General features: G+C 35.1%; 2 long non-coding RNA genes across 2 annotated transcripts; one reads left to right on the top strand and one right to left on the bottom strand.

Moving 5' to 3' along the window:
* The first annotated feature begins 21,530 nt into the window (after window positions 1–21,530).
* LOC309624981 lies at window positions 21,531–47,010 on the top strand. Its single transcript, XR_014242275.1, has 2 exons — window positions 21,531–27,924; window positions 40,039–47,010. It is a non-coding gene; the product is annotated as an uncharacterized lncRNA (long non-coding RNA).
* Window positions 22,423–34,586, bottom strand: LOC309624991. Its single transcript, XR_014242286.1, has 2 exons — window positions 33,060–34,586; window positions 22,423–30,757 (listed from the first exon to the last, which is right to left on the bottom strand). It is a non-coding gene; the product is annotated as an uncharacterized lncRNA (long non-coding RNA).
* Window positions 47,011–72,089: the final 25,079 nt, after the last annotated feature.

The following is a 72,089-nucleotide window of genomic DNA, read 5'->3' as shown; positions in this document are numbered from 1 at the left end:
GAAGATCTCATAGATAAAATAACATCTCTATCCATATATCCTCCACCATATTTGAACCCATGGGAAATCGATGTCGAACGGTCACTTTCAAATGTCCTGGAATGATAGCCAACTGCTCCAGGTTTTGTGAGGCCTGAAGTTTAGAGGCTCCCTCTAAGAAAAACAATTTAAATTATGGATATAAAATTGAGTACAAAAGTATATATTTGTTTACAATAAAAAAGAAATCATAGCAAATTACAGATTTGTAAAAACTAATATTGATATATATCGCAAATTTTTTTTTACAGTTTCTTTGACTTTGGCTTCCACAAGGATATTATTTTTCTTATGTTAAAGAAAAAAATTGAAGATTCTTGGACCAAAGTGGAGAGTTAAGCAGGGAATCTAATCTAACACAGTGACTAATAAGTGTTCAGCTGTCTGTTTTTGGATTTTCTAGGAAGTGATTTGTTGTTGTTGTGTACAAGAAGTACTCATTCCCAGACTATGGTGCTTTGTTGTGTTTGCTGCATAAGTGAGGTGCCCATTTCAAGATCTTGGCACCTCCAGTAGTCATTTTAATAACAGTTAGGTCTGCACTACTGTCAGCAGTCTGGATGGTCATGTAAGGATTTATCATCCCTTCTTTTCATTAATCTGCTTATCCGGAGAAGGACTAACCATGAGATATTCTACCTCTTTCTGGTACAGAATCATCACTTGAATGTCCTTTCTAGATAGCAACTGCATGATAGCATGAAAACACCTGTTAATGCCTAAGTCAAAGGAAAAATAATTATTACGGAAAAAGTAAAATTCCATTATTATTAGTTTGGAAAATTTCAAGTAAACCAGTTTCCTATTTGATCTAGGCAAATCTAAATGAATAAATCCTAAGACAATTTGTCTATTCTTTGAGACCCAGTTAGCTTTTTTAAAGGGATTTTTTTTCCTGTTTGCCTTTATGCTTTAACCAAAAACAGCAGAAAGTATTAGCCAGAGAACAGATATCCTTTTGTGAAGCCAGTAACTGCTTTAAAGTTTAGTGATCTCCATTACCATGGTAGCAAATGACTCTTTGGCTAGGCCCTTAGGGCATTTATAGTCTCCTCTGTAATTTCAGCCATGGTACTGTGTACTTTGTTACTTCTAGGCAGCTTTCAGCATTTCTCTGTCTTCATTCTACCAGTTACAAAGTCTTCCTACTTTTTGCTTCTCATATCACAATTCAACATTGTGAAAATCTTATCCTTTCAGATAAAGGGAAATTACATATAACTGTTTAGGTGTAACTCAGAAAGCATGTCCAGGACAGCTCGTACAGATACTTCTTTAACGAATCCTGATTCAATATTATATTATCTATTATATTATAGATGGCTTTTTCTTTAAAATGAGAAAGATATTTCCTGTGCAGGACATGTAATCGCCATGGAATATATAGCCATCAAATCAATTCCACTACCTAATGCTACTTTCCCAAGTGGCTAACCTAATAACTTTGATTTGAGTCTGCATTTTGGCGAAAGGAAAGTGGTAAACATTTAACATAAAATAGACACATGATTCATGGTTTTGGGGTGCTACAGAAGCAAAGGGGATTTGAGACATATTCAGGTAACCTGATAGAAAAATGATAAAATGATCAATGATATATTAAAAGTTACTAATACCCAAGAAATATCAGTTATTAAAGTATATGCCTGTATTCTGAGATCATTACAGAAGCCAAAGACAGTGCTTTTGCTGATTTATCTGCTAAACAAGTAGCTCTTGTTATCCTATCCATATGGGCACCACTAATTTGATGTCTATCCTCATCAAGCTTTCAGAAGGACAATCAGCTAAATTTAGACAGACTGTAATTGCCAAATGGTAATTTTATAACTTCACTATTTTCTCCCTCATTTACCAGTTGTAATATAAGAAAACTTTTTTTTCCCCTTTAATTTACTTATTCTTTTTTTTTAATGGAAGTATAGATTCAGAGATTTCTTTTTATTCCATGAGTATTTTGTTACTATCATTATTTTATTTTACCACTCAGTTTGTTTCATATTTACAGTGGAAACCCTTCAAACTGATTCCTATTCCTTTTGGCATACCTCCATCATTTTTCTGAGCACCGTCTTACTTTATGGAACTACAAGATGTTCCAGGCTCACTTTTTATTTTCCCTGCCTCAACACTAAGAGTCAATTGTATTTCCAAGGAAGCCAGTTCCTTTTAATGGGGGTTGGTATTTAGAAACCAAGATCAGGATTTAGACTGTCTCATTGCTGCTGGGTGTCTTTGTTTCTAGGCCTTTTCAACAGGCAGAACGAAGAGATATAAATATATCTACATCCATTTATTTTTTCTTTCTCTACTATCTATCATCTGTCTATCTATCTGTCTATCTCTTAAAACCCATGAGTTTATGCTGATAACTTTCATCCAATTCAGCACGCGAGGATTCATTCTAGCCTTCCCCTTTTCATATTTGTAACTGCCTTCTCCAACAGTGAGAAACCTGGCTTCTTTAATTCTCTAGATATTTAATCATTTCCTCAGTCCTACAATGCATAGAAAGTAGTTTCAGAATTGCTAACTCACACTGCCATCAAAAACCCTCTAACTAGAGTTCCGTATTTGTTTACAGTTCTTTTTGGCTTTAGACTTGGGGTATATAGTCAGACTACAATGTTTTAAGTTTACTCAGGTTAGTCCTAATTTTCCCCTTTGGTATGGTTATTTATTTATTTATGTGTTTACTTATTTAATTTGGGATATAGTTATATTGTTCCTGTTATTTGAGGTTTTGTTCTCCTAGTGTTTTTAATTTTACTTTTGAATACATAAAACAACATGATTCAAAAAGTCAATGTCAAAACTATATTAAATGTATATTCATGAAAGAGTCACTGCCCTCTCCACAATCCCTTCCATTTTGTTCCCCCTTAACACCTGTATGTAACTAATCTCATTAGTTTCTGATTCATCCTTCTTGCACTTCTTTTTTTAAATATAAGAAAAATATAAAACAGTTTAAGAATTGGCATGTCACCCTTGCATAGGGATTATAGTAATCTTTTCTATATCATTTCAGTTTTAGTAATATGTGCCGACAAAGCAAGTACTATTGGCTTTGTTCCTATTGCCTTGTGATAGTAGTGGATACAATAAAATGATAATTATATTTTTGGAGGTTTGTCATTGTTGGATCCCTAAATTGGCCCAATGGGACTTATTCTTAACTTTTTCAGTGTCTTACCTTTTCACACTATCAGCATTCATTATGGTTTATATTTGAGTATGGCTTAAACTGATAGGCTTCCCCTGAACAGTTCTTTCCCTTCTTATCTTTTGGAAGTTTGCTATTGTGAATAGTCTATTCAATTTGAACTGACATAAGATTTTTTACCTTTTCCTCATATTCCTTTTATTCTTTTCTGATGATATTCTACTACTTATTTTAATTCCTTTAAGTTGACTTCTTACCATTTACTTGGGTTCTCTTTTCTAATTGGCTGTTTCTGTTTTTAACAAATAGGGCTTTAAGGAGCTAGCTTTGATCAGCTGCTATGTCTATACTGGAATATTGTTGAAAGGTTTTGATGAGTTTGTTTTGAAAATCTCCTACTGATTCTTAATACTTTTTTTTTTTTTTTTGAATTTGGGAATTCAGTTCATATTAGTTTAATAGGAAAGACTTCTAAAATACCTAAATTAAGTGTTCCTCTATTTGTTTAAACTTTCTTTTTTTCCATATATCATGTATATTGGCATCCCAGCTGGCCCTTTTTGAACCATCTTTGACCTATTAATGAAGAAACTAGAAACCTAAGTTGATGAAGCTGTGGCAGGCCTGGACTATTGATGTTTATGATTGAAGGCTCCCAGAGGATAGGTCTAGAGTTAGGCTTTCCAGGCAGAGGATTTCCTAGTTTATACCTATGAGTGAGCAGAACAAGGTTAGTCTGTGTCAAGTTTCAGCATCTACTGGCTGTAGACAAAGATCTTAGCCTGTTTATTCCTTTAATTTACTCTGTGTGTGTGTATTGTGTGTTTTGGAGAGAATGTTATGGAAGGGCAGTGTGGTATAGTGTAGTTTTTGACTGTGACTTCCATCAACAATATATTTTTACTTACGTGCACTCAATAAGTATATATTTATGTGTAAATTTTATACTTGTTATACTATACTAATATAATTTGTAAGTCATAAAAATAATTAAAATTAAATATATAGTATGTAACAGAATTTATACTATAAATGTATATTTATAATATATATAAATAGAAGTTTTAATAATTTTTTTGATCTTGTATACTCCTTGGGTACTTAGACCCCACTTTGGAAGCTACTGGTATAATGGAAACTACACAGGATTTAGAAGACTTGGGCTCCGATTTTGGATTTACAATTACTGAATAGTAATCCAAGGACATATACTTATTACCTGTATACTTTACTTTCCTCTTCTGTAATGAAGATTAAATGAAATGGGACTTCCCTGGCAGTCCAGTGGTTAAGACTTTGTGCTTCCACTGCAAGGGGCTCAGGTTCTATACCTGGTTGGGGAACTAGATCCCACATGCCACGCAGTGTGGCCAAAAATTTTTTTAAAAAAGATTAAATTAAATGATATATGTAAACCTTTTAGTGTATTACTTGATATAAAATATTTTCAACAAATTTTAATAGACTCTGAGTAGTATTTCATATTTTTCTTCTCAAGAGCTTGATCAGGGAAGACATTTAGACATAAATGCTAATGAAGAGTGAAGAACTTTTTATTATTTGATGAAGGAAGCAAAAGTTTACCCAGTGGAAAAAAGTAGTCTAAAAATTCCAATATGGTTTCTTTTTACCTGATCACATTTATGATTTCTCAGCAATAAGTCAAATCCATTTCCTGTATTAATAAATTAAAAAATATTTGTTGAATGCTTGCCATGAGCGAGGCTCTATGCAAAGAAATAGAATGCTTGAAAAGATGGGCATACAGTTTATTTACTTGAGTTTATGTGTGCTTCATTTTTATTTGATTGATTTTTCTCAATTGGGTTTAATATTTAAGTTGTACAAAGCATGTATTTGCTGTAGTTTAAAGGAGAAAGTACAGACTTTGAAGTTAAATATACAGATTCATATTCAATCTCTTTGTTTTGTAAGCCATGTGATCTCAGGCCATATTCCTGAACTTTACTTCTCATATTTGTAAAATGAGGATAATTATCTTCATTGTTGGGTTGTTGTGAGGATTAAATGATAACGTTTGTGAAACACTTGCACAGCTCTAGGCAAGTAAAGTTATATTCAACAAATATTAGTCATATTTAGAAGACATTTTGAAAGGACCTTCTTAACCATAAGAAAAAGTATTTACATCCCAGTTCTAGAAGAGTTGTCATTTAATTTATGTCCTTGCCCTCAAATCAGAGCTAAATTCATATTAACGTGGCCATATCTAATCCCTACTATAATTGCTTCTGAATTTTAATCCTATATTGAGTTTTAATCTTATATTACCATTTCTCATATAGGTGAACCTTTACATTTTAGAAAATAATTTGTTGCATTTTTTTATTAGGACATATAAAATGACCACCGAGAATAATATAATTTAGATATTTCCAAAGTAAGGAGTGCTGTGCTTGTGCAGGTAGCTTTTTGCCTGTGAGCATTTCAGGAGGAAATCAACATACTTGTTGAATTTCATATTTCTTAGGAAATAATATATTTTGTAAAAATTCCAACTTAGAGCTGCTTCACAGGACTTCTAAATGCCCTTTTGAGATTATATTGTCTGTTTCAAAGCAATTATAACTATAAAGAAAACCACTGTGTATTAAGTAGGACTCTTTAATATCAGGAACCAACATGAGGAAACCAAAAGAAAATGGAATTTTATTATTGGAATGCCAAGGTGTTGATTACTGCAAATGCAAGAAGACTGTAAAGGGCCCTGGACCGTGTGATGCTAAGTCATCAGCATGCTCTCTAATTCTGGCCTCTACTTCACTTGATCCTTTGCATTATTGTTTTCTCTTTGCAGAGTGGCTTTCTCTACTGTATAATCTACATGGTGTTCTGAAAATAGCTGCCACACAGTTTCATGTTTATATATTACCCATCCAGCCAGACAAAGGACTAACTTATTATCTTTCCATCTTAATTATAAATTCTTCAGAGAGAAAGTTAAATTAAGTCTCCTTGGGTTCCTTCTCTATTACTCAACTAGTCAACTATGGACACCTGGAAAGATTCATACAGCAGAAATGGCAAGGTCTTGACCTCTCTGAAACCATTGTGGTGAGGTTGGATATGGGGAAGAGAGCAATTCTCAGAGCAACAGTTCTCCACGTGTGGTCTCAAGACCCCTGGTGTCCCCTGGGACCATTTCAGGTGGTCTGTCAGGTCAAAACAATGTTCGTGATACTACTAATAAGCTATTTTCATTTTTCACTTTTTCTCTTGTGGGTATACAGAAGAGTTTTCCTGAGGTTATATGACATGTAACATGTGACATGTACGGACTGAATGCAGAAGCAGGTATGAGATTCCAGCTATCTTATATTAAGCCAGACAGTAAAGAAATTTTGCAAAGATGTAAAACAATGCCACTATTCTCAGTAAATTGCTATTAATTTAAATAATTTATTAATGTTAACATATAATGATTTTATTTTTTATTGAGATATAATTGACATATAACACAGGTGTACAACACAATTTGATATTTGTATATATTACAAATTGATTACCATGATAAATCTAGTTAATATAATCACCTTACATAGTTACGGTATTTTTTCTTGTGATGAGAACTTTTAATATTTATTCTCTTAGCAACTTTCAAATATACAATACAGTATTATAACCCTACATACTAGAACTTATCTATTTTATAACTGGAAGTTTGTACGTTTTGACCACCTTCAGCCATTTTGCCCACCCCCACCCCCTACCTCTGGCAACCACCAATCTGTTCTGTGTTTCTGTGAGTTGTTTTTTATTTTTAAGATTCTACTTATAAGTGGGATAATACAGTATTGTCTTTCTCTTTCTGACTTATTTTACTTAGCATAATGCCTTCAGGGTACATTCATGTTGTTGCAAATGGCAGGGTTTCCTTCTTTTTTATGGCTGAATAATATTCTAATATATATATATATATATATATACACACACACACGTGTATATATATATATTAGAATATTATTCGCATTTTATAAAAATCTCTTCATCTGTAGGTGGACACTTAGGTTGCTTCCAGGTCTTGACTATTGTAAATAATGTTGCAGTGAACATGGGGATGCAGATATTTCTTTGGGATTGTGATTCTTTTTCCTTTGGATAAACACTCAGCAGTGGAATTACTTCATCATATGGTAGTTCTATTTTTAACTTTTTAAAAAAAATTTTTTTAATGTTTTTTATTTATGGCTGTGTTGGGTCTTCGTTTCTGTGGGAGGGCTTTCTCCAGTTGTGGCAAGCGGGGGCCACTCTTCATCGCGGTGCGCGGGCCTCTCACTATCGCGGCCTGTCTTGTTGCGGAGCACAGGCTCCAGATGCGCAGGCTCAGTAGTTGTGGCTCACGGACTTAGTTGCTCCGCGGCATGTGGGATCCTCCCAGACCAGGGCTCGAACCCTTGTCCCCTGCATTGGCAGGCAGATTCTCAACCACTGTGCCACCAGGGAAGCCCTGTTTTTAACTTTTTGAGGAACCTCCATACTGTTTTTCATAGTGGCTGCACCAATTTACATTCCCACCAACAGTACACAAGGGTTCCCTTTTCTCCACATCCTCACCAACACTTGTTACTTATCTTTTTGATAATAGCCAAGAGGTGATACCTGAGTGTGGTTTTGATTTGCATTTCCCTGATGATTACTGATGTTGAGCACCTTTTAATATAGCTGTTGGCCATCTGTATGTCTTTGTTTGGAAAAATATCTATTCAAATCCTCTGCCCATTTCTAAATCAGATTGTTTGCCTTTTGTTATTGAGCCCTATAAGTTTTTTAATATGTTTTGGATATTAACCCCTTATCAGATATATAATTTTCAAATATTTTCTCTCATTTGGTAGCTTACCTTTTCATTTTGTTGATGGTTTCCTTTGCTATGCAAAAGCTTTTTAGTTTGATGCAGGCCCATTTGTTTATTTTTGACTATGTTGCCTTTGCTTTTGATGACAAATCCAAAAAATCATTACCAAGACCAATGTCAGGGAGCTTACCACCTATGTTTTCTTCTAGTTTTATGGTTTCAGGTCTTATGTTAAGTCTTTAATTCATTTGGAATTAATTTTTGTGTGTAGTGTAAGATAGTGGCCTAGTTTCATTCTTTTGCATGTGGCTGTCCTGTTTTCACAACACCATCTGTTGAAGAGATTGTCCTTTCCCCATTGTATAGTCTTGGCTCCTTTGTTGTAAATTAATTGACCATATATGTATGGGTTTATTTCTGAGCTCTCTATTCTATTCTATTGACCTATGTGTCTGTTTTTATGACAATACCACACTGTTTTGATTATAATAGCTTTGTAATATAGTTTAAAATCAGGGCCGGTGGTGCCTCCAGCTTTGTTCTTTCTCAAGATTGCTTTGGCTATTCAGAGTTTTTTGTGATTCCATACAAATTTTTGAATTATTTGTTCTAGTTCTATAAAAAGTACCATTAGAATTTTGATAGGGATCACATTTAATCTGTAGATGGTTTTGGGTTGTGGTTGGTCATTTTAACCATATTAATTCTTCCAAGTCATGAGCACAAAATAGATTTCTACTTATTTATATCTTCATTAGTTTCTTTCTTTAATGTTTTACAGTTTTCAGTGTACAGGTCTTTCACCTCTGTAGTTATATTTATTCATAGGTATTTTATTATATTTATACAGTTGCAAATGGGACTGTTTTCTTAATATCTTTTTCTGATAGTTTATTAGTAGTGTATAGAAATGCAACTGATTTTTGGATATTGATTTTGTATTCTGCAACTTTACTGAATTTTATTTTTTTCTCCTAACAGTAGTTCTAGTGGAGTCTTCAGGATTTTCTATACATAATATTGTGTCATCTCCAAGTAGTGACAGTTTTACTTCTCTTCTGACTTGTACGCCTTTTACTCTTTTTCTTGCCTAATTGTTCTATAGGACTTCCAGTACTACATTGAATATAAGTGGTAAGAGTGGGTATACTTGTCTTTTTCCTGATTTTGAGGAAAAGCTTTCAGCTTTTCACTGCTGAGTATGATATTAGCTGTGGGCTTGTCGTATATAGCCCTTATTATGTTGAGGTATGTTCTCTCAACTTTGTTGAGAGTTTTTTTTTTTTTTTTGTCATAAATATTGAATTTTGTTAAATGTTTTTTTCTGCATCTATTGAGATTATCATATCATTTTTATCCTCCATTTTTTAATGTGGTATATCACATAGATTGATTTGTGGATATTGAACTATCCTTGCATCCCTGGAGTAAATTCCACTTGATCATGGTGTATGATACTTTTAATGTATTGTTGAATTTGGATTGCTAATATTTTATTGAGGATTTTTTAATCTATGTTCATTAGGGATATTGGCCTGTAGTTTTTGTTTCTTTGTTTTTGTTTTTGTTTTTTGTGGTATCCTTGTCTGGTTTTGGTATCAGGGTAATGCTGGCCTCACAAAATGTAAGCTCTGTTTTCAGAATACAGAGATTGATATCTATAATTTAAATCTACCTCATGCATTATTATTTTGATCTATTGAAGACTGTCCATTTGATCTGTCATGGACTGAGAAAGATGAATTAAAGCTTGCTATTATTAGTATGTTGCTCTCTATTTTTTCCTAGTGTATTTGTAGCTTTTTCTTTATGTATGTTGATGCTATTTTATATGATATAAAGATGATCATAACTTTTATATTCATTGCAAATTGTGTTCTTTAGAAATAAAACTGTCTTTTAAATTTTCATTTAATAGTTTTTTGCTCTGAATTAAACCTTATTTAATATTAATTTTTTTTTTTTTTTTACCTCTGCCCAGGCTTTTATTTTCAGCCATTTTTAGAGTCATTGTTTTTGAAGTATGTCTTGTGTCTAGTGCATAATTTTGTTCCTGATTCTTTCTGAAAGTATTTTTCTTTCAATAGATAAACCTAGCCTTTTACCTTTATAATTATGGATAATATGTTTGGTATTATGTCTGTCTTTTACTTTGTTATAATTTATATATTTTAGCCTTAATTTTTGAGATCTTTCACTATATGATGTACATTTTTAAAATTTTGAGGAAGTGTTTATTTTGTTAATTTGAAAGTTTTATATTTTTGTTTTAGTGGTCATCTTTAAAACTATAATTTCATATAGTTTTTTCAATCCTCTGCTTTTTAGATAGTTTCTATCGGTTTCTCTTGATCAATGAGAAGATTAATGTTGTGTTTTTTATTACCATCCCCTTTCTTTCTTTCTCTCTCTTTTATCATATTTGTCCATGTTTATAACTTTTATACCCTTTATTTGCTCTCTGGAAACATTTGTCTGATGAGTAATTTTTTTGCTTACCCGTCCCCATTTTTTTGTCATGTACTGTTTTTGTAAGTATCCTATCCTGTGTCTTTTTTTATTACACATCTTTGAGTGAAGAGAGTTCTTCCTGGACTAGTTATTTGTAGGATTTTTCTATAGGGAAGATGCCAGGGCTGGGTTGCAAGCTAGAAGGGGATTTTTTTCTCTGTTGCTTAGAGATTTGTTATGTGTGTTCTTTCAGCTTTGACTTCTTCCCAACCACAGGAAAGATGAAGCTGTGGGCTTTTAATGCTGTTTCTTTTTTCCCTTGCTGCTCACCAATAGATAAATTTGTGCAAATATGCCTTATCTGTGTGATTCCTCTCCGAGAACTGTCTCTTCTTATTCTCAAAACCAAATTGCTTTCTTGAAAGCTCTTTCTGCCAGTCTGTTCAGCCCTTTCCATTGTTGGAAATAAGGGATTTTAGTTTCTAACTGAAAAGAGGACTTTAATCTTGGATTCCTCACTTTTCTGAGATCAACAGCACTGTGTATTTTCCCTCCACACTTTTATGAACTCCTATTTGATCTTTAGTGCTCTTAATAGTGATTTCATCTATTTTTTGACTTGTGATTTTAGTTGTCTCTGATTTTTGTTGAATACAGTTATGCATTTCTATTTCTTATTCTTCTTGTTGCTCCTAAGGGACTTCTGAGAGGTGAAGGGAGATGTTCTAAGTTTATTTTGCCTTTTGAAATTGGAAGGGTCTCATACCCCCTTATGAATGAACTGGCTCTATTTTCAACCTGTGATGAAGGGGAAATCTGGGTGGTCTTATTTCTACCACATGTTTTCCCTGCTTTTAATTGGTTGGATTTAGGACAAACAACTTACCCAAGGCAAACAAATCAATTAGAATGAGTTGAGTAAGTCAGATTTTCCAAGAATTTGAACTAAGACTGCAATTAGTTTGTCACAGGAACTTGAGATGAAGGGTCATAGAGATGCAGCTGAGGTAGCCATACTGAGCTAAAACTCAGATAAGTAAGTTGAGAGAAGGATGGAACATGGATGTAGAGCAAAGTGGAGAAACAATGGAAAAGAGAAGTAATATCAAAGAAACCCTGTGATTTCTAAGAGATAGTAAAAGCATCCTATTTCTAGTCCCTTTTCTGTTTTCATGTGGCCTGGCTCCAGTATGTACTACTCTTCAATTCTATGAGATCTCTGTTTTTCTACTATACCACCCTTGATTTGTGTGGTAAGTTCAGTATGTTTTCGCTATTTGCAACCAAGGAAAAAATACAAGTTGTCCATTTTTTTGGCACATAGCTGCTTATAGTAGTCTCATATGATCCTTTGTATTTCTGTGCTGTCCACTGTAACTTCTCCTTTTTCATTTCGAATTTTATTGATTTGAGCCTTCTTCCTTTTCTTCTTGATGAGTCTGGCTAAAGGTTTATCAATTTTGTTTATCTTTTCAAAGAACCAGCTTTTAGTTTCATTGATCTTTTCTACATGTAAAAAAGTGAAATTAGAACATTCTTTAACACCATACACAAAAATAAACTCAAAATGGATTAAAGAACTAAGTGTAAGATTGAATACTATAAAACTCTTAGAGGAAAACATAGGCAGAACACTCTTTGACATAAATTGCAGCAATATCTTTTCAGAGCCACCTCCTAGAATAATGGAAATAAAACCAAAAGTAAACAAATGGGACCTAATTAAACTCAAAAGCTTTTTCACAACAAAGGAAACCATAAACAAAATGAAAAGACGACCCACAGAATGGGAGAAAATATTTGCAAACAATGCGACTGACAAAGGATTAGTCTCCAAAATTTACAAACATGCGGCTCAATATCAAAAAGACAAACAACCCAATCAAAAAATGGGCAGAAGACCTAAAGAGGCATTTCTCCAAAGAAGACATACAGATGACCAAGAGGCACATGAAAAGATGCTCAACATCGCTAATTTTTAGAGAAATGCAAATCAAAACTACAATGAGATATCACCTCACACCAGTCAGAATGGCCATCATCAAAAAATCTGTAAACAGTAAATGCTGGAGAGGGTGTGGAGAAAAGGGAACCCTCCTTCCCTGTTGGTGGGAATGTAAATTGGTACAGCCACTATGGAAAACAGTATGGAGGTTCCTTAAGAAACTAAAAATAGAGTTACCATATGATCCAACAATCCCACTCCTGGGCATATATTTGGAGAAAAACACGGTTCCAAAGGATACACGCACCCCAGTGTTCATTGCAGCACTGTTTACAATAGCCAATACATGGAAGCAACCGAGATGTCCATCAACAGATGAATGGATAAAGAAGATGTGGTACATATATACAGTGGACTATTACTCAGCCATTAAAAAGAATGAAATAATTCCATTTGCATCAACATGAATGGACCTGGAGATTATCATCCTAAGTGAAGTAAGTCAGACAGAGAAAGACAAATATCATATGATATCGCTTATATGCAGAATCTAAAAAATGAATGATACAAATGAACTTATTTACAAAACAGAAACAGACTCACAGACAGTGAATGAACTGATGGTTACCAGGGGGAAAGGGTGGGAGGGAGGGGTAGACTGGGAGTTTGGGATTGACATGTACACACTGCTATATTTAAAATAGATAACCAACAAGAACCAACAGTATAACACAGGGAACACTGCTCAATAAACTGTAATAACCTAAATGGGAAAAGAATTTGAAAAAGAAAAAAAGAAATTGCCTAATAAGATGAAGAAAACATCCGGGTAAAGAAGAGTGGTTCCAAACATAGGACTGACAGCACTTAAGTTAGACATACAAAAATTAAAATCATATACACATTGGAATAATGGTTCATATAATGGAAAATTTTTGGCCCCATAGACAAATTCTTGGAAATATCTGTTGTATATTGAAGAATATTTTTAAAGAGTAAAGGCGGGTCATATATAGTCCATGTTAATATGAATTCATCCCAGAGAGGGCATGTTGATTTGATGTGAGACAGTAAGATAATTAGTGCAGTAAATTAGTAGAGCACACAGGTGTTAATACCATATCCAAAGCAATTTATTGGTGTTAATTTCTTCATTTGCAGAAGTACAAAGTTCACCCATTGAAATGGATGTTTTAATCTATACTATAAATTGTTTCTGAACTTGCACATTTAAAAAAATTAGCTCTAGTTTAGTTAAATTTGTGAGAGTGCTGGAGAGAGCCTTTCCCTGTTAACCTTGTGTAACTGAGTATTTATGTTTTATATATAGGAAAGTAGACACTGCCAGGGCCATAGGCAGAATTGTGAAGGATTACTTGTCTTCCGGTGTCTTCAGACTTCCCTTTCCTTACATTTTATTTACTACAGAGCTTGCTTTCCTTTTTGCTGCTTTAAATGTTCAGGGCCCAGACTCTTTCTTCTTTTAAAAGCTACTCTTAGTATAGTATATAAAACCTGTTCATACTAAGATTTAAAGAACTGTTAAAAATGTTTTATTCTTTTTGTAAAATTTTTTTATGGGGGTAGAGTTGTTTTACAAAAAATGTTTTATTCTTAATAATAGGTCTGCTATTTATTTAGCATTTTATACCCTGCAAAAACACTTTCATATACTCTGTAGCATTTAATCACCACTACAACTCTATAAAATAGACAGCATCTTAACTTTATGAATGATGAAACCAAAACTCAGATACTAAAACTGGGCTTTGAGTTCAGGTCTCTAAACTCTGACTTTCCATAGTTTTAGCTGTCTTATGAAGACATGACATGTTTGCAGAGATAAAAAAACTCTGTTTGCAGAGATAAAAAACTCTGCAGAAGCTAGTAAAATGAGTTTCTGATTGTAGAATTTCTGGTGTCACTTGTCACCGGAGGGTGAACTGACTTTCTCTGCTTAACCATTTCATTCTCTCCATGATCACAGCTCGTGGAGACAGTAACAGGAGCTGACAGATGACTGGGCTGAAGGCATGAAAATCCAATGTAAAGAGGACAAAGGAGATGTCATTTAATTTAGGGAACAATAACCCTCTGTACTTCAGTAGGCTCTAAAGACTATTACAAGGAATGTATAATAATTAAGGCAACGTAGTGTGGTGGAAAGAAGATGGGCTTTGAAATCCTGAAGACATGGGATTTGAGTCTAATTCCAGATCTGTCACCTACTAGCTATGTGACTTTCAGTAAATTCTTGTTTTATAGAACTATTGTGAGAATTCATTGAAAAACATGTGAAATTAAAATAATAGCAACCATTTATTGAGCACTAATTAATGTTCCCTTAATCTGTACCTACAACCATGGGATAGGTATTATTGTTATCAGAATTTAATAGATGAAAAAACTAAGCCTAAATAAGTTTACCAACATACCCAAAGTTACACAGTCAGTAATCTGTGGAACCAGGGTGCATACCCAAGTCCACCTGATTCTGATGTCTGTGCTACAGTACATTGTACTTAATACTTGGTACCTTTCCTATAATTATCAACATTTGTAATAATGGCTGGAGTGGACATCTGTTGTTTTGATTTGTCCAGGACACTTTCCCCCTTCTTCTGTTAACAGCACTTCCCTTTTGTTGGAAAACTAGTTCTTAGTCATTTCAAATGATGGAACTGTGAACTAGCCACAGGAATTAGTGCAAAGGGTGGGCATGTGACTTAAGTAAGGCTAATCAGAACATGTCCTTGTGTTATGTACAAGGTAGTGAGAAGTCTTCTAGTTCCTTTAGGATTGCTATAGTAGGATAATTTAATATCCTGGAGGCTGAATAGTAACTGATAATGTAAGCCAGGTCATGCTCCCTCTACAGACTTGGAGAAAGTCGTCTGAAGTAAGAAAAATGAGGTCAATACAGAGAGAAAAACTAAATGAGGAATGAAGAAAAATTCTTGATAGAAAAAGTTCCTGAATCAAATTTCATATAGTTCAGTGAGCCAGTACAACTCCCTCATTTGTGTGAACTAATTTGAGTTGTATTTCTGTTACTTACAGCTGAAAGTAAAAAAGAAAGTATAAAATGTCATCAGTTATTTCTTTTAGAAATACAGGAAAAAAGTGTTCTCTATTGTAATGAGCTTCTACTATAAGGGTTTAAAATAAAATAATTTTGTACTTGAAGAGGAAAACATTAATTATATGAAAAATTTCAGTTATAATCTCTCAGAGAGGCTGAAAAATGAAGTATCCTTTTATTTTAAGGATTTCTTGAAAATATGACTTAGTAGGTAGTGATAGTCATGATTCACTATGAGAATTATCTAAAACATAAGGGAAAACAATTTTTGGCTGAGTAATTTGACACCTTTATAAAAATATATTATTTTTGTCCCTTCTGCTTGGAAAGCTCTTCCTCCAAATACTCAAAACAGCTCCCTCTGCTTCATTTCATAGTCAGCCTCTCCTTGATTCTTCTATCTAAAAAGATACTTACTTTTTACCCTCTTCCTGACTTTCTGTTTGCTCCATGGAATGTATAACTACCTCACACTGTACTCTTTATATATTGGTTTATTTGTTTATCAATATTTCCCACACCAAAATATAAGCTCAATGAGAACAAGGAATTTGTATCAATATTATTAATTAGTGAATCTTTTCAGGTAGAATTTACTATGGAACTTCAGTGTGGCAAATAAAGAATAGCAAAGACAGGCTGCCTGACCAGCTTTGATCAAGTCTACGTCCTCTTCCTGAGACATGCCGAGTCCATATTTCTCAGTCTTTACCTTGCATTTGGAAGTGGTCATGTGGGAAATTGGGATGTGAGCAGGAGTGAAGTATATCACTCCCAGGCCTGGTGCATAAAATTTCCCATGCATAGGGTTACCATCATCTTAGGGTGTCTAGGATAGTTATGGGTTACACTTATTGTTGTCAAGTCTAATTAGTGGCTCTTCTACTCCCTAAAGTATCCCAGTTTCAACAAATTTTATAGATGCTATAGCTATGCATGGCACGGTAGGCTTTTTCCTCTTCTGTAGCACATGGCAGACAAGTCCTGTGACTCTGGAAGTCACACATTACAGATTGTGTAGCTGCAAGAAGGAAGGGTCCTGGATACTTGAGTCACCACTTGGGAGAGAGCTGCCAATCTGCCCACTTTAGACTTAGAGCAAGAAAAGAATTTATTTTGTGCTTGAGCTATTATACATTTTTAGATTTGTGCAATTAGAGTACCCTAACTAATGCAGAAATCTAAAAGTCAAATTGGTAGTATTCAGAATATATAAATTAGGAAGTGTAGATGCTTATTTTTAACTGATACAAGCACAATTTAACTTTCTAATTATACATTATTTTCAAAGGCTTACTGAATCAAATCAGGTATGATATTCCAATATTTCATGATTTGTTTTATAATGTCAGTGTTGTTAGTAAAAATCAACTCAGAGTCATAATAAATTGAGTCTGGACTGCCTGTTCCCACAGGGATGGTTAATTTGGTTATTCTACTGTGGAACATTCTACGTGCATGTAGGAAAAGATTATATGATTGGTTGGAATAATTTGATTACTGTATGTTCACCAACTGGAAAGTCTAGTAATAATATCCTTTTTGTCTTCATTTTGTCCCTTGATAACCAATTCATGAAGCTAATCAAGCTGAATCAAATCTTTCTGAAAGGCAAAAGTCTTGCAAACTGTCTCTGACACCATCTGCTGCACAAAAAAAGAAAATATGGTGTACTAATTGGTATGTTATGAAATAGCCAAGGGACTGAATGGTGGTGGTTTTGGAGTCAGTGGATTTCTGTGAGATCTCAAATTCTGACAGATGTTAGAGAGTTCACAGTGTCTGTCCCTAGATATATGGAGAGTACTTCTTTCCTGAAGCTCGACTTGCCTCTCTCTAGCATTGTGGTCGCCCATACAAGAGAGCAAAAGGAGATTTCTTTTAAGCAATTATATACCCCTTAAATTTTAAACTAAACGAATATATGCTTACTGAAATAATATCCAAAGAATACAGAATTGCATATTGAAAGATAAAGTAAGTATACTTCATTCCTCCCTCTATGCAGGTAGCCACTACTAAAAATTACTTGTTTTCGTTTCTGCTTTTTATTTTTGGATATTTTCACAAAGGTCTGGTGACCCTCATCTTTGTTCATCTTTAAAAGCAAGTCACAAAAATGTTGGTTAGTAGTTCTTTGTGGGGAAGCAGTTTCTTTTGACAAGTGAGTTTAATTGTAGGATGATTACATCTGACATTTTCACTTTGGCAACCTCCAGTATCAATGTCTGGGAGAATATTTCCCTCCTGAAGTCATTTGGGCCCCTGCCTAAAGAGTGTAACTCTGTACCTCAGCTTTCTTGAAGTTGAACAAGGTGAAGGAGGCTGGGTCCCCAGCATTCAGTATGCAGATTTCTCTTTAATGCCCCTATTTCCAATCTTGAGTCTCAACTCCCTCCCAAGCCAAACGTTCTTGGGGTCCCAAGTTTAGATCCTCTCAGCTCATTTTATCCTGAACAAACCTCCCATTTCTGAGGTGGAGCTGGGCATTCTGACTGTAGGGTAGTTGCTGGTCTGTGGGGAGGGAGGCAGTTCAGTTCTAGAACTTTGACCTTTGTCCTTTGTCCTTTGACCTTTGTCATCCTGTGCCTCATCCTCGCTTTCTGTGGTACCTTGTGGCTCCATGACACTTCAAGTGGAGAGGGATAAGGAGTTTCCCTCCAAATGTCTCTGAATAATCATGTTTTGCGAACTTAGGAACTTGCAAATTGTTTTACATGATGTAACAAATATGGGCAAACATAACAAAAATGAAAAAAATTTGGTTAAAGTGTAACCTTTGTCATACATTAGTGACAGGCTTATTAAAATCAACCTCTGAATTCATTGAGTAGATATTTTAAAGAAATACTTTTGCTTAATGATGATAGCCAGTATTCAGGTATTTTGGTGTTGGCCATGTGACTCCTTCTTCAGCAGAAAATTTCTTTAGCTTGATTTGAGTAGAAAATGGTATAACACATGATACTTTCCTATTGAACTTGGAATATATGGCTCAGGTTTTTCTTATGGTGACAGTTATTAGAAGAAGGTAATTACTAGGCAAAACTCCTGTGGTATCTTATTCTCATGAAACAAAATATTAGAATATATTTTGGGAACTTGATATTACTAGAACAGTGGAATGATAACATTTATAGGCTATCATAAAGTTGACATAATAGTACAGAGTTTTTGTAAGAGTAGGATGAGATTGCACACCACATTAAAACTCTATCTAAATCAGCACACATCCAGCAGGAGTTGTTAGGAGAAATTGGGAAATTCTGATTTGAACCAGGGTGATCGAGAAGATATATTTCTTTATGCATTTTTGTAATATGTATTATCCACACTAAAAACAAAAGAAATATCATGTCATTTATAGAAGAAGGAAGATAGATCAATGTACTTTGTAGTCTACTAAATCTCAAAACAACTTTAAACAATTTATTTTTTCAATCTAAATTAATCTCCCTCTAAAGTAAGTAGGATCAGCAGGTATAGGTAGAGATATCTTATTCTGAGGAAAAATCTTCAGTCATTATTTGAATTTGTTGCTTAATATACCAAGATATTTACCAAAATAAAGAATCAGTACCTATATCAGTGTGCCTATTTTGGTTGTCTTATTTAAAAAAAAAACTTTTGAAGTCATTTTATTATAAGCAACACCAGAAGTATCTAGAGATGCAGCCTCTGAGAAGGCAGCCTCAGGCTCTGTATTAGTTTCCTATTGCTGCCGTAACAAATTATTTCAAATTTAGAGGCTTAAAACAACAAAAATTTATTATCTTACAGTTCTGTAAAAGTCCTATATCGGTCTCACTGGGTCAAAATGTAGGTGTCTGCAGGGCTGTGTTCCTTTCTTGAGGCTCTACATGAGTCCATTTTCCTGTCTTTTCCAGCTTCTCGAGGCTGTCCAAACTCCTTCTTTTGGATCGTCTTCCTCCATCTTTAAAGCCACCAGTGTAGCATCTTTTGGATCCAGCTTCCATTGTTTTATCTCTTTGTGACAGGACAGATTCTCTCCTTTTAATGATCTTGTAGTTAGATTGGGCCAACCTGGATAATCCAGACTAATATCCTATTCTCAAGGTCCTTAAACTTAATAATGTCTAAAAAGCCCCCTTTGCCATGTAAAGTGACATATTAAAAACTCCTGGGGATTAGGGTGTGAATATCTCCGTATCACAGGTTCTAACCTTGAGTTTTCTGGCAAAGCAGGGATGTAGACCGAGTTCCAGGTATAATCTCATTTCTGCAGCATAGTTCCTATACTGTTTTGCTGGAAGCATTGTCACCATACCACAAGAGCTATTGCTTTGTTTTGTATTTCCATGGGTTTGGCAAATATAGAATTTTTATTGTGTTCCAGATACTGTGCTAGGTACTGAGGAATAAAAGTTAAAGACAGAGGCTCTGTTCTCAAAGATGTTACAGTAGAGTAAAGGACAATTACACAATGCCATAGGAGTGAGACAGGATGCTGTGGGATCTCATAGGGGTACCCTCCACAACACTGAAATTTCAAGCAAAATGTCCCAGAGAGAATAACATCTAAGCTGTTCTAAGTCCTTTAGAAAAAAGGACTGTGTGTGGAATTGTAGAGGTTAATGACCATTACGTTTTCATTTATTTTACTGCTACATTCTGGAGATAATGGCATTACAAGAAATAGACAAGACTTCTGCTTTCATGGAGCTCAAAAGAAAGGGATAGTCCAAACCTAAGGAATTTAGTGTCCTAATCTAACAGACTTAGCAGGAGTGAAAACCTTTACAAATCAAAGGTAGAACAAGTAAGGACAGAGAAAGAGTGGAAAAGAACTGAGATGGTTAAGAGGGTTGACAGTCAAGAATGTAAGAAGATGTTTGGAAGTGCCCACTTAAAAGCCTTATTTTAGATTATAAGGACATCCAAAAGAGCAAAGGTGTTCTAAACTTGAGGAAGTTTACCTTTTAGGAGGATTTTTTTTTTTAAACTCAGGGAAAATGTTCAGTTGTTGATCATTTTGAGTGTTTTTACCATTTAGTTGACCTTTTAAGGTGGACTTAGTTTTCAGTAAAGAAGTTACTTTGTGCAGACAGAGTAGAAAGGGCTCTAAGCAGGATAAAATAATTTTTACTAAATTTAGTTGTCACTTACTTGGAAAAAAAGGACTAATTTACATAGATGATTCATTAGCCTGGTCTTATTTTATGGATTATGGTACTAAGCAGTTTATGACCTGATTGCAGTGATCACTTGTCACTGCAATTCTCAGCAAACTTTTGCAGAATGTTTTTAGTTGTTTCCTAGATCGCCTTCCTGCCTTCTCTCCTCCTTAAGAAAAACTGGCAAATTTGGATGGTAACACTATCCTGCAAACTCAAAGGGACTGTGTGAACTCTGGACAAGTTAGGAGAATGTTACTGAAATTCACGTGGGATGGAGAGCATAATAGCATTTATCTGGAAAGAGAACCCCTTTTTTTAGTCCCACTATTACCTGTCCTATTACACTGCATTTTGCACTTTGTACTTCTTTCAAGTCTGGACTTCTGACTTGACTTATTTGTACTAAAACATCTTCTGGAAAAAGTGGATTGGGTCAAAGAACAGCAGAGTGTTATTCATCTTATCACAAGATGTCTGTCGCTTTCAGATGAAAAACCTGAGTCCTTTTGTATGTTGTGTTAATTACCTAAATTAATCCAAATATCATATTGACAAAAATAAATAGATGAGTAAGTAGTTTCTTGGTATCTGAGGGGGATTGGTTCCAGCACCTCCATAGATACCAAAATCCGAGGATGTTCAAGTCCCTTATATAAAACGGTGTAGTATTTGCATACAATGTACATACATCCTCCTGTATACTTTAAATAATCTCTAGATTACTTATAATACTTAATGCAATGTAAATGTTATATAAATGGTTGCTAGCAGGTGCCAAATTCAAGTTTTGCTTTGGGGGACTTTCTGGAATTTTTAAAAAAATATTTTTGATCTGAGATTGGTTGTATCTGTGATGCGAAACCTGCAGATGTGGAATGCCATCTGTACATTTTAACTTAGAGTGGTGGGAGGTGAAAACACAGACAGATGTGCTTATAAGTAGTTTTGCATTAAGAACTTGGAATTCTTAAATAATATTCTCCTATTGCAATTTAAGAGGAGAGGAACTCCAGAATTTTCTATTGGAATAGGGTGTTCTTGTAATAAATTATGAAGAACATGCATGCTATTATATTATAAAGATTTGCAATTATGCCTTGATAGAAGCTAAGGGATTACATGCTTTTAATGAAGTGCACATTGTCAATGTGCAAAGTAATAAAATGAAAAAAGTTACAGAACTGAAAATTTAATATATATGATAATACACATAAATCTATTAGAGAAAGAAAAGCAGAATTAATTATAATTCAGTACCCAGAGGGTGACTACAAATGGTAAAGAATTATGAAATAAAAAATTTATTTTGTAATTAGTTTAGCAGAGTAAAATTAGAAAAGAAGTAAGTTTTTCAAGGTCCTGATAACATAAAATATTTCATGAAAGGGAAGCAGGAAAAATGTTAATTATAAGTAGTTAACTGAAAGGGGAAAAAAATCTTTTCTATCTTGAAATAACAATGATTAAATTTTTAATTAATTCATGGTTTCATTTTGAAAACTGATCACAACAAAGTTTTGAATATTCTAAATACTCAAGTGAAATACAAAGATATGCTTAAAACATTTGTGAAGCTCAAGTGGTTTGAGCACCAATGATTCTCTCCAAGGCTTTTTGGAAAAGCAACATGAAGTTAAACTTTTTGTTTTTCTCTTTGGGGCTAACAAAATTATCAGTATTTGTGAGAATTCTGATGGGCTGTTTGTCTATATATGAATTTGATTGTTCTTAATTTATGAGGAAGTACATTTTTTGTTATGTAGTGTTGCTGTTTTCACAGTAGGGTTATTGTGATTTTAAAAATATCTTAAAGAAATAAAGTAAAAATACAACAATCAGAATCTATTCTTTCAGTCTTTATATGTAGTGAATACCTACAACAGTCTTAAAGTCACTTAGCTGATAACTCAGGCTGATACATGCACATGGTTTCTGAACCATCACAGAAGGGTGGAGCGCACAATTTTGGGTGGGCTACAACCTTAGCCAGTGCAGGGTTCAGAAAGATCAAAAGTTGCTTTCTGTGAATGAGCATCATTGATAGATTTGACCAAAAGTAATTCTTAGATTGTTTAGTAACTGTTCTGTTCCTGAGGGAATAGTTATATCTCAAAAGGACTCTTAGGAACAATCATTTTAATATATTGTATTATATTTCAAGGCAATTGATACTGACATTTACTTGACCAGCTCAACTCAGACTGTCAACTAAAAATTCTAATTCAATTCACTGGTTCACTACATAGATGGCCATTGGGCTTGGTTAGTATTCTTAGATGCCTCTCAAAGGCTCCCTGGCTTCTTGTTCGCCAGATATGACATTTAGTATATTATTATTTTTTTAATAGATCTTTATTAGAGTATAATTGCTTCACAATACTGTGTTAGTTTCTGTTGTACACCAAAGTGAACCATCCATATGCATACATATGTCCCCATATCTGCTCCCTCTTGAGCCTCCCCCCCATCCTCCATATCCCACCCCTCTAGGTAATCGCAAAGCACTGAGATGATCTCCTTGTGCTATGCTGCTGCTTCCCATTAGCTAACTTTTACATTTGGTAGTGTATATATGGCGATGCTACTCTCAGCTCGCCCCAGCTTCCCCCTCCCACCCGTGTCCTAAAGTCCATTCTGTATGTCTACGTCTTTATTCCTGCCCTGCAACTACGTTCATCAGTACCATTCTTTTTTTTTAGATTACATATGTACGCGTTAGAATACGGTATTTGTTTTTCACTTTCTGACTTACTTCACTCTGTATGACAGACTCTAGGTCCATCCACCTCACTACAAATAACTCAATTTCATTTCCTTTTATGGCTGAGTAATATTCCATTGTATATATGTGCCACATCTTCTTTATCCATTGATCTGTTGATGAACATTTAGATTGGTTCCATGTCCTGGCTATTGTAAATAGTGCTGCAATGAACATTGTGGTACATGTCTCTTTTTGAATTCTGGTTAAAACAAAAAATAACATACAAAGGAATCCCCATAAGGTTATCAGCTGGTTTTTCAGCAGAAACTCTGCAGGCCAGAAGGGAGTGACAGCATGTACTTAAAGTGATGAAAGAGAAAAACTTACAACCAAGATTACTCTACCCAGCAAGGGTCTCATTCAGATTTGACGGAGAAATCAAAAGCTTTTAAGACAAGCAAAAGCTAAGAGAATTCAGGACCACCAAACCAGCTTTACAACAAATGCTAAAGAAACTTCTCTAGGCGGGAAACACAAGAGAAGAAAAACACCCACAAAAACAAACCCAAAATGATTAAGAAAATGGTAATAGGAACATACATATTGATAATAACCTTGGATGGAAATGGATTAAATGCCCCAACCAAAAGACACAGACTGGCTGAATGGATACAAAAACAAGACCCATATATATGCTGTCTACAAGAGACCCACTTCAGACCTAGGGACACATACAGACTGAAGGTGAAGGGATGGAAAAACATATGCTATGCAAATGGAAATCAAACGAAAGCTGGAGCAGCAATACTCATATCCAATAAAATAGACTTTAAAATAAAGACTATTACAAGAGACAAAGAAGGACGCTACATAATGATCAAAGGATCAATCCAAGAAGAAGATATAACAATTATAAATGTTTACACACTCAACATAGGAGCACCTCAATACATAAGGCAAATGCTAACAACCATGAAAGGAGAAATTGACAGTAACACAATAATAGTAGGGGACTTTAACATGCCACTTTCACCAATGGACAGATCATCCAAACAGAAAATAAATAAGGAGCACAAGCTTTAAATGACACAATAGACATGAGAGATTTAATTGATATTTATAGAACATTCCACCCGAAAATGGCAGAACACACTTTCTTCTCAAGTGCACATGGAACATTCTCCAGGATAGATCATATCTTGGGTCACAAATCAAGCCTCAGAAAATTTAAGAAAATTGAAATCGTATCAAGCACCTTTTCTGACCACATCGCTATGAGATTGGAGATCAATTACAAGAAAAAAAACTAAAAAACACAAATACATGGAGGCTAAGCAGTGCACTACTAAATAACCAAGAGATCACTGAAGAAATCAAAGAAGAAATAAAAAAATACATAGAAACAAATGACAACAAAAACACGAAAACTCAAAACCTATGGGATGCAGCAAAAGCAGTTCTAAGAGGGAAGTTTATAGCAATTCAATCTCACCTCAAGAAACAAGAAAAATCTTAAATAAACAATCTAACCCTACACTTGAAACAACTAGAGAAAGAAGAACAAAGAAAACCCAAAGTCAGTAGAAGGAAAGAAATCATAAAATCAGAGCAAAAATAAATGAAATAGAAACGAAGAAAACAAAGGCAAAGATCAATAAAACTAAAGGCTGGTTCTTTGAGAAAATAAACAAAATTGACAAACCCTTAGCCAGACTCATCAAGAAAAAAAGGGAGAGGATGCAAATCAATAAAATTAGAAATGAAAAAGGAGAAATCACAGCTGACACCACAGAAATACCAAGGAATATAAGAGACTACTACAAACAACTCTATGCCAATAAAATGGACAGCCATGAAGAAATGGACAAATTCTTGGAAAGGTACAATTTTCCAAGACTGAACCAGGAAGAATTAGAAAATATAAAGAGACCTATCAAAAGTAATGAAATTGAAACTGTAGTTAAAAATCTTCCAACAAACAAAAGTCCAGGACCAGATGGCTTCACAGGCGAATTCTATCAAACATTTAGAGAAGAGCTAACACCGATCCTTCTCAAACTCTTCCAATAAATTGCAGAGGGAGAAACACTTCCAAATTCATTCTACGAAGCCACCATTACCCTAATACCAAAACCAGAAAAAGTTATCACAAAAAAAGGAAATTATAGACCAATATCACTGATGAATATAGATGCAAAAGTCCTAACAAAATACTAGCAAACAGAATCCAACAACACATTAAAAGGATCATACACCATGATCAAGTGGGATTTATCCCAGGGATGCAAGGATTCTTCAATATATGCAAATCAATCAATGTGATACACTACATTAGCAAATGAAGTAATAAAAACCATATGATCATCTCAATAGAAGCAGAAAAAGCTTTTGACAAAATTCAACACCCATTTATGAAAAAAACTCTCCAGAAAATGGGCATAGAGGGAACCTACCTCAACATAATAAAGGCCATATATGACAAACGCACAGCAAGTATCATTCTCAATGGTGAAAAACTGAAAGCATTTCCACTAAAATCGGGAACAAGACAAGGATGTCCACTCTCACCACTCTTATTCTACAAAGTTTTGCAAGTCATAGCCACAACAATCAGAGAAGTAAAAGAAATTAAAGGCATCCAAACTGGAAAAGAAGTAAAACTTTCACTGTTTGCGGGTGACAGAATACCATACATAGAAAATCCTAAAGATGCCACCAGAAAACTACTAGAACTAATCAGTGAATTTGGAGGGGTTTCATGGTACAAAATGAATGCACAGAAATCTCTGGCATTCCTATACACCAACAACGAAAAATCAGAAAGAGAAATTAAGGAAACAATCCCATTTACCATTGCAACATAAAGAATAAAATACCTAGAAATAAACCTACCTAAGGAGGTGAAAGACTTGTACTCAGAAAACTATAAAACACTGATGAAAGAAATCAAAGATGACATAAACAGATGGAGAAATATACCATGTTCTTGGATTGGAAGGATCAATATTGTGAAAATGACTATACTACCCAAAGCAATCTACAGATTCAATGCAATCCCTATCAAACTACCAATGGCATTCTTCACAGAATTAGAACAAAAAAGTTTACAATTCGTATGGAAACACAAAAGACCCCAAATAGCCAAAGCAATCTTGAGAAAGAAAAATGGAGCTGGAGGAATCAGGTTCCCCGACTTCTAGTAAGCTTTGTGGTATAGCTACTATATCACAAAGCTACAGTAATCAAGACAGTATGGTACTGGTACAAAAACAGAAATATAGATCAATGGTACAGGATAAAACGCCCAGAGATAAACCCACACACCTATGGTCAACTAATCTATGACAAAGGAGGCAAGGATATACAATGGAGAAAAGACAGCCTCTTCAATAAGTGGTGCTGGGAAAACTGGACAGCTACATGTAAAAGAATGAAATTAGAACACTACCTAACACCAAACACAAAGATAAACTCCAAATGGATTAAAGACCTAAATGTAAGGCCAGACACCATAAAACTCTTAGAGGAAAACATAGGAAAAACACTCTTTGGCATAAACCACAGCAAGATCTTTTTTGACCCACCTCCTAGAGAAATGGAAATAAAAACAAAAATAAACAAATGGGACTTAATTAAACTTAAAAGCTTTTGCACAGCAAAGGAAACCATAAACAAGACAAAAAGACAACCCTCAGAGTGGGAGGAAATATTTGCAAATGAAACGACAGACAAAGGATTAATCTCCAAAATATACAGACAGCTCATGAAGCTCAATATCAAAAAAACAAACAATCCCATTAAAAAATGGGCAGAAGACCTAAATAGACATTTCACCAAGGAAGACATACAGATGGCCAAGAGGCACATGAAAAGATGCTCAACATCACTAATTATTAGAGAAATGCAAATCAAAACTACAATCAGGTATCACCTCACACTGGTCAGAATGGTCATTATTAAAAAATCTAGAAACAATAAATGCTGGAGAGGGTGTGGTGAAAACAGAACTCTCCTGCACTGTTGGTGGGAAAGTAAATTGATACAACCACTATGGAAAACAGTATGTAGGTTTCTTAAAAAACTAAGACTAGAACTACCATACGACCCAGCAATCCCACTACTAGTCATATACCCTGTAAAACCATAATTCAAAAAGAGACATTTTTATGCAACCAACATTCTTTGCTCATGTGGAATTGGGTATGTGTCGTGGACTGAACTGTGTCCCTCTAAAATTTATATGTTGAAGCCCTAACCCCCAATGTGACTGTATTTGGAGATAGTGCCTTTAGGCAGGTAATTAAGGTTAAATGAGGTCATAAGGGTAGGACCCTAATCCTATAGGACTAGTGTCTTTATAAGAAAAAAGAGACACCAGAAATCAATCAATCTCTCTCTCTCTCTCTTCCCCCCTCTCCCTCTATTTCTCTCTCTCCCCCCTCCTCCCTCTCTCCCTGTGCAAACAGAGAGGAGACCAGGTGAGGATACAATGAGAAGGCAACCATCTACAAGCCAGGAAGAGAGGTCTCACAAGAAACCCAACCTGAAGACACCCTGATCTTGGACTTCTAGTCTCCAAAACTGTGAGAAAATAAATTTCTGTTGTTTAAGTCGCCCAGTCTGTAGTATTGTGTCATGGCAGCCTGAGCAGACTAATACAGTACCTAAGTGGGAGAGTCGACTGGATTAAATTAAATATTTTGTGATCATATGTTTTGATGTCCTTGTGTTGGGAGCTTGGAGATTAGATTGTAAATGCATTGAAGACCTAGGCCAAGAGACTAGGTCTAGACTGGTTCCCTGTATGTAGTTGCTTTATTATGAAGCTTGCTTTATTAAGGATACCATGTAAATACTCGGAAAATAATGCAGTGATCAACTGAGCAGCCTCTTGTTTTTCGAAACTTTAATTTTATATGAAATATTGTTTTTAATATATATTGATTCATAAATTTTATGATTACTTCAGAGGAAAGTTCACCATTTTATATCACATTTTTGTAGGCTAGTGTTTCTAAATGGTTTCAGAGCTGTGTGATATGATCCTAATCTTAGTACTGGCCTGCCAGTACTGTTCAGACTTTTGTGCCTTTTTTATCTTTGAAGAGGGTTCACATATTTTAATGTGCATAATTCTATGGGGAGGGTATGGGAAGGATATTATCTCCCTCCTCACATTAAATCTATTTATTTCACCATTTATTTTTATTAAGAGAAAGCAAAACTTCATATATTCTATTTTCCAGTACTTTTTTGGTTAAGAGCTAAACAGTTGTTAGTAATCATGTGTTTGTAAATTAAAAACACTACTCTCACCTTTTTTCCAGTTCATTGGAATGTTTATTTTTTATTTTTGACAGATAAGTCAGCTGAGATGGAATAGTTTGTAATGTGAGTGACATGCTCTCAAAAAGAAAGAAAATGTTTTGAGTACACATACCATCTCAAAAAATACTGCTATTTTCCCACTTTGCAAGAAATGAAAACATTTATTTTTACAACTTGTGACTTTGAAAAAAAATACTACTATTCTACAGCATTACACCTTTTATTTGTAGCAGTGTGAACTATGGAAAAATATGGACAGACTGAGGCTTAAATCCTGGCTCTGCCACTTGCCCTTATTAAATTCACTTTACTTTTTCGATTTGGTTTCCTTATCTGTAAAATGTGGATAATAATTCATATATTAAAGGGGTTATTGAAAAGACTGAGTGTAATTTGTATATGACAGGCACATAGGCAATGAAAGTTATTTCTCTAAATAATGAAATTTTGAAGAGCTTCTGTTAATTCACTACAGAGTTGCTAGAAGCTAGGCATGAAGTCAGTGTGGATGTTTTTCCAGAGTGTCCTATGTTTCCAGGTGGTGCTGAGATCAGTATTCAGGAAGGGACCAATCTCCTATATTGTGCTTGCTTTTCAGAATTTGTGAAAGGGTGAACTGAGGTAATGCATATGTGCCGAGCACTTTTCATAGCCCCTGAGATGCAGTAGGTGGTCACTGCATAGTGCATGGTAGCCAGTGACATCATCATCATCATTAATGACCATTCAGGGATAGGTGCTGTCCATTTCCCATTCTGACACTTCATTGGTGGCTCTGGGCAATGACACAGTGATTTGGGAATTGGATGCCTCTGTAATTCCAGGGTTTTATTTGTAAGAGAGTCTACACTGAATCATGCGGTAGTGAGAGAGAGAGAGAGAGAGAGAGAGAGAGAGAGAGAGAGAGAGAGAGAGCCTCCTAAGTATACTCTGTCTGTCATTATTTGATCTAATTTTTGACATGATTTAAAAGGTGAACACAGACAAATTATTTGAAGGGAGATAAATGAAAAGTACAGATCTCTCATGGTACATGAATGTCTTAATTTTTTTTTTTAGCACACTTGTTTGCAAACAGGGAAAGATTTCAGTAATATATAAAAGTGACAGGATATCCTCTACTGGATAATGATTGATAAAATACATGGATGGTAACATTTGAAAAATAAGAAGTATGCTAGAACTAGTCCAAGCAATTAGAAATATAACTCATTCATACAGCATTAAAAATAGAATAGTTTACCTTGTTGAATTTTTCATGATTCTGTGCATGTTATTCAGATGCTTGAATATGTAGATGTCTGCTGTATTTCTAGATGTATGTATACATATTCTAAAGGCCAATCAATGTTTTCCATAAATGTCTGTTGCTTTTAGTAAGGTTTTAATGGATATGAGTAAATTACATACATAGAAAGAGCCCCAGTGTCAGGAAATATCACATATGGCTGATTAATGTAATAAAAGCACTGAATCATCATAGTGATCACATTTGATACTAGAAGGAAACAAAAATTAACAAAGGACATAGACTAAATACATATTTATTAAATGAATAATTCCCTGGTAGATCAAAGCTTATATATTTTAAGTATAACTTCTTAGGGGGTGACAAGCTTCTATTCTGTGGGTGTATTACTATGTGCATGTATTTTTTATGTTAACTGGTCTGTGATGTGACATAAATAATAGGAAGGAGATTGAAGAAAAAACTTAAAAATATCCAGAAACAATAAGGAACTGTTAAATGGACTTCTCTTTGATGCCATATCACCAAACTTCACAGTTTTCTCCTGTCTTTGATATGCCTTCATCCAGGCTTGTGTCCACTCATCCTTAGTAGCAGACCACTCTTCCTCAGGCAGTGTCTCCACTCTTCTCTTGCTCTGCCTATCAGCATCTTGGATATCTTGATTGTCAAGGCCATGTACTTAGTCCTCTTTTGAAAGGCCGGAAGAGTCCGAGAACTCCCTAGCATGTAATTACACCAGTACTGACTTACTGTATTACTCTTTGGCGTGGCAATGCTCTTGACATTCATTGAGTGACAATAAATAGTTGCTGAATTAATTTATGGTCAGAGGTTACCTAGGTGAAGAAAGAGAAGCAGGGAAAGGGGAAGGGTGTTTCTGCATCTGAAATAGCAGGGAAGGGATGTAGAACAGGTCACACAGAGAATATTTTCATGGTGTTCTGAATGACAGTGGCTGAGTAGCAGAGGGGAGGGGACAATATATGGGAAGAACTGAGCCTGGAGATCAGGCCTAGGTTACCAAGAGTTGGGCAAGACATTTCATCTTCCATCCTCCCATTGGTTCATTTCCAGAGTCGGTGATTTGGACCTAGCTGCCTTTAAAGGGCTATTTCACACCTTGTTTTTTTATAATTTGACAAATGATAGACTTGATATTGTTTCCATTAAGTTATAGGTGGCACTATTTTAATTAGGTTTCTAATACTTTGGAAAAGAGAGAGAGAATTCCATGTGTCACATGATAAATTAGTGTTTCACCAAATTGAGATTAATATTAATATTTAAGGGAGTATGATGTAATGTATCAAAGATATTTTTAATTTATGTTTATATAAAATATCCAAAACACCTTGACTAGAAAAAGTTAGTCACTTAACCAGAATCATAAGTTCAAGATGAGTAATTAACAGTATTGATTTTTTAAAGGTATCAGAAATAGTTGATATTAGAGAGCTAGAAGTCACTATTCTAAGATATTTATTATTATTCAAGCTTTTATTAGGGAATTGCTCTAATTTTGATCTTTGGGTTTTAGTAAATTTTTAGAGAGGTGAGAGAGAGTATATGTGAAATATAGTAATGCACATTTTGAAAAAATATTCCAAAAGAGGCAATATATTGAGAGTTTTTTTTAGTAGGATGGAGAAGATTCATAACTGTCTTCAGGCATTTGAAAGAAAATTATGAAAAGGATTGTATTCAATTATCCTTCATCTGTACTGGGGATTGAAAGAAAAGCAGGGGGATTAATTTGCAGCAAGAGGAGGAATTCATTTAGAAATCTTTTTTTGGCCCAAATTGTGATTAAACATTATAACAGTCAGCTGAGAACTGTTAGGAGTCCCTACTTACTTCTTTTTTTAAAAGCATGAATAGAGACAAACTTAAATCCTAATTCATGTGAATATACATTCTCACTTCATGATTCTTTGATAATCCTATACGGACTCTAGCATTTCCACAGAGTTAAAAGCATTAAGGGGAGAGATATTTGCTGGAAGATTTTTTTCCCTCCAAACGTATGATTTTTGTTTTAAGATAAAACCCAGCACACATTGCTTTGATAGCTAAACAAGTCTATGAACGTTCATGCTAAAAAGAAATATGAGAGGCCAGGTAAAGGCCAATTAATTATTTTTCGCCTTTCCTCCTTCCCTCTGGTCACAGGGTAGATGTAAAATCCATTTGAGAAGTTGCTGTGAAGTTGTGTGGGCTGCTACTTTCTCTGTCGGCACAGTCCATGGCCTGCCAGCACCTCTGAAGGGAGACAGCTGGACTTGTGGCCCTTTTCAGGTTTGTTTCTTGAACTCACTTCATGGATAAACAGCTTCAGTGAGCTTTTCAAGTGATTCCCAGGAGGCAGAGCACCTCCCTACTGTTCTACATTAGAGTAAAATTTAGCAGACACTTAAAAGCATTTTAGTCTCAGAATGGAAACATAAAATAAATTCAAGTATTTAGATTTTTGCCCAGTCCTTCAGAGAAAACTCAAAAAGACTCTCTTTTTCCGGTGGGCATATATTGAAATTTCCCTTTAGATTATGTTTAAATAGATCTGTGGCTCACATCTTTCCAAGTTCAGACATAGGAAATTATCGCCCTCCTAGAATGTTTGCCTGGTATCAACTGAACCCAGGGTTGGGAACCAGTTAATAGTTGCCTTGTGTGTGTGTGTATGTGTGTGTGTGTGTGTGTGTGTGTGTGTGTGTGTGTGCGCGCGTGTGTTTGTTCTACCCTTGTACCAGTCAGAGAGCAGGGAGTAGCTTAAAGAGAAGGACAAAAGATAATAATTAAATATTTGGAAATTTAAAAAAGGTCACAGAAAAAGCTAGGAGCCACCATGATTTTGAAGGCAGATCCTAGAGATGTGAGATTCTAATTCCGGTTCTGCTGCTTACTTTCCACCTTGCAAGTCCTTGGGCAAATTACTTAATCTCTCCAGTCTCAGTTACTCCATCCATAAAGAAGGAATAACAAAAATAACTATCTCATAGAATTGTCGTGAGAATTAAATCAGACAATGAATGCAAAATAACTATTATATAATAAGCATTCAATATGTTAGCTGTGTTTGCTAACATTGAGGAAAAAAGGTCAAAGAATACCATGAATGACAAAAGTCTGTGGCAGAATTACCTGGTTTCACAAGAAGTTTCTGATCTTTTAGCCTTCTGCAGAACAGTGCTGGACAAATTCAACTCCCTGGTAGGCTGGATGTTTGCTTCAATGCACTTTGTCTGCTCCCAGAGGGCTCTTGTTCTAGGCTCGCTGCTTTGCAGTGCACCTGGGGCTCCTGTTGGCAGTCTCTTGAGGATACAGGGTTTGGGTCTAAGGCTTTAACTCAGCCTTGCCAGATCAAGTGAGACAGTCTTCTGTCCCCATGAATATGCAACACTCAAGGGTTTCCAGCTGCTTCCTTGCCATTTACTCCTGGCTTTATCCCTGTGAGGTAGATGGGTAATTAACATGGATTTTATAGCCACCTTAGGAGAGAAAAGGAACTAACCAAGCAAATAAGAATGTGGTGGAGAATTTAATCATCTGCTGCTTCCTTCTTAGCAACCTACATGCATTGTGCAAATATTTTTCAGTTCCTAAAGTTCACCTGTGATGGAATTCAAGTTCTTTCTCTTTTAAATAAACATTTATCCCAAAAGAAGTTTTTCTCATTCACAACAACAAAAATACACAGACTTGTCAGTTGTCTATGTTGATATTTATTCTCTTTCATTTATTTAAATAGTTGTAGTTGGAAAAGAAAATGAGAACTATCAAGTCTTGGGTTTCTGTGTATCAAGCTGCATAAAGGATTCTCTTTGACCTTTTGGGAAAGTTAACATAAAGTGCCAGTATTCAAATAATTATGCTGTTAAATGCTCACCACTCCTTTCTCTCTCTGCCCTCCCCCTCAGTTCCTGCACATTAGCAGAATCTGAATTTTTGATTCATGTGCACTCTGAAGAAATAATAATAATAAACAACACTTATTGGGTGCTTACTATATGCCAGGCTGTTTCCTAAACTCTTGTACATCTAGGCTTGTAGAAGGCATCAGGAGAAACAAGAAAAAATAAAGCTGCATGCTTTTTGATATTTCTTAAGAGTGAAAGCTCAGTGACCCACTTTATCTTTTTTGGTGGAGGGATCCAGATTTGCAAATTTACTTCTGGTAAAGTGAGAGCACTCCTGGTCTGGATGTGTGTTGACGTTGCTTTGAAAACAAGGTACCACTTTATCACATCAGTCAGTTATTTTTATAAGTGACTGGGTCCTCAGTGGCTAATTTTAAATCTTGCTCAAGTTTCTTTTCTCTGCCACATTGGGGCTCCTATTTTAGGTTTGGATCACATAGGTTAATATGATTATTAGTTTAATTAATGTACATTTTGAAAATTTATCTCATTAAATAACTAAAATGTATTTCAAAGGCAAATGTAAAGTTACTTTAAGATTGTCTGAAGTTTCCTTTAAAAGGACAATTGTCTATAGTCCTAAAATGAGGGAAAAAGATACTACTTAGCAAACATATGTATTTTTTTAGTGTTTTAAGCTTTATTTTATTTTTGGCAGCTAATATGAACAGAACACCATTCTAGAATCCAAGAGAGGGTAGAGGTAGTTCTCCTCATTACTAATCCCATTTAAAAATTCTGTTGTTCAGTCTCTTTTAAAGATATCTCTTTAAGGACCTGTATTTTATCCCTCATTACCTTCATGCCCTCATTGGACAGTTTATGCTCATTTTGAGCTGCTGCCCCTACAAACTGGATTCGATTTGAAGATGATTTTATCCAAGACCTAGTTTCATGAAAACACTGTACTGAAAACTACCTGTATAGGAGACTACAGAGAGCCATAATTTAATTTGAGTAAACACAAAAATCCTTCTTTTCATGTACTATTTGGAGCCTCTTCCTATACTAGAAAGTAAACTCTGCATTTGTAGGGTTCATATTCCATGCTTCATTTCCCTGCAGTGACATGAACAGGCAACCAGTAGACTATGCTTAGTCTGATCTTCAGCACAGCCTCTGGAAAAACATCCTGTGTGACTTTGTGTTGTATACAAAAAGTAGCTATTTAATTTTCACAGTTTTCTATTTCCCAAAATATGATGTGAATCTCAAATAATATGTAGCTAGGAAAAATAGATTTATATAAAGTAAAATACATAGGTAAGTAGATAAGAATAATAGGACGATTATTTAAATTCATTTTAGTGTAAGGGAGAGAGGAACAGAGTGAAAAAGACTAAAATGTTCAAATAATTGATATAAAAATGTATCACTTTTGAGTTTTATACTATATGAAAACTAAAAAATCTGATTAGTAATTGTAAACAATAAATTTTAAAATAAGCCTTCATTATTCTACATTTGAGAAAAATAGAAAGAAAATGTTACAATTTATTCAAGTTTCTATCAGGTCTAAATTATTTCAAATTATGGATTTGATTGGTCCAGATCAAGAGGTTAAGGGTTACTGGAATTTATTTTTATATGAAATATGGAGTAAAAGGAAAATAAAAAATTTTTTGGCACTTTAGATGCTGTTATAGACACTGTATTCATGCTTACAATTGCAAGAGCATTTTAAATTATGTAAAGCATGAAACTTTGAACCTAATCATTTGTTATATTTCCAAATTCCCACAAGATGGCAGAATTTCAGAGCATTTTAGAATATGTGCCTGGTTAGGTAGCTAGAATTATTTTAAATCGTGTAGCTAGGTTAAGCACAAATCCTGTTTTCTGATCACTGATGCAAATAAGACTCACACAGAGCAGGGTCCAGTTCTTGCTATTTACAGCTTCTACTAAACCGAAGTAATGAAACAATGGATTGCATGGGGTTTACAATACTCCTCAGGTAGAGACCCACTTTCTTGTTTTATAACTCTAATTTGAGGTCATTCATAACCACTCAGAAAGGTACTGCCTCCTTTATTTTATTCATGAGGGTCAGAGATGAGCTGGGATGTAGGCTTTAACAGATGGAACTCCACATCTTGATATTTCAGAGGTTCTGACCACATGGCTCTATGGCAAGCAGTGAGGAGCAGTTAAGTCCTGTCCATCACCAGGCTTGCCCCTATGAATACCTAAATGATTAGGTTTTACTTGTTAAGGGTTTGATATGCTCTGGATGATACACTCTTGTTGTTGGAAACCTTAAGGAAGCAAAGTCTTGTTCTTCCTTTATTGCTTCCTTTCCTCCTCCCTCCTCCCTCCCCCTCCTCCCCCTTTCTTTCTCTCTCTTTCTCTTTCTCTCTTTCTTTCTCCCTTCCCTCCCTCCTTCCTCCCTCCCTTCCTTCCTCCCTCCCTCCCTTCCTTCCTTCCTTCCTTCCTTCCTACTTTCCTTCCTTCCTTCCTTCCTACTTTCCTTCCTTCCTTCCTTCCTTCCTTCCTCCGTGCCCCCCATGCTAGTAGTACTGCAACTGTTAGTGACTCACCAAAGAGAAACCTCTAAGAAACCATTATACTTCCACAGCCTAACAAAGGAGATGAGGTTACTGGAACCAAATTCGAATGAGCTACTCTGAGTTATAGCCTAAGAGACAGAGGTTTGAAGTTAGCACCTCTTTCAAATCTTGCCTGAGTTTATATTTGTCTTCTTTTTGTTATCATAGATCAGGCTTTTATATTTTTTAGTGTTTTGCATTTCTTTATCTATGGATAGGGTCATCTAGGGATAAATGGCATTTCTTTTTTGAAGTCACCTTTCAAAATTAGAAAACTTAGAAGCTAAATTAGACAGCTAGACAGTTCCTTCATTTGACAAGTAGGATATACATAATTTTGAAAATCATTATATCTAAGTGATAATCTTGGTGCTAAGATTATAATTCAGCCTCAATTCACCTGAAATTTACCCAGTGCTAATGGAAGGTTGTTTATATTACGAGATGCCAGAACTCATAAGAAGAAAGAATTACTGGATTACTGATGGCAAGCATCTCTCAACTCATGATGAGGAATTTGTTATCTCATAATGTTGGGATTGTTAATCATGGGATTTGGTTTTTGTTGTGTTAGGTGGGGGTATCTGAACCCAAAAAGTGATTGAGTTAGGTGGTTAGGTGGAGGCTTGTGTTTATAACTGATATACACTTGGGGGGAAGTTTATGCGAGCTGAATTTGAGCTGTTATACATACTGCTCCCAAAATGCTTATGGGCACCATGAGGGCAATATTTCTTAAGATTCTGCAAGCCAAGTTGTTTTGGCTCCCCAGCCACTACATGGAGGCACAGCCGCTGAAAAGGGGTACCTCAGTATCAATAACAAATAGCAGCTTTGAAAGCTGCCTGACTGGATAATAATAATGCCAGAGACTACCTTGAGGGGATGCAAGATTCTTCTGCATTCTACTTTCCCACCTCTGGTGCGCAGACTGACTGACACCTTTCCTGTTCTATCTCAACATGCTCTTGAAAAAAATTCAAGGCGATTCTGTTTGTAAGAGAGAACTCTCAGTATGAAATGATTATCTTCTGGGAAGAAAAATAAGCTCCTGAATGTAGAAGATTTCTGTCAGTTCTTTTCATTTTGAGTTTTGGAAAAGCAGCTAGCAACATAGGAAGTTAACCATGTTTAAAAATATTTCAGAGATGGTCTTTATATCCTACCCTAATGGTTAAATATACAGATAAAAAATTCAGTTGCAGAGAACTGAATCAGCAGTTCTAGTTTATAAAGAGATTTATTACTGAATATTAAATAGCTGACAGAATTATTGGGAAGAATAGACTCCCAGAGTCACGCCACAGAAATGGGCTGCGAAGTTGCTGCTGTTTCTGCTTCTATCAAGTGGTTTCCTGTCATCTCTACTACAATCCACCCCAGCAAATGAGTGTGTTCTGCCTGCCTTTCTGCAACTCAGTTCAGAAATCAAGTCTCTTATAAGTGTGTCTAATGGAAAACACTAGCTGTAAGGGAGTTAGGCATATTTTTCACAGTGAAAATTATGGCAATAAAGATAATAAATGAATTTTTAGGATTAATTTTATCATTATCTGGATAAAATGTAACCCTTCGGATGCTGAATTATATAGTCTCAAATATTTACTCAAAATGTTTTTTATGGTTTTCTTGTACCTACCTTCTTTTAGGTTTACCCTTGTATACAATGTGGCAGAATATTATATGCAGTTTTGGCCCTAATATGTAATAAAAGGCAAGCAAAGCTTATGAAAGAAAATGTACTGAAAAGAATAGAGTGGTTTCAGATAAGGTTGCATTGAAAATCTAGGACTCCTCGGTCTGGGAAAGGTGAACAGACATTGTTTTTGGCAACTGTAAACTTTAAGGAATGAATAGGAAAAAAAGACAAAACTAGGATTTGGTTTGAAATCACTTTGAATAGGTGATTTTAAGGTAAATACAAGGAGGTGGTACTCAGCCAACCAACACGTGTCATTTCATTCTTACTATGTAGGCAGAACTGACTGTGCCCTGTGGGAATTTTTACCATTAGAAAATGAATTTGCATACCCTGAGGCTCATGGGCATAGTATGTGCTCAAATATGTCTTTAACATGAATACATTAATGAAAATATAAAATAAAAAATTGTTCGACTTGTTAAATTAATTCATCAAAGGTAGATTATCAAAGAAAGTAAGGAGATAAATATCTCTAAGCCTTTGGACTAGGTCATGGGAAGGAAATGTGGCACAATGGAAAGATTTTGGGTTTAAGCCAGGAATTTAATCCAACTTTGCCATTTGCTAGATGTGTGATCTTGAGCAAATAGCTTAATTTCTAGTAGCTTGGGCTGCTTTCTCTGTAAATTGGAGATAATATATCTAGCATCTTAGCTTGTTGTAAAGATTAGAGATGAAAAAGTAAAATGTCTAGCTACATGCTCTGGTACTTAGCAAACACAAGAAAGCGGTTATTTTTTATTGCTACTTGGTTAGAGGCAGAATGCCAGTGGGGTGGACAATTGATACAACCCATGTGACAATGTTCATCTCCTGATGTATGTGTGTAATCCCTGTGGCATTCCTCATATCCTGAAATATGTGAACCACATACAGACTTTCAACTCTTGCACGTCATACATTCTTCATATTACCTTGTGCTTAATCAATTGCAGTACAGATCTTTTGGTCTCTCCTACTCCTACCCCTGTCCTCATTCCAGCCCACATACTGCTCACATACTAATTTTTATCATGACAGTCCCCCATCAGATATCTGCAATGGCTTCATATTGTGCTTACAGTTTTTTAAGATGAACAATTCCATTTCACCAAAACTTTAAAGTCTTACTTGTGTGGGGCTGTGGGGGAGGATGGGAGAGGACTGGGAGAGAATGAAGATGGATAGGAAAGGTACACAGTTCGGAATATAGGTAAAAAGCCCAGTGGATAGTAGTAGGTAGATAAGTAGGTATTTTGATGATAGCTAGATAGATGATAGGTGAAATGAATTAGAGAGAATAGGAACTGGAGGGTAGGACAGGTGTATGGTGAAATAGTCTGTATGGTATAGAGTGAACAGATCATTCAGTGAGGGTTGGGAGACCCAGGTTCTGTATCTTGTAACCTAAGTCTCTTAAGTCTCTCTCTGCTGTAGTACGAGCTTCTTGGTTCATGTGACCCAATACCACATGATTCTAAATGAAGAAGGGCTATATATTTTTGAAGGCACATTTATAAATGTTACGCCCTGGTAACAAATCTAAGATTTGAGGAAGAACTCATGCAGGATGCTTTTTGTTTTTGTTTTTTTTCCCTCCCTTCCTTCCTTCCTTCCTTCCTTCCTTCCTTCCTTCTACTTTCTTTTGTTGTAATTTTTGCATTAGCTCTATATTTCCATCATACTTTCGCAAAGAAATCAATATTTATTTTTTTCTGGATAGGAAAATAACATGTTTGTTGCAAAAATAAATACTAAGAATAAAAAGAAGCCCATATTTTCACATTGGGCATTTATGTTGTTTCTGATTTTTGTGTTATTATAAAAATCTTATAACATTGGACATTTGGAAATGTGAATGATCATTTCCTTTAGATAAATTTTTAGAAATGAAATTCTTGAGGAAGAATGCACATATTTTTAAGGGTTTGGTCATGTATTTCCTTTTCTGCTTCCCTTTGTCCCTCCCGCAGGTAGGTACAGGGATGAGAAGACTTTTTTATGCACACCCTCACCAACAACTGGATTTACTGATCTTTCAAATATTTTCTAATCTATTGGGTGAAAATAGCATCTGATGGATGTGTTCGTTTGCATTTCATTGGTTAATAGTGAATCTGAAAATATCTTCTTATGGTTTTGGCCATTTGTAGCAGGCAGTATTATACCATAGCTTATCATATTCTTTTTCAAGAAATGCCATTATCAACTCCTTTGTAGCAAAAGTAGTGAGTCCATGCTAAGTATGTTCCTGTGTATGTGTTATTTTGTATGAAGAAGAAGAAAAACTTTTAAACTATGTTATTTGGTAGTGGTCTAATATATGATCTCTAAAATAAAAAGGATTCCAAACCTATGCTTTTATATCCTTAAGCCAAATTGATCTAATTTTGGGTTTTCTGTTTTATTCTGTTTTGCTAGTAGGGGTACTATGACAGAAATATGTGTGGCATATTTCTAGTGATCTGACCATTTTCACTTTGCCATAGCTCTATTTCCCAGCATGAGTTAAACTTGGCCAACTTTCCTTTTCCATGTTTGCTGAAGTAGGGCCTTGTCTGCTTTAAGATGACCATCTTTATGAGGGAGTTCTCTATGGATAATGTTAGAGAGTGACATGGGCCGTTGCCCAATTAACAGTAATGTTCGCTTTAGAATTGTCTTTCAATAAAATCCTCACAGTGCTTCAGTGGCGTTAACTGGTAGGTGTCCTTATTATCCTCTTTTTATAGAACTGGGCTCCTAAAGTTTGAAATGAAACAGGCAAGAGCAAGTCAAACATTTTCCATAATAATGTTGAAATGAGTGAGGAAAGAATCCAGGACCTTTGTCAATGTTTCTTTTTTAATCTCAGTTTTCCGACTTTCATTTAAAGCCACCTTTTCTTCACTGATGAGTTCTGCATGCATAGTCGGCTAATGTGTGTCTAATACACTAAGTGTTTCTTCCCCAGTGTAGAGAACAAGATCATTTGGAAGTGATTCAATTCCAAACCTCCTCTTATCGGGTTTGCCTTATTAGCTTTGGTGTCTGGGTATACCCAGTATGCCTTATTCCTGCTGCAAGTGGAATTGTTTGCTAGGAGAGGAAAACATTCTTTGCCCTTGAGAAACCTTCAAAGTGAGTGAAAATTGCTGTGATGCAAACTCTGGGAAGCAATTTGTAAACCTTTGGGCCACCGACATTGCTATTTCACATCTTAGTGTCTGTCCTCCCTATTTCATCACATTTTTTGTCTGCCTTGTTATATCAGAAGAATTATTTTGTTTGCTCTAGTAGGCCCAGGGATATGATCTGAAGAGAAAATCAAGATGCCAAGACAATGTAATCCAGCAAGTGAGGACAATGTTAGAATTTAAGGAAAATTCCATAGAAAAGAAAGAAATTTCATTGTCTAAGCTTTTCCCCTTTCCCCCTTTTTCCTTCAGTCATTTCTCTAGCAACCTACTGGCTAATGTCCTTTTTACTTCTACATTTCAAGTAACCATCATCCCTCACTATTATTCTACTGTGGATCACTTGCACCCTCTTCAGAAGCATATCTGGTTTAAGGGCAGCATTCTGTGTCTGTTAAATAGTGTTGAGTAAATGTTTAATGAATTGCACTGAGTAAAAAATCCCTAAAGATTCCTGGGCACAGACTGTTTAGCCTTGGAGTTCTTAGTCAGTTCCCTAATACAAATGCTCTGTCCAAAGTTTTCACCCTAGGATGGAGTCTTTTTTATTTTATCAAGAAAGAGGGGAGGTAAATAGCCACTGCATTGATTTAAAGAAGGCAAATATTCTACCTTACAAAGTAGTCTAAGACATAAAGCAAAGTAGCAAACTTTGAGAGATTAAAATATTAAAAATCAGAAGTCAGAATTGTCTTTCCAAATATAAGTGAGAAGGGAAAGGAAGTTGCATAAAAACACACAGGAGTCAAATTTTCCAATCTTCTCATACAATTTAAAGGAAAAGGGGGCACTAATATTGCCAAATATCAATCAATAGGTAAAATTAAATTTTTGGAACAACGAGGAGTAAAATCTATTGTGGCGATATCTGACAGATGGAACTTGGGTGAGACAAGTGAGATGAGCCATGTGATACAGTGCGGAGAGTGAACGGCACAACTGGCTGTAATTGAGCAGGAAAGAAAGGCTGAAAGAGACAAGCAACAACCAAAGAAGTATAACATGGCCACTGAAACATGTGAAACATACCCCACAAGCTGCCACAGCCCTGCCCTCAATCCTGACTGCTAAGGTCCTGTGGTAACAAATGAATTCTCTTTGGAAGAGTTTTAAGAGATTTTATTGGAAGTCTGTTGCATCCCATGAATGGGAGGTAACATCCCAATGCCAGCCTGAGCTAGAGGTTTTCCACAAAATATTTATAATCTCCAGAGTTGTAGTTCTCTGAAAGGCTCCATCTCCTTTCTAACACATCTAGTCACCTTCCTATGATGGAAAAGGTCACAGTGAGGTGAAACTTAGTGGGAAAAATTTGAACACTCAACTCTTTCTCCTTGGATATTCCAGTAGGTCAAGACTACACTCAATATCTGGGTATTCTCTCTTTGTCTGTTCCCACACCCTTGATCCATTTTACTTTTTTCTGCCCACCTCTGTGCCCCACCAAGAATGACCTCTGTGTGTACTGCTTCCCTTCTGGGGTTTCCTTGTTGGATGCTTCCAACTGTATTTCACCAATGAGAGGCATTGGCAGGAGACTAAAGAGCAGAGGGAGAGAGACTAGGATATTTCTCCCCTCCTCCCTCCCTCACCATCTCTGGCAATTGTTGTTTCCCCACCACTGCCTCCTCAGGTGGCCCCTCCTCTACAGTTCTAGCTTTCCATGGGCTCAAGTAATGCTCTTCTTTCAGTCCCTTCAGTCCTGGTGGTAGTGATGACTTTCCATTAAGTTGGCCTCTGAGCACCTCTCCATTCCTTGTTTATTCTCTTAACTCTGCTCTCATTTCTCACCTTTTTAAGGAGTCCCTTTACTGAAGTCTCTTTATTCGAATCACCTGGAGGTAAATTCTGTTTCCTGCTTGGGGACCTGACTGGTACAATATCTAACCTGGAAGGTCTTTTATTCTTTAGTTTCTATATGAAGAAAAAATAGGAATTTTTCATTGTTCTAATTATATCCTTGCTTATAGGAGCCTGTATCATAAAAGTATTGTTTTGATTCAATTAAATAGGTAAAAAAGGGAAAAAAGAGGCATTGGGCAGATTCTAGGTCTTCTTAAGTCATTCTGCCTTAATGTGGTATGTTCATCAGTAAATGGTTTGGGAAATTAAATTGGAATATTTTGCCCTCACTAGGTTCATGAATATTTAGTATTGCACCTTTTGTTATTAATAATAATTATTAAACCAAGAGTATATTGGAGAGCAGAGTCACAGAAGTAAATTCTTCTCAAATCATGACCCAGGGATGAGAGGTGAACTATAAATACTGCTGGTGGAATACATGCTTTTAAAGATATGGAAAAATGTTGTCATGTGACACTGGAGATTGTGCTGTAATTACTGCTGGCTAGTTTAGTTATTTTGTGAGTTTGAAACACTTTGCATGTGTCAAGAATTGTTCTATTTGAAATGAGCTTTTAACACAGAAGCTTGAAAACCTCTAAAAAGCTACATAAGAGAACGGAAGACAGATCTATTTAGTTTTTTGTATGATATTTTGCCTGGGATGGTGCACCCTTAAATACTTTCAGAGGAAAGTAATTAGATATGGCCATAAAACTGAAAGAAATAGATGATTATGGATTTTTATTATACTTATGAATTAATTTGTTGACTGTCCCCTCAAATTTCCATCTAATGAATTGTAGTTTCTATTGCAACTATAGGAATTAAAAAAGAGATCAGTGACACAATATCTTTGCCTCAAAGGTATTACTGTTTAGTCAGAAGGAATGTATGTATGAAAAAACTAGAAAACATTTGTAAGGTGATATGTAAGCACTGACCAAATGTGTTACTCAGGATACTTAGTTGCAGATGACAGAAACCTTAGCTTAATGAGATTACATAAAATGGATTTATTGGTCCACATAACTGAGAAGTATAGGGAATAGAGCTACCTTTTGGTTAAATGGATGCCATTAGGTCACTTATTCTCTCCCCATTCATCATCTCTTCTTTCTTCTGTGTTGGCTTTAATCTCAGGCAATGTCTTCCTAATCTGTGGTAGAGTTGGCTATTGGAAGAAAGTTATAAACTCAATTATCTTTATAGCTAGCAGTTCCAATCAAAAGAATATGCCACTTTTCTGATACTTGCAGCTAGAGTCCCAAGAAAGGTTGTGATTGTTCTGAACTAGATCATGTGCCATCCCTGAATATCCTTGTTGCCCAGTATTAGGGTGCTCGATTGGCTCATCTTGGATCATGTGGTTATCCCTGTGGAAAGTGAAGATGGGATGTAAGGGGTCATAAACTTAGATTTCCATGAAAAAGGTTGTATTACAAGAAGAGGATGAGAAAAAGCAGAGTGAACAGACAAAAACTATGGTTACTACAGTCCACTACCATTTATTTCTTGACTACTCAATAACAAACTTTCTTCCCATATGCATCATTTCAAAATGCCACTGCATGACAATGGAAGTATTAGACTTAAAATCAATAATGCACTCATTCCCAAAGCAAAGGGAAGAAAGTTAATGTCTCATCCAGGTGCTGTCTTCACCTCCCCTGTCCTCACCTTTGTTAACTTAATCCCTTTACATTTTAAATTTTATCACTTGCAACATTCTACTTCCTGATATTTCTGGATTAGTCAGGGCTCTCTTGTATAAAAGTGACAGAAAAATAGTGGAAACGATGTTAACCCAAAAGAAATTCATTGACGCCTATAAATGAAAAGTTTACAGTTGGATCTCAGGCATCATGGATTCAGGGATTAAAATGATGCTCTCAGGACATCATCTTACCCCACTTGAGCCTCATTTTACTCATAGTTGTTTTAACTTGAGGGCAACTTTTTCTTAAATGGTAGTAAAACTGACCACTAGTCTCTCTAGGCTTATCCCACTGGCACAGCCAGCAATTCCCATGATTAGTGTCCACTTCTTTAGGGTTCAACAAAATTTCCAGGGATTGATCTGATTGACTTGGGGAAAATGCCCATCCCTGAGCCAGTTGCTGCAGTTTGCTGTGGGGTGTGCGTGTGTGTGTTGGAGGTGGCGGTGGGGTAGATGGAGTACTCTAAATTGCTGGCTATCCCAGTGGTCGTGATGATAGGAAGAGGTCAGCTCCACCTGGACAACATGGAATGTGTTTCACATAAAAATGAGAACCTACTTCCAGCAGAAATAGTTTACACAGGAAAATAATGCAGACAAAGACCATAACTACCACACTACACAATAAATGATAGAGTGAAGAAAATAAATAAGTCTTTATTGAGTTCCTGTAAAGTTCCAGGTATCTGGTATATTATTTCACATTTATCAAATAAATTTGTTCTAAATCACAGTAGTGAGTGGTACTACTAGGATTTTTTAAATCTGTCTAGTAACTCATGGCATTTAAGTATATTCCCTACCACTTTAAAGAAGGTGCTTCTGAACTTCCTTCTTGGAAGAAATATCAGATTTTGGAAGACTAGGGAGAGCATTAGGTGGATGATAAGTGGAGATGGAAAAGAGGAGGACATGCAAGAAATAAGGTTGTCCTTAATCTGATCAGCCAAAGCAATCTTGAGAAAGAAAAACACAGCTAGAGGAATCAGGCTCCCTGACTTCAGACTATACTACAAAGCTACAGTAATCAGGACAGTATGGTACTGACACAAAAACAGAAATATAGATCAATGGAACAGGATAGAAAGCCCAGAGATAAACCCACGCACATATGGTCACCTTATCTTTGACAAAGGAGACAAGAATATGCAATGGATAAAAGACAGCCTCTTCAATAAGTGGTGCTGGGAGAACTGGACAGCTACATGTAAAACAATGAAATTAGAACACTCCCTAACACCATACACAAAAATAAACTCAAAATGGATTAAAGACCTAAATGTAAGTCCAGACACTATAAAACTCTTAGAGGAAAACATAGGTAGAACAGTCTATGACAAGCAAGATCCTCTTTGACCCACCTCCTAGAGAAATGGAAATAAAAACAAAAATAAACAAATGGGACCTAATGAAGCTTAGAAGCTTTTGCACAGCAAAGGAAACCATAAACAAGACGAAAAGACAGCCCTCAGAATGGGAGAAAATGTTTGCAAATGAAGCAACTGACAAAGGATTAATCTCCAAAATCTACAAGCAGCTCATGCAGCTCAATATCAAAAAAACAAACAACCCAATCCAAAAATGGGCAGATGATCTAAATAGACATTTCTCCAAAGAAGATATACAGATTGGCAACATACACATGAAAGGATGCTCAACATCACTAATCATTAGAGAAATGCAAATCAAAACTACAATGAGGTATCATCTCACACCGGTCAGAATGGCCAGCATCAAAAAATCTACAAACAATAAATGCTGGAGAGGGTGTGGAGAAAAGGGAACCCTCTTGCACTGTTGGTGGGAATGTAAATTGGTACAGCCTCTATGGAGAACAGTATGGAGGTTCCTTAGAAAACTAAAAATAGAACTACCATATGACCCAGCAATCTACTGGGTGTAAACCCTGAGAAAACCATAATTCAAAAAGAGTCATGTACAACAATGTTCATTGCAGCACTATTTACAATAGCCTGGACATGGAAGCAACCTTAGTGTCCATCGACAGTTGAATGGATAAAGAAGATGTGGCACATATATACAATGGAATATTACTCAGACATAAAAAGAAATGAAATTGAGTTATTTGTAGTGAGGTGGATGGGCCTAGAGTCTGTCATACAGAGTGAAGTAAGTCAGAAAGAGAAAAACAAATACTGTGTGCTAACACATATATATGGAATCTAAAAAAAAAAAAAAAAGGTTCTGATGAACCTAAAGGCAGGACAGGAATAAAGACGCAGAGAATGGAATTGAGGACGTGGGGAGGGGGAAGTGTAAGCCTGGACAAAGTGAGAGAGTAGCATTGACATATATACACTACTAAATGTAAAATAGATAGCTAGTGGGAAGCAGCTGCATCACATGGAGAGATCAGCTTTGTGACCACCTAGAGGGGTGGGATAGGGAGGGTGGGAGGGAGATGCAAGAGGGAGGGAATATGGGGATATATGTATACATATAGCTGATTCACTTTGTTATACAGCAGAAATTAACACAATATTATAAAGCAATTATACGCCAATAAAGATGTTAAAAAGAAAAAAAAAAAGAATCCATACTAGAGAAGAGCAGGGGGAATTTACAAGCAAGATTCAGATGGATTATTTTGAAACTCTGGAGTACAGATGAGTACTAGAAGAGTGTTCTAAAATGCAAATTCCAGGGATTTCACATGTTCAGATTTGATAGGTCTGGAGTGGGGCACAGCAATATATATCTAAACAAGGATTCAAGATGATTCAGATGCAGGTCATTCACAGCCCACAGTTTCTTTCAGAGGTGGAATAGACAAGTGTTTGATTAACTATGAAGGGTAATCAAGCCGGAGGAGAAGGGAGTCTGCTGCAGATGGTAATTGGAAGGCTGGGAAAGGGCCTTGATTGTAGGGAGAGCTGATGAATTCTGTTTAGATAATTCTTATTCACAGTTATGTTTGAACTTTCAGTGTGTAAATTTCAGTTAGTATTTTCTGTGTATATAAAGCTGTTGATAAAAAGATGTCCTGGAATGAAAACTATTAGGCACTTGTCCTTGATCAACAATACTGGAATTGCACTAGGAACTTACTGGCTTTGGCTGGTTTGGTGCAGAGTTTGACATGGGCTAGGGATGTGACTGTAATAATAAGCCATACTGAAGCTGTTGTGTTTTTCAAAATGTCCGGTTGGACATTCTTTTCTTGTCTAGAAATTATGACTATGAAAACTAATCTAGTGGTATCTGAAAAACTGAGATGAGGAGATTTTTGTTAGTATGACACATAGATTCTCACATTCTCTTAACATATCTTACAGTGGCCAAGATGTTAATAATGTTACTAATGAATTTTTACCCCATTAAGGCAATGGTACCTCATGGGGCAAATTATTTATTTTATGCTAAGCCTTCCTGTCAAATTATATAGTAGTCTCTTAATTTGCCACAATACTTTTAAGAAAGGCCCCCTACTCTGAGAAAATGCGATGTTGGTAGTTTTTCTTTTCTCTTTTATTTTCAGATCTGGACTGTCCCTTTCTGGAGCTCTGTGAATCGTGCTGGGCAACCAAGATATTTTGTGACATGATCACGCTTAACCTCTCACAGCTCCTTGCTACAATTTCAGTTATTTTGGTGAGGGAAGGAGAAGTTGTCTTCATAAGTTATTCAGTGTTTCTAAGTATCATTTTCTGAGGAAGGCCTTCACCTAAAGTATTTTCTCTCCATGATATTCTGGGTAGTTTCATGAAAGGTCATTTATATAGGTTTGCTTATAGAGAAAATGCTTTTTTACACAGCTTTTCTTTCTTGATGCTCACTCAGCCAAGATACCTGTCAGACCTAGTGAGGTTATGAGTTCATTTCTTTCATCTCAGTTTATGGTGACCCAGGTCAATGTATACATTTGTCTGGGAGTAAAGCAGGATTAAATGAAAATTTAGCCCCTTCCCCCAGTATTTATTACTTTGATAGACTTAGATTCAGTCAGAATCTACTTTTATATATATATTCCTATAAATGCATATAATTTTAATCCTTTGAGAATTTCTCCCTAATTCTGCTACATTTTGCTGTATGCAATCTATACCACTGTTATTTACCTTTCATAAAAGGAAAAAAAAATCACTAAAACCATAGTAATTCAAGTATTTAGAGCAGCTATTGATTATTCATAGAAGCTTTCCATTGCCTTTCCCCTCCTTTTTGTTAAGGAGCTTATTCTGTGCAGAAGATACTTTATTTTAGTGCAAGTATCAAGACCAAGGGGATAATAACTTAAAAGTTACAAGATCTGTTTACTTCTCTGTTACTTCTCTCTCTCTCTCTCTATTGTAAGATCTAGTGCTGCTTTTCTAGGATATCAGGAAGGTAAATCAGATTATTTTTTTTCTTATGCCATACATAAACTAAAATCCTTTCCCCACAAAATCCATGGATAATTATATAACTTGTATGAATCCACCGCTTTCAGTGGTTGATCTCTCTTTCTGACCATCTTTCAATTGACTGGAGAATGGGAAGGTTAACTTTAATTATGCATTCTGGAAGAAAGCAACCATCATAAAGTGTTCATATTGTTTCCTCTGCTGCTTTGTTCAGGTCCCATGGATAACTTTTGAGACAGATTAGGAGAGTTACTGAAGTCTCAAACAGGATCATAAAAATATTCATAATTATGACTTGACAGAAAATGCTGCCCTACTGAATTGTTATCTTAGGCAGGTTGGTTCCCCTTGGTGTCATCTAATGTTTATACACCTGGACAAGGGTGCATTTGGTTATGTCTCTAATATCTACTATGACATCCAGAGTGGTTGTTTACAACTTTAAAATAACACACACACACACACACACACACACACACACACACACACACAGAGCCCAGAAAAGCTGAAGGTAACGTAGCTATCAGAATAGATTATGATTTAATTTTCATTTTATATATGGGGGTATATTCTGTTTTTTTACCGGTAAGGAGAGGATGGGCAATAAATGTTTGTATTTGTATCTGAAATGAAAATGTACCTAATTCAGCAGCAGAAAGGCAATGTACCTAAGGGATATTGGGTTTGATATTCTTAATTAAGAAACCCACTAGAGTTATGTTTGGAAATTTGTTCCACTTCTCTGAGCTTTAGTTTCCCTCTTTCAAAACAAAAATGCTAGAACTATTTATCATTTGACTTTGTGAAAACTAATAAGGAAAAACTGTGATAGAGGAAAATAGGAATAAAATTAGGGAAATGACTGGAGCTTAGCACCAATATTTTACGAGTAGTTTCAATAAATACTGATCATACAGGAGATGTAATATATTCTAAAATAGTGTTTGAATACAGTGTATCAAAGTTTTGATACTTTTTTGGAAAATTATAGAAAAATCATTATTTACACATACTGTGATTGTTTAGATATTAATACTGTGATCTGAGATTTCTTTTGGTATAGTATTTTCCTGGTATATAGTTATTTTTCCCTAAGATTTACTTTTAATCATTTTTGTTCCCATAATTTTTTTAGCTTTAATTTTCACACTATAAAAGTCATCTATTACAAGTATACAATTCAGTGAATTCTAGTGAATTTATAAGTTCTGTAGCCATCACCACAATCCACTTTTAGAGCAATTTGATCAGTCCCAAAATTTCCCTCATGCAGGTGAACTCTGGTTCCATTGTTGTTCTGCTTTCTGTCTCTGTAAATTATCCTTTTATAAGCATTTCATATAAGTGGAATCAATATGTAGCCTTTATTCCTGGCTTTTTTCACTTAGCAAGATATCCTTGAGATTCACCCCTGTTGCTGCATGTATTAGTAGTGCATTTGTTTGTGCATGTATTAGTAGTGCATCTATTTGTTGCTGAATAAAATTTACCAGGTAAGCCACGTGGGCCTGGAGTTACTTTTTGGGGACTGTTTTCAAATTGAAATCAATTTTCTTAATACATGAAAAGTGAATTTCTTCCAAGTGAATATTTCCAGGTGAATATCTTCTTGGTCAGTCTCTACTCCAGCCTCAAGAAAACACTGATCAGCATTCTGTCATGATAGATTAGATTTGTCTTTTATAGCATTTAATAAAAATGGAATTATAATGTATGTATACTTTTGTACCTGGATTTTTTTTTCCTCTGCATAATGTTGTTGAATGTGTCCACAGTTTGCTTGATATGTTATATGCTTTTTATGTTATATGTTAATGTGTGGATATACTGCATTTTGTTTATCCATTCAACTCTTGATAGAAGTTTGAATTGTTGCTAGTTTTTGGTAAGTTTTGGTAATCCAAAAATGGGCAGAAGATCTAAATAGACATTTCTCCAAAGAAGATATAGATTGGCAACAAACACATGAAAATAGTAGTTATACATGTTAAAACCATATGAGTGTGAGTGTACAAGGCTAGGGCATTTTCCCAGGCTATCATAGCTCAGCCTAGTTAAAAAGCAAATGACATGACTCATTCATTTATTCTTTTATGCATCAATTTACTTAATAGATATTTACTGAGTAATAAGTTCAAGGTGCTGTGATAGGCCAGTGAATACACTGAAAAATGTGGGGAAAGGCCATGCTGCAAACCTCCACAAATATTTGGCTTATGTTTTCTATGCTTTTGTTGCTACAGATTTTCTGAATCAGAATATTTTTATGAGTCAGGTATATCTGAAAATGTGCCAATATGATCATTTTGAAAGCAAGTGATCTAAGAGACTGCTTTCTCTAATATTTCGTTTAATCTCTGTGAAACATTTTTGCCCTTAGTTTGGGTTTTAATCACACTAAATTTATGATCCATGGTATGATCCAGGGTTTTTATGGACACCAATAAAAGCTTGTTTAAAGTAATAGTTCTTAAGTGGGGTTCAGACTCATTTTTTGAACTTTTTGTAGTACATTGACCTGAGCCATGTGTATGAGTCCACCAATGAATAAGAGAAAGGCAGTTGTGGATGGAGAGGGGAGAGTGCCGGGAGATGAGGACTGAGAAGTAGGAGGGAGCAGATTATATATGGTCTCTAGGCCTAGTTAAGGAGTTAAATTGTGAATTTGTCTTTCTTTACATTTAAATATTTAGTTCAACATATATTTTCTTTCATAATTCTACCCCAGACTCTTCCAGTTCATATGGATATCTCCTGTGTTGGAAATCCTATTACACTTTTCACCATGGCATATGATCTAGCCCTTAATCGTTTTATTTTTACCGCTTCTGTTATGTTACTATTGTTTCAACAACAAGATGTCTTTTGAGGGGAAGTTCTGCATTATGGATAATTTTGACTAGCATAATTCTAGACCCGTAGTAGATAGTCCATAAATATTGGTTGATTATAATTCTTGAGAGGTTGGTGTTGGAAGAGAAAAAAAAAAAAGATGGATGACATGAAAGTATATGTCATTACCATTGAGAAAATGAAGTCATTCATTTAAAGATTGGAGAATCAAACCATTTCAAAATTTTTTTCTGATCATTTATGTCTCATCTTTTAAGCCATGTTTTAGTTATGTATCAGTTTGTAAATGCATCTGTCATTAATTTTTTATTTCAGTAAGAAAAGTCTATATTATCTATCTTCTTGTCCTGACTTAATATTCATTCTTGTCAAAGAGTTTGGTCACAGCTCAGCGGTTACTGTGAAATTGAGAAGAGTACAGCATTGTTCTGCCAGGCTTTTGAAAAACTGCTGTACCTTTTATAGTAAGTAAATAGACACAGTTCCAAAAAGGGATATACATTTCCATTCTAATTCTTTTCATGCTGATGTTACATAAAGCATGTCCTGAGAGCCAAGAATGAACAAAAACTGCTTCTTAAAGAAGAAAGGATAAAACAACATAAAGACATCAAAGCTGTTGCCAATACATTTTATCCTGAAAGAAACAAGAAATTACCCGGAAGGATCAGAACTTAATGGAAAGGGGTTACTGTTACAAATCCTCTTGAGAATTTCAGAAGGGAGTAGGAAATTTTCAGGGGAGGTGATATATTTATCCAACTGACAATGGTCCTGTGAAATTTTCTACTTAATTCAAACAAAAGGCAAGAGCTTTATTATAGCTACTGGGTAACTGATGTTTTAAAAATCAGGGAAACATCTAAAAATGGATAAAGTGAAAAATGTCTAGGGCCAGATTTTGAAAAACCTTTAAAGACACTTTGAAGATTTCTTAAAGTACAATTTCAAGTTCAATATAAACTCCCTGAAAACTGATTTCACTAAGAACCAGCATCAGCTGATTGTTAGGTCTAAGGTTTCCCATGGTGCCAGGTACTGAAGAAGAATTTTTTTGTAATTTTGTAATGTATCATTTGTTCAACAAGTACTCTAAAGCTCCCACTTCCTGCAAGGCACTGTGTGCTAGGGAATGTAGAGGATTTAAAGATGTTTGAGGTAATTATTATGCCCTTAAGGAGAAAAAAAAAGTTGTAGAAAGTAGCAATTGCTGACATCTTTAAGAAAGCTTATAAAAATTAATTTAAACCAAACTGATGACTTGTAATGAGAACTAAAATATCCCAGAGCTTTAGTTTCAAGGACTATTTCATTCTAGCTATACATTTGATTTCTCTTCTGTGACCTGTGTGAAAATTACCACTTTCCCCTTTGGCCCTATTCAACTGTATTGTGTGTGTCCTGAGGAACCTAACGCCATTAGGAGGGTAGGACAGTTGTGAATCCAGGGTCTATAATGGAGAACTTAGGTTAGAATATCTGTCCCAGCACTTGGCATTTTTGTAATTTGAGTCCCATAATTCCCTTCTACCTCAGTTTTCTGTTCTGTAAAATGGGAATAGTAAGATTGACTTTATTGGATTGATATAATGATTAAATAATATTTGTAAATCATTTAGCAAATTGCCTAGCAATAGTAAACACACATTAAGTGGTATTAAATCAAATAATATTACTTCTCTGTTTAGAACTCTCTAATTGCTTCCCATTGCACTTAGAATCAAAACTGCCCCTTACCAGTTAAGATGGCCTACAATGCCTTACAAAATCTGTCCTCCACTTGTCTTAGTGCCTTCTTGCACAACTCTTTCCCTATATTCCATATTTCTAGTCACCCTGGGCTTCTTGCTATAACTGGATGATGCTAAATAAGCATCCTCCCTCCAGGGATCTCTAAACTTGTTTTCTCTTTTATCTACAAAAACTCTTCAACAAATTCGTTGAGTGGCTCACTCACTCGCATAGTCACATAGAGGATTCTTAATGAAGTTTCAGTATCAGTGCCATTTCCTTAGACATGCTTTACTTTGTTATCATATCTAGCGGTAATTCCCCTCAGTAGTGTCCTAGTTGCTTTTTATCCTCCTATACTAATTAGCACTTAAATTATTTGTTTACTTATCTTTGTCATCCTTACTGGAATATAAGTTATAGAAAAGAACCTGTAAAGGAAGGACTTTGTCTCTCTGCTTAACTGTTCTATCCCCAGTCCCTGTAACAATGCCTCACATATAGAGATACTCAAAAAATTTTGAATGACTGACAGCATTTATTTCTATGGATAACAAGTCCTGTGCTGCCAAAAGCTATTTCTAGAGAAAAAGAACACTATTAGGAATTAAGTCCTTTATCAATGGCTTCTTGAATTAACATATTCTCTTTAAAAGTATAAAGTAAAAGTTTTGAATTTTGAAGAGTATAGCAGTGGTAGATGAGAACAATTAGCGAATATCAGGTAAGATCTGCTCACACTCATTTGTTATACCTCAGTTATAAACTTTAATTTTTAATTTTAATTTTGTACCGTAATTATTAGCTAGTGACTATTAAAAATAAAAATGCATTTAGAGTTTTAAAATCATGAGTCCTGCACTTCATGTTAACAAACAAGATAGGTTACTAGTAATCAAAATACTACTTACTTTTAAAAGCCAAAGACTAAGTCGTAGTTTTATAGTCATTAGACCACAATTTCACAATAGAGTCTGTGCTGTTGTGTCTTGTTTTCTATCATCTTTTTGAATTCCCCTGGTGCAAGAACATATTTCTTTGATACCTCTCGTAGTTGGTGCAGTGTAAAACAAGGAAAAGTTTTTCCTAAATAACTTCAGTAGAACTGGACTAAAGGATTAAAAAAATATTCATCTGTTGGTGTTTAGCTGGCAGTTAGACTTTAAGATAGAAGATATATAAAACTCTTTGCTTTTTAGGATTGACTATTTCACTTATGGGGTCTTTGGGGCTAACTTTTGAGCTTTATACTATAAGTTAGCCACTCTGCACTAAACAATGAATGTGGGAAAAGTTTAAAAGGTGTAAAAGGTGTTTGTAAATTTAAGATACCAAAACTATTCCCACTTCCTGTTACCATGGATAATAAGTTTAATGAAGTCAAGAAAAGGCATGAAGATTTTGACATAATAGATTTTTAAACATTTATAGTACATGGTATTTGTAATATACATCACATGATTAAAGTGTCCTCCATTAATTTAAGAAAATTGTGCATTTATTCATTCAGCAAATGTTTGTGTACCTACAATGCACGAGGCACTAGAGATACATGAATGAACAAAACAAACAAAAAATCTCTGCCTGTAGTAATTGTTAGTTACTATTTTAAATGAAGTTTAACTTGGGCAAAGTTTCTTCAATGACCTCTACCAAATTTCCCACTTTATAAATCTACCATGAGTGAATTTAAATATATTGATTTTTTTTCCAATTTCCCATTTGTATTTTGCAAGCATCTGTTGCTTTTAAAGCATAGAATTGGCTACTTGAATAACTAAATAAAGAAATTAAAGACTTTATTTTTAAGGAACTGCTACTAATTGAGGGAAGGGAGCCTACACTTAAAAAAAACTAAGTAAATGTACCCATATGCATGTCAAAGAAGAGATTCAAGATGACTGATGAACATCTTTGATGTTTACAGACAGGTCACTAGATTTGAAATCAAGGGGACTAGGTTATTGCGTAAATCAGATGCTCATTAGTGCTTCCAGTGACTCTATATTTTCATTTGCCTTGCTGTTTCTTGGGAGGCAAAGCTTCAGATAGTATTTTCACTTTATCTTAGGCAAAGGATTCATATTTAAAATAGTTGAAGTTTCTATAGTGATGGTAGCTTTCTCTGCATAGCAAGATCATGAATACAGTAAATTCTAGACATTTATAGATTTAAGATTCATGGTTTTAACTTTGCCAGTGATGTGGAAAATTCTTAATATTTTACTGAAAGAAATTTGATTCACTCAGCTAAGTGAGTTTGTCTGGCAAGTACAGTCTTTTCATGTTTTTGTTTTAATATCCTAAAGTGATACAAACTTGCTTATTTTGTGAATATTTTCCATTAACTAAGAAAGAACATTATATCAAAATTTGAGTAGACAAATTATGATGTGAGATATGCCCAGGAAATATAGGACTGGTTGGAAATAAGATTCAAAAGAAAGGAGGCTGAATAAATATTATATAATCAAATTTGGAGATTTTCTAAGGCATATTATTATAACATTATGTACCCCAAACCTATTATTTGGGGCCCATTCTTTTCATCTTGTTAATATTAAATCCTAAATTATTTGGATTTAGATAAATATATTTGTATTTTAATTTTTAAGCATATTTATATACTATGCTTACCATGAGGATGGGTACTGAAAGTATTAAATTCTTACTAATGATTTACTTATTATTTTATTTATATAACTTCTTTGAAGTGCAGGGATATGATGAAATTTTATTACAAGCATTTTGACTGTATTTACATATCAGTCAAAAAAAACCGTTCAAAACCTTTCCATTTCTACTTCTGGTCACATTGATAGTGGCACGTTTCACAGCTGTGGTAGTATTTGCAGCAATAGTCTCGTTAATTACTTAAGAAGAAAAGGTCAAATAAAGAAGTATTCATTGCATTCTTACTAGACTGCATCTTAGTGTGCTGCATATGGGGTATTTTATAATTGCCTTCTATGATCTTACAATCTTGTTAGAGAGGGGGAATTTGTGTACATCAGGCAATTAGAATACAGTCCAAGAAGAATAACCACTTTAATTTAACCAAGCACCAACGTGTATGACTAGTACAGTAAACGTTCAGAGAAGGTTTAATAGAACATTTTAATCCAAGAACAGATCTTAAAGGCCTGGCTCTTCTCTAGAACTTGATAAAATGGAATAGACAAAGTGGTTAATAAAATCATAAGTGAAACTGTGAGTACTGAACTAGTGTGATTATTGTAAGAAACTGAAGAGGTCAGCTGGGCTATAGAGAAGGTATAGGAGAGGGAAGCTTCAACCAGTTACTGGGACCTGATGATGCCTCACCTGCCATGCATATCCTTGTCCAGGAAGGAGTCTGAACTCCATCCATTATGCAGTGGGAAGTCAATAATGTTTTCGAGTACAAGATAGTTTATAGTCCTGAGAATTTTTTTCATAACGTGTGCAAATAACTTTAAATAAATCCACATGTGTATTTACCCTGATCCAAACAAATATTTAAAGGACAAGAAATTCTGAGTTTGGATACTGTTTAACTGGAATTTCTTCTTAGTCTAACATTTTATAAAAATTCTGAGATAAATGTATATCCTTTATGTAAGTCTTATAATACTTTCATTTTTAAAAGAATATGTGCTAAAATTAGAACTTTTGGATGTTTATAATTTGGGTAAAAATGCAGTTTTCCAGGATGATTGAAGATCACCAGATTTTGACCCCAGAACTGTAAAATATAATCCTGAGATGGTCTCTATATTAAGAATGGGAATTTGTTTTCTTGTCAGTGTGGATGTATATATTTGAACAATAACATGCACGCTGTGGTCAGAGGTCTATAAGTAAAAATAAACTGGAGGTTTTGGCCAATATCTACATAATTAATAAAGGATTTTAAAAAATCTGATTAGCTTAAGAAAACTCTGGTAATTGACTGTCTATATATAATTTATGAAATTCTTATTTTTCTGGAATCACAAGAGGGAACTCTCTGAGGAAAGTAATGTGACATTTACCCAGAAAAATTAGGACAAAAGTTGAGAAAAACAATTATCAGCTGGAAAGATTATAAAGACTGGGAAAGTATTTTAGAGGACAAAGTCTTTGTCCTTACTCCCTACAGGGGATCCCTTATGTTCTAAAATCTGTGTGATAGAAAGTCATTTGAATATTGTGTTATAATACTTCCTACATATTCCCTAAAGGATCTGTTTCTTTAAATATGTCTACAGGATGTTTTCAAGGAATGCTTAATGACATGAGAAAATGATCACAAGATGAATGGAAAGTGGAAACAAAATTATAAATACAATATCATTTTCATTCTGTAATTACATTAATTAAACAAATATATAAAAATGAATTTCAGGGCATATATCACAATGCTTGTGGGGGGTTCTTAAGTCATAATTTGTTGAAAATTTTCTCTGCATATATATGTATTTTCCAAATTCTTAACATTGAGCATTTACTCTTATACTTGCAGGGCAGGGCATGATCTACTTATAGTCCTGGCTCTTATTTTTTTACTGAAACTTCAGTTTTTGTTTCATAGATTTGTATGAATTTTCTGTATATCAAGAAAAATAATCTTGGAATGTTATATTAATTTCATAAATTAGTTTTCCATTATAGTGTTAGGAATAGTTTTAAATCACCCTGACCTGAACGATGAATCTTTTTCAATTTCAGGAGTTTGGTTTGCCCATTCTAATTGCAGTATACATGGTGACAAATTTTCATTCATGATTGATCTTAATGAAAATGTAGACCTATTTTATTAGTTCAAGTTTATAATTTATATCTGAAAGTACAACATGATGAATGCATTAAAATTACAAGGCAGTAGATAGCTACCAACTCAGCAACATGTACTAGGGTGGAAGAGAAGTATATATTGTTTCACTTAAGCTGCAAATGCTGTTATCATTCAATGGATAATCATCAGTTTTCAATGGGAGGATGGAAAGAGTTTGAAATCCAGGTTGCTGCTTACTTTATCAGAAAGTTAGAGCCTCAGTTATGGCTCATTGTAATAGGTGAATGCTAGGAGCTGGCTGGCTAGATAATTTCATCTTTCTTGAAGGCCTAGGTACTTATTCCCTGAGGATTAGTTGGCTTTGAGTACAGCGTTTATGAAAACATATGAGGTTGTTCACATAAAAAAGCTAACGGTGTAAACTCTACATTGCTGAACAATCCTATTTTTTTGTTTTGTTTGTTTTTTGGGTTTTTTTAAAGAACCTGGGAGTAAAAATAAGTAGCTCATTGTTTAAAATAGAAAACAAAACATTGTTGAGTGACTGCTGAATTTTGCAATGGACTTAAAATGGCTTCAAATGCATTTTTTTAAAAAATAAATTTATTTATTTATTTTTGACTGTGTTGGGTCTTCGTTTCTGTGCAAGGGCTTTCTCTAGTTGCAGCAAGCGGGGGCCACTCTTCATCGCGGTGCGCGGGCCTCTCACTATCGTGGCCTCTCTCGTTGTGGAGCACAGGCTTCAGACACGCAGGCTCAGTAGTTGTGGCTCACGGGCCTAGTTGCTCTGCGGACTGTGGGATCTTCCCAGACCAGGGCTCGAACCCGTGTCCCCTGCATTGGTAGGCAGATTCTCAACCACTGCGCCACCAGGGAAGCCCCCAAATGCATTTTTAATGTCTTTATCGTTTCTTTTTGCACTGAGGATCTTGGTGATAGAGAAGAAATGTATAAAAACACGGTAACCTACTTAATATGCTTTAAATACTCTCTTGGGAGTCGGGATGGGAAATTGGACCCATTGTGAGTTCCAGTGTAGTCTATTTTATGGGAATGGTTGTGCCATATAAAAAAACTTGGTGCTATTGTGTAATTCAGGTAAAGTCCAAAAAGTAAGGGGGTATAAATTCAGATCACAGTTTTCAGTTAATATTTACATAATCCTAGAAAAGTTGTTATCAGGGCAGTATGATGGAAAGACTGTCAAATTTTATCTTTTCAGTTGTGTGACACTGCCTGTGTCATTTACTCTCTTTACTTTTTTTATCTATAGTGATACTACTGTATATTACAGGAATTATTGTGAGAATTGAATTAAATATATAAAGTGCCTGGGACAGTACCTGGTATTTTTTTGCAGATTCAGTAAATAGTATTTTATACAGATGTTTGTATGTCTTCTTTCTGTTTAACCATGGGTTTAATCTGGGATCCAGATTGACATTTAATGGAGGTTCTCCATTTAGAGAACTCCCTAAGTTCTATGCCAAATTTTAAGTATGTGCTTATTTCTGAGAGGGTATATTACTTTCATCAGATTTAAAATCTCTCTGTTAAAGCCCTTGATTACAAACATACATGTTAAACTTTGTTCAGTTTAACAGCCAACTTATCTTATAGTCTAGTTTAACAATTTAATTGTAGACAATTTAGTAGAATGACTATGTTAAATTAGAAGCCAGACCTGTGAGTGTAGGCCTGGTTGTGGTAAAAAATTGCAAAAGGAACTAATTTTAAAGTGAAACATTAAGTCCATAGATAGATTCTTTAAAATGTCAAGAGTAAAATACATTTTTATAAAATTTTCTCAGGTTTGAATTCAATTGATTGGTTGTTTTGTACAAAATCATACAAAATGAGACTTTTACTATGGTTATGGGAACAATGAGAATCTTCAACATTTCATTTTAAATGCATAACGTGAAATTTGTCTACAAAATATTTTACCTTGCTTGGTGTTTTTTTTTTTTTTTTTTGTCTTTAAATTGGGATCTTTGAGTCTTTGGTTTTGAGATGTAATATTTAAGTGTTTGCAATATATACAGACTCTCATGTTATACCTAATAATTTTGAGACCCAAGCATATGCTAGATATTTGCTATTTTATTTTTTTTCCAGCTTTGCTGCGATATAATTGACATTTAAAATTGTATAAATTCAAGGTGTATAATGTGATGATTTGTTACATATATATGTATCAAACGTACATACATATGTATGTATGATTACCACAGTATAATTAATTAACACCTCCATCACCATACATAAAGATTACCTTTTTTGTGTTTGTGAGGTGAGAAAATTTAATACATATTCTCTTAGCAACTTTCGAGTATATAGTATTGTTAACTAAATTCACCATGTTTTACATTAGATCACCAGACATTATTAATCTTACAGCTGATTAAAGATTAATCTTAATCTTTGTGCCTTTTGACCAATATCTCCTCATCACTCTGACCCCACACCCATAGCAACCACCATTCTACTCTGTTTCTATCAGTTCAACTTTTTTAGATTCCACATGTAAGTGTGATCATGCAATATTTGTCTTTCTCTGACTTATTTCACTTAGCATAATGCTCTCAGGTTCATCTGTGTTATCTCAAATGGTAATATTTCCTTCTTTCTCATGGCTGAATAATATTCCATTGTATATATGTAATACATCTCTTTATTGATAAACACTTATGTTGTTCGCATATCTTGGCTATTTTGAATAACGCTGCATTGAACAAATGAGTTCAGGTATTTCTTCGAGGTCCTGATTTTATTTCCTTTGGATATATACCCAGAAGTGAGATTGCTAGATCATATAGTACTCTATTTGTAGTTTTTTGGGGAATCTCCATACTGTTTTGCATAGTGGCTGCACCAATTTACACTTCCAAGAACAGTGCACATAAGTTCCCTTATTTCCACATCTTCACCAACACTTATTGCTTGTCTTTTTGATAATCGACATTCTAGCAGGTGTAAGGCGATATATCATTGTGGTTTTGATTTGCATTTCACTGATGATCAGTGGTGTTGAACACCTTTCAGAGGACCTTTCAGGTCCTCCCCCCATTTTTTAATTGGATTGTTTGTTTTTTGTTATTGAGTAGTAGACTTTCCTTACATAATTTTGATATTAACTCCTTATCAAATATATAATTTGCAAATGTTTTCTCCCATTCCATAGGTTGCCTTTTCATTTTGTTGATGGTTTCCTCAGCTGTGCAGAAGCTTTTTGGTTTGATGTAGTCCCACTTGTTTACTTTTGATTTTGTTGCTTGTGCTTTTCATGTCATTTCCAAAAAGTTGTTACCAAGATGAGTATCAAAGAGCTTTTCCCTATCTTTTCTTCTAGGAGTTCTATGGTTTCAGGTCTTATGTTTAAATCTTTAATCCATCTCAAGTTAATTTCTGGGTATGATGTAAGATAGAGGTCCAATTTTGTTCTTTTGCATGTGATTATCTAGTTTTCCCAACACTATTCACTAAAGAGATGATCTTTTCCCATTAAGTATGTTTTGCTCTCTTGTCAAATATTAGTTGATCATGTATATAAGTGTTTATACGTGGGCTCTTGATTCTGTTCCATTGGTCTACACATCTGTTTTTAGACATACCATACAGTTGTAGCATATTGTTTTAATTACTATAGCTTTGTAATACTTTGAAATCAGGAATGTGATGCCTCCAGTTTAGTTCTACTTTCTTAGGTCTGCTTTGTTTTTTCAGGGTCTTTTGTGGGTTCATATAAATTTTGGGTTTTTTTTCTATTTCTGTGAAAAATGCCGTTGGAATTTTTATAGGGACTGCATTGAATATATAGATAACTTTGAGTAGTATGGACATTTTAAATAATATTACTTCTTCCAATCCATGAACCAAGGATATTGTTCCATTTATTTGCTTCATCTTTAATTTCTCTCATCAAAGTCATATTTTTCAGTGTACAGGTCTTTCACTTACTAAGTTATATTTATTCCTAAGTATTTTATTGTTTTTGATGCCATTGTAAATGAGATTGTTTTCTTTATTTCTTTTTCAGATATTTAATTATTAGTGTAGAGAAACAGCTGATTTTTGTATATTGATTTTATATCCTACAATTTTACTGAATTTGTTAATTAGTTCTAATAGCTTTTTGGTGGAGTTTTTAGGATTTTTAATATATAAGATTATATCACCTACAAACAGAAATAATTTTACTTCTTTCCTTCTGAGTGTGATGCCTTTTATTTCTTTTTCTTGCCTGATTGCTCTGGGTAGAACTTCTAGTACTATGTCGAATAAGTGTGGAGAGAGTGGGCACACTTGTCTTGTTCCTGATCTTTGAAGAAAAGCTTTCACCCTTTAACTGTTGAGTATGATGCTAGCATAGGCTTGTCATATATGGCATTTATTTTGATGAAGTATGTTTCTTTTATACCCAGTTTGTTGAGAGTTTTTTATCATGAATGGATGCTGAATTTTGTCAAATGCTTTTTCTGCATCTATTTAGATGATCATATGATTTTATTCTTTCATTCTCTTAATGTGGTGTGTCACATTTATTGATTTGTGTATATTGAACCATTCTTGCATCTCAGAGACAACTTCCACTCATTCCTCGTAATGTGCTCTTGAATTCTGTTAGCTAGTAACTTTTTTAGAATTTTTTAAATCTATATTCATCAGGAATGTTGGCTGATAATTTTCTTTTCTTGTAGTGTCTTTATCTGACTCTGGTATCAGGGTAATGCTGGCCTTGTAAAATGACTTTGTGTTTCCTCCTCTTCAATTTTTTGGAAGAGTTGGAGAAGGATTGGTGTTCTTCTTTAAATGTTTTGTAGACTTCACCAGGGAAGCCATCTGATCCTGGGCTTTTCTTTGTTGGAAGGGTTTGATTACTGATTCAATCTCCCTAGAAGTAATTGATCTGCTCAATTTTTCTATTTCTTCATGACTCAGTTTTTCTAGGTTGTATGTTTCTAGGAATTTATTCATTTCTTCTAAGTTATCCAATCTTTTGGCATATAATTGTTCATAGTGGTCTCATGATCCTTTGTACTTCTTTGGTATCATTTGTAATATCTTCTCTTTATTTCCAATTTTATTTATTTGAGTCTTCTCTCTTTTTCTTAGGCTAGCTAAAGTTTTGTCAATTTTGTTTATTTTTTCAAAAAACATCTCTTTGTTTTGTTGATCTTTTCTATTATTTTTCTGGTCTCTAATTTATTTATTCTCTGATCTTTGTTATTTCCTTCCTTCTGCTAACTTTGGGCATAATTAGTTCTTCCTTTTCTAGTTTCTTGAAGTGCAAGGTTAGGTTGTTTATTTGAGATCTTTCTTTTTTCTTAATGTAGGTGTTTACTTCCATAAACTTCCCTCTTAGAACTGCTTTTGTTGCATCCCATAAGTTTTGATATGTTGTGTTTTCATTTTGGTTTGCTCCAGGATATTTTTTTATTTCTCTTTTTACTTCTTCCTTCACCTATTGGTTGTTAGGAGTGAAATTCACATATTTGTGAATTTTACAATTTTCTTCCTGTTATTGATTTCTAGTTTCATGCCATTGTGGTTGGAAAAGATACTTGGTATGATTTCAATCTTAAATTTGCTAAAACTTGTTTTGTGACCTAACATATGGTCTATCCTGGAGAATGTTTTGTGTGCACTTGAGAAAAATGTGTGCTCTGCTGCTGATAGATGGAAAGTTCTGTATATGTCTCTTAGGTCTATTTGGTCCAGAGTATAGCTCAAGTCCAATGTTTCCTTACTGTTTTTGTGTCTGGAATATCTACCCATTGTTGAAAGTGAGCTATGGAACTTTTCTATTATTATTGTATTGTTGTCTACTTCTCTCTTCAGATCTGTTAGCATTTGCTTAATATATATAGGTGTTCTGATGATGGGTGCATGCATATTTACAATTGTTATATCCTCTTGATGAATTCACCCCTTTATCATTATGAAGGAAATTTGCCTCTTGTTACAAGCTTTTGATTTAAAGTCTGTTTGTCTGATAGAAGTAGAGCTACCCCTGATCTCTTAGTTAACACTTGGCTGCAATATCTTTTTCCATTCCTTCATTTTAAGCATACGTGTATCTTTAAAGCAGAAGTGAATCTCTTGTAGGCAACATATAGTAGGGTATATTTTATTTTTTTCATCCATTCAGCCACTATGCATTTTGATTGGGAATTAATCCATTTACATCTGAAGTAATTATTAATGACTATTAATAGGTAAGGACATACTAATGCCATCTTATTAATTGGTGTTTCTCTGTTTTGTACTTCCCTTGTTCTTTTCTTCCTCTTGTGCTGTCTTCATTTGTGAACTGATGATTTTCTGTAGTAGTATGCTTTGATTTCCTTTTTTCTTTCATACATCTACTTATTTGTGGTTACCATGAGGCTTACATAAAACATTTTATAGATATAATAGTTGATTTTATGCTGATAGCCACTTAACTTTGATCACATATAAAGCTCTATCCTTTTACTCCCTTCTTTATGTTTTTGATGTTAAAATTCACCTCTTTTTCTCTTAGTGTACATTCACAAATTATTATATTAATATATCATCCAACTCTCTCCTGGCCTGCAAGAATTCTGCTGAGAAATCCACTGATAGTCTTATGTGAGTTCCCTGTAGGAGAGAATTTTGGTTCTCTTGCTACTTTCAAAATTTGATCCTTGCTTTAAGTTTAGACAGTTTTATTTTAATATGTCTTAAAGAAAACTGATTTGGATTGAAATTTTGAGGTGACCTATTAGCTTCATTAACTTAGATATGCAGATTTCTCCTCAGGTTTGGGTAGTTCTCAGCCACTGTTTTTGTAAGTAAGCTTTCTGTCCCCTTCTCCCTGGCTTCTCCTTCTGGGTCTCCAAAAATTCAGAGATGCTTTTCTTAATGGTATCCCATAGTTCATATAAGCTTCCTTCACACCCTTTTTTTCCTTTGTTCTCCTATGACTATACAATTTCAAAGGTCCTGTCTTCTATTTCATAGATTCTTTCTCTGCTTGTTCATTTTTGTTTTCTTTTTCTTATAGTTTTTTTTTAACATCTTTATTGGAGTATAATTGCTTTACAATGGTGTGTTAGTTTCTGCTGTATAACAAAGTGAATCAGCTATACATATACATATATCCCCATATCTCCTCTCTCTTGCGTCTCCCTTCCATCCTCCCTATCCCACCCCTCAAGGTGGTCACAAAGCACCGAGCTGATTTCCCTGTGCTATGAGGCTTCTTCCAACTACCTATCTATTTTACATTTGGTAGTGTATATATGTCCGTGCCACTCTCTCACTTCATCCCAGCTTACCGTTCCCACTGCCTGTGTCCTCAAGTCCGTTCTCTAGGTCCGTGTCTTTATTCCTGTCCTGACCTTGGGTTCGTCAGAACCATATATATTTTTTTAGATTCCATATATATGTGTTAGCGTATGGTATTTGTTTTTCTTTTTCTGACTTACTTCACTCTGTATGACAGACTCTAGGTCCATCCACCTCATTACAAATAACTCAATTTCATTTCTTTTTATGGCTCAATAATATTCCATTGTATACATGTGCCACATCTTCTTTATCCATTCATCTGTCGATGCACATTTAGGTTGCTTCCATGTCCTGGCTATTATAAATAGAGCTGCAATGAACATTGTGGTACATGACTCTTTTTGAATTATGGTTTTCTCAGGGAATATGCCCAGTAGTGGGATTGCTGGGTCGTATGGTAGTGCTATTTTTAGTTTTTTAAGGAACCTCCATACTGTTCTCCATAGTGGGTGTATCAATTTACATTCCCACCAACAGCTCAAGAGGGGTCCCTTTTCTCCACACCCTCTCCAGCATTTATTGTTTGTAGATTTTTTGGTGATGGCCATTCTGACTGCTGTGAGGTGATACCTCATTGTAGTTTTGATTTGCATTTTTCTAATGATTAGTGATGTTGAGCATCCTTCCATGTGTTTGTTGGCAATCTGTGTATTTTCTTTGGAGAAATGTCTATTTAGGTCTTCTGCTCATTTTTGGATTGGGTTGTTTGTTTTTTTTGATATTGAGCTGTGTGAGCTGCTTGTAAATTTTGGAGATTAATCCTTTGTCAGTTGTTTCATTTGCAAATATTTTCTCTCATTCTGAGGGTTGTCTTTTCGTCTTGTTTATGGTTTCCCTTGTTGTGCAAAAGCTTTTAAGTTTCATTAGGTCCCATTTGTTTATTTTTGTTTTTATTTCCATTTCTCTAGGAGTTGGGGCAAAAAAGATCTTGCTGTGATTTATGTCATAGAGTGTTCTGCATATGATTTCCTCTAAGAGGTTTATAGTGTCTGGTCTTACATTTAAGTCTTTAAATCATTTTGAGTTTTTTCTGTGCATGGTGTTAGGGAGTGTTCTAATTTCATTCTTTACATGTAGCTGTCCAGTTTTCCCAGCACCACTTATTGAAGAGGCTGTCTTATCTCCAATGTATGTTCTTGCCTCCTTTATCAAAAATAAGGTGACCATATGTCCATGGGTTTTTCTCCGGGCTTTCTTTCCTGTTCCATTGATCTATATTTCTGTTTTTGTGCCAGTACCATACTGTGTTGATTACTGTAGCTTTGTAGTATAGTCAGAAGTCAGGGAGCCTGATTCCTCCAGCTCCGTTTTTCTTTCTCAGAAGTGCTTTGGCTATTTGGGGTCTTTTGTGTTTCCATACAAATTGTGAAATTTTTTGTTTAGTTTGATAGGAATTGCACTGAATCTGTAGATTGCCTTGGGTAGTATAATCATTTTCACAATGTTGATTCTTCCAATCCAAGAACATGGTATATCTCTCTATCTTTTTGTATCATTTTTAATTTCTTTCATCAGTGTCTTATAGTTTTCTGCATACAGGCCTTTTGTCTCCTTAGGTAGGTTTATTCCTAGGTGTTTTATTCTTTTTGTTGCAAGGGTAAATGGGAGTGTTTCTTTAATTTCTCTCTCAGATTTTTCATCATTAGTGTATAGGAATGCAAGAGATTTCTGTGCATTAACTTTGTATCCTGCTACATTACCAAATTCATTGATTAGCTCTAGTAGTTTTCTGGTAGCATCTTTAGGATTCTGTATGGATAGTATCATGTCATCTGCAAACAGGGACAGTTTTACTTCTTCTATTCCGATTTGGATTCCTTTTATTTCTTTTTCTTCTCAGATTGCTGTGGCTAAAACTTCCAAAACTATGTTGAATAATAGTTGTGAGAGTGGACATTCTTGTCTTGTTCCTGATCTTAGAGGAAATGGTTTCAGTTTTTCACTGTTGAGAACGATGTTGGCTGTGGGTGTGTCATATATGGCTCTATTACGTCAAGGTAAGTTCCCTGTATGCTTACGTTTTGGCGGGTTTTTATCATAAATGGGTGTTGAATTTTGTCAAAAGCTTTTTCTGCATCTATTGAGATGATCATATGGTTATTCTCCTTCAGTTTGTTAATATAGTGTATCACATTGATTGATTTGTGTATATTGAAGAATCCTTGCATTCCTGGGGTAAACCCCACTTGATCATGGTGTATGATCCTTTTAATGTGCTCTTGCATTCTTTTTGCTATTATTTTGTTCAGAATTTTTGCATCTATGTTCATCAGTGAGATTGGCCTGTAGTTTTCTTTCTTTGTGACATCTTTGTCTGGTTTTGGTGTCAGGATGATGGTGGCCTCATAAAATGGCTTTGGGAGTGTTCTTGCCTCTGCTATAATTTGGAAGAGTTTGAGAACGATAGTTGTTAGCTCTTCTCTAAATGTTTGATAGAATTTGCCCGTGAAGCAATCTGGTCCTGGGCTTTTGTTTGTTGGAAGATTTTTAATCACAGTCTCAATTTCAGTGCTTGTGATTGATCTGTTTATATTTTCTATTTCTTCCTGGTTCAGTCTGAGAAAGTTGTGTTTTTCTAAGAATTTGTCCATTTCTTCCAGGTTGTCCATTTTATTGGCATAGAGTTGCTTGTAGTAATCTCTTATGATCCTTTGTATTTCTGCAGTGTCAGTTGTTACTTCTCCTTTTTCATTTCCAATTCTGTTGATTTGAGTCTTCTCCCTTTTTATCTTGATGTGTCTGGCTAATGGTTGAGCAATTTTGTTTATTTTCTCAAAGAACCGGATTTTAGTTTTATTGATCTTTGCTATCATTTCCTTCATTTCTTTTTCATATATTTCTGATCTGATCTTTGTGATTTCTTTTCGTCTGCTAACTTTGGGGGTTTTTTGTTTTTCTTTCTTTAATTGTTTTAGGTGTAAGGTTAGGTTGTTTATTTGAGATGTTTCTTGTTTCTTGAGGTAGGATTCTATTGCTATAAACTTCCCTCTTAGAACTGCTTTTGCTGCATCCCATAGGTTTTGGGTCATCGTGTTTTCATTGTAATTTGTTTCTAGGTATTTTTAAATTTCCTCTTTGATTTCTTCAGTGATCTCTTGCTTATTTAGTACTGTATTCTTTAGCCTCCATGTGTTTGTATTTTTTACAGATTTTTTCCTGTAATTGATATCTAGTCTCATAGTGTTGTGGTCGGAAAAGATACTTGATATGATTTCAATTTTCTTAAATTTACCAAGGCTCGATTTGTGACCCAAGATATGATCTATCCTGCAGAATGTTTCATGAGCACTTGAGAAGAAATTGTATTCTGTTGTTTTTGGATGGAATGTCCTTTAAATACCAATTAAGTCCATCATGTTTAATGTATCATTTAATGCTGGTTTTTCCTTATTTATTTTCATTTTGGATGATCTGTCCATTGATGAAAATGTGGTGTTAAAGTCCCCTACTGTGATTGTGTTACTGTCGATTTCCCCTTTTATGGCTGTTAGCATTTACCTCATGTATTGAGGTGCTCCTATGTTGGGTGCATAAATATTTATGATTGTTATATCTTCTTCTTGGATTGATCCCTTGATCATTATGTAGTGTCCTTCTTTGTCTCTTGTAATAGTCTTATTTTAAAGTCAGTTTTGTCTGATTTGAGAATTGCCACTCAAGCTTTCTTTTGATTTCCATTTGCATGGAATATATTTTTCCATCCCCTCACTTTCAGTGTGTATGTGTCCCTAGGTCTGAAGTGGGTCTCTTGTAGATAGCATATATATGGGTCTTGTTTTTGTATCCTTTCAGCAAGCCTGTGTCTTTTGGTTGGAACATTTAATCCATTCACGTTTAAGGTAATTATCAATATGTGTGTTCCTATTACCATTTTCTTAATTGTTTTGGGTTTGTTATTGTAGGTCTTGTGTTTCCTGCCTAAAGAAGTTCCTTTAGCATTTGTTGTAGACCTGGTTTAGTGGTGCTGAATTCTCTTAGCTTTTGCTTGTCTGTAAAGTTGTAATTTCTCCATCGAATCTGAATGAGATCCTTGCTGGGTAGAGTAATCTTTGTTGTAGGTTTTTTCCTTTCATCACTTTTAGTATGTCCTGCCACTCCCTTCTGGCTTGCTGAAAGGTCAGCTGTTAACCTTATGGGGATTCCCTTGTATGTTATTTGTTGTTTTCCCCTTGCTGCTTTTAATATATTTTCTTTGTATTTAATTTTTGATCATTTAATTAATATGCGTCTTGGAGTGTTTCTCCTCGGATTTTTCCTGTGTGGGACTCTCTGCGCTTCCTGGACTTGATTGACTATTTACTTTCCCATATTAGTTAAGTTTTCAACTATAATCTCTTCAAATATTTTCTCAGTCCCTTTCTTTTTCTCTCCTTCCTCTGGGACCACTATATTTCAAATGTTGGTGCATTTACTGTTGTCCCAGAAGTCTCTGAGACTGTCCTCAATTCTTTTTATTCTTTTTCTTTATCCTGCTCTGTGGTAGTTATTTCCACTGTTTTATCTTCCAGGTCACTTATCTGTTCTTCTGCTTCAGTTATTCTGCTATTGATTCCTTCTAGAGAATTTTAAATTTCATTTATTGTGTTGTTCATCATTGTTTGCTCTTTAGTTCTTCTAGGTCCTAGTTAAATGTTTCTTTTATTTTCTCTATTCTATTTCTAAGATTTTGTATCATCTTTACTATCATTACTCTGAATTCTTTTTCAGGTAGACTGCCTGTTTCCTCTTCATTTGTTTGGTCTGTTGGGTTTTTACCTTGCTCCTTCACCTGCTGTGTGTTTCTCTGTCTTCTCATTTTGCTTTACTTACTGTGTTTGGGGTCTCCTTTTCGCAGGCTGCAGGTTCGTAGTTCCTGTTGTTTTTGGTGTCTGCCCCCAGTGGCTAAGGTTGGTTCAGTGGGTTCTGTAGGCTTCTTGGTGGAAGGGACTGGTGCCTGTGTTCTGGTGGATGAAGCTGGATCTTGTCTTTCTGGTGGGCAGGACCACATCCGATCATGTGTTTTGGGGTGTCTGTGGCCTTATTATGATTTTAGGCAGCCTCTCTGCTAATGAGTGGGGTTGTGTTCCTCTCTTGCTAGTTGTTTGGCATAGGGTGTCCAGCACATAGCTTGCTGGTCATTGCGTGGAGCTGGGTCTTAGCACTGAGAAGGAGATCTCTGGGAGAGCTTTTGCCGTTTGATATTACATGGAGCTGGGATGTCTCTGGTGGACCAATGTCCTGAACTCAGCTCTCCCACCTCAGATGCACAGGCCTGACACCCGGCCAGAGCACAAAGACCCTGTCAGTCACATGACTCAGAAGAAAAGGGAGAAAAAAAGAAATAAAGAAAGAAAAGATACAATAAAGTTATTAAATAAAATTTCTTTTAAATTATTAAAAACAAAAAAAATTAAAAAGTAATTAAAAAAAGCAAGCAAGAATGAAGAGAGCAACCAAACCAAAAAACAAATCCACCAATGATAACAAGTGCTAAAAACTATGCTAAGAAAAACAGAAATAAACAAAAAAGAAAAAGAAAAGAAAGAAAGGGCCAACAGAACCCTAGGGCAAATGGTAAAAGCAAAGCTATACAGACAAATCACACAGAGAAGCACACACGTACACACTCACAAAAAGAGGAAAAGGAAAAATATATATATATATACCTATATATAATAAAAAAAAAGGAAGAGAACAACTGAATCAATAAACAAATCTACCAATGATAATAAACTCTAATTATTAAACTAAGATAAACATAAAACCAGAAACAAATTAGATGCAGAAAGCAAACCCCAAGTCTACAGTTGCTCCCAAAATTCACCACCTCAATTTTGGGATGATTCGTTGTCTCTTCAGGTTTTCCAGAGATGCAGGGTACATCAAGTTGATTGTGGAGATTTAATCCGCTTCTCCTGAGACTGCTGGGAGAAATTTCCCCTTCTCTTCTTTGTTTGCACAGCTCCTGGGGTTCAGCTTTGGATTTAGCCCCACCTCTGCAGGTAGAACGCCTGAGGTGTCTGTTCCCCGCCGAGACAGGACGGAGTTAAAGTAGCAGCTGATTGGGGGGCTCTGGCTCACTCAGGTTGGGGGTAGGGAGACGTACGGAATGTGGGGCGATCCTGCAGCGGCAGAGGCCACCATGACTTTGCAACAGGCTGAGGTGTGCTGTGTGTTCTCCCAGGGAAGTTGCCCCTGGATCATGGGACCCTAGCAGTGGTGGGCTGCACAGGCTTCCAGGAGGGGAGGTGTGGATAGTGACCTGGGCTTGCACACAGGCTTC

This window comes from Balaenoptera borealis (genome assembly GCF_965194805.1).
Source record: "Balaenoptera borealis genome assembly, chromosome: 3".
NCBI lineage: Eukaryota > Metazoa > Chordata > Mammalia > Artiodactyla > Balaenopteridae > Balaenoptera > Balaenoptera borealis.
Note: the sequence above shows the minus strand (reverse complement) of the source record. Positions and strands in the feature narration are given on the sequence as shown.